The sequence below is a fragment of the Cervus canadensis genome, chromosome 2 (assembly GCF_019320065.1).
Source record: "Cervus canadensis isolate Bull #8, Minnesota chromosome 2, ASM1932006v1, whole genome shotgun sequence".
Classification (NCBI taxonomy): domain Eukaryota; kingdom Metazoa; phylum Chordata; class Mammalia; order Artiodactyla; family Cervidae; genus Cervus; species Cervus canadensis.
The window spans coordinates 84,603,709-84,675,055 of NC_057387.1; the positions used below are offsets into that span (position 1 = coordinate 84,603,709).

The 71,347-nt window shown below is 41.0% G+C and overlaps 1 protein-coding gene across 2 annotated transcripts; it reads left to right on the forward strand.

Annotated features, from left to right (window-relative positions):
• Nucleotides 1-23,497: 23,497 nt before the first annotated feature.
• Nucleotides 23,498-60,426, forward strand: LOC122436915 (cytochrome P450 2J2-like). Of its 2 annotated transcripts, XR_006268154.1 has the most exons (10): nt 23,507-23,780; nt 36,089-36,251; nt 39,063-39,212; nt 39,600-39,760; nt 41,715-41,891; nt 43,622-43,763; nt 48,248-48,435; nt 54,100-54,238; nt 59,142-59,241; nt 59,913-60,045. XR_006268154.1 is itself a non-coding variant. In XM_043461176.1 (9 exons), exons 1-9 carry the CDS (start codon nt 23,571-23,573, stop codon nt 60,089-60,091), a joined length of 1,509 nt encoding a protein of 502 aa, XP_043317111.1. In that variant the 5' UTR covers nt 23,498-23,570; the 3' UTR covers nt 60,092-60,426. The 2 variants fall into 2 exon arrangements, 1 of the variants encoding a protein (XP_043317111.1); XM_043461176.1 differs by lacking the exon at nt 59,142-59,241 and having other exon boundaries at nt 23,498-23,780; nt 59,913-60,426.
• The last annotated feature ends 10,921 nt before the right edge of the window (nt 60,427-71,347 follow it).

The window sequence follows — 71,347 nt, forward strand, 5'->3', positions numbered from 1 at the left end:
AAACGACCTTGGATATCCCAGTCTCAATCAAGCCCCTGCAGGCAGCACCACATGGAACCAGGACAAACATTCTTGCTGAGCTCTTAAAGTTCAAAGTCCTGACCCATAGAATTAAGAACAATGAATGGGCTATTGTTCTAAACCCCTATCTTGGAGGATGATTTAGATACCTGCTACAGCTGGACAGACAAGCCTGGTGGGCTGCAGTCCATGGGTTCACAAAGAATCAGACACTACAGAATGTCTGAGCACACACACACACACAAAAACTGGTCAACAGCCCAATTATCTAACTCATTTTGTGTATACCTCATAGAGCAAATGAGAAACAACTTCACAAATTCCAAGGGCTAGGAGCTAGATGTAGGAGTTGAGGACCTACACATCACTGGAATAGCTGAGGGAGCAAATGTCAGACTCAGCCCAAAGAACTGAAATGGGTAGTTCAATAGAGCTTGTCAGAAAGTTGATGAAGATCTCCAAAAAGTCCCCACCAATTGTGTCAGTCTATAGCAGAAAATCAAAGTGTCTCAAGAGCTTTTGGAAAACCTGAGAACACTTTACCTGCCTCCACTCATAACTTCAGCTGACTCTTGCTTTTCCCTCCCTTTCACCTTCCAAATCTCCTACTGATGATGCTCAGCAGGCAATTGAAACCCCACAGGAAGGGAATTCTAGTAAATGAAACCCATGGATTCTTACAGTCCTTAGATGGAGTGCTAGTGAAGTCAAGTTGACAACAGAACATGCAGCCCAAGGAGCATGTCATTCATTTTTAGAAAGTCTTGATTCTCCCATTCAGTTTCTTGAATCAGATAATATCTCCTCCTCTCTACCCCCCTCAAATTTAGTCAGGTCAGATGATAGAGAACAACATTTTAAAAAACCTAGATATCCAAGAACATCCATGGAATATTCCCCTCTTTCTCTGCTGAGTGGTAGTGCACATACTAGCAGCAATCCAAGGTAATCTGGAGAACAATCTCAGATAATCAGGAGAATGACTGGGGCCATTATGAGAAGAAGAAGTCTCTCGTTAAGGAAAAGTAACAAAGGCTTCTAGCCACAGGAGATCAAGGTGTCTCACTGCAGAGTTTAGGACCTAGTAACTGAAGGTGACTGGAGTTTATTCATGACTGACTCGTCCGGGAGACATGTACAGACTTACAGGCAGTTATTGGCATTCACTTGAGAAATGAGATATTTCCTGCCATATCAGTAAGTAAAGGATGTGACAGTCATCAGCAATTGCAGCCACCACAGATGGTGAGCTGGTGGTGAGTCCCGAGGGAACTCAGGAAGGAAAGAATACCTGCCATCAAGTAGATATCAGACCGCAGCCACTCCCTGTGGTAAACCCTGAGGAAACAGAGGATACTGCCTCAGATAACCGAAGTGAAACTGTTAGTCCCACAGTCATGTCTGACTCCTTGCCACCCGTGGACTGTAGTCTGCCAGGCTCCTCTGTCTATGGGATTCTTCAGGCAAAAATACTGGAGTGGATAGCCATTCCCTTCTCCAGGGAATCTTCCCAACCCAGAGACTGAACTCAGGTTTCCTGCATTGCAGGCAGATTCTTTACCATCTGAGCCACCAAATAGCTAAGGTGCATATCAAAGGAATGATTTCAGGGAGCCAAGACTCTTGCATTTTCACATATACAGAAAAGTGCTAAATTCCTTAACTTGGGATCTAACTTTCTTTAATAGTCATCTTTTTGATGTTCAGACTAGCTGTCCTTTGTTGCAAAAATTCTACATAACCTGGCTCCTCCCCTTGCCTCCTGGGAACAGTTCTCACAGAGTTATTTTAGATGTTATCTCCTGGGTTTTAAGTCCTAAAAATTCCCACTGAATAACACCTAACTTTCAAACTTTAGGTTTTGAATATTTTTTTAAGTCCACGCACATCACTCCACAAACAGTTATTGAACTCCTCCCATGAACTGGAAAGGTTGTCAGAGATAAACAGCTTCTCCCAAGTCTTGCAAAAAATTGGGACAAATAAATCAAAATCTATAATACACTAAAAAAAAATATAGCTGGGGAGAATGTAAAGATGTTATCCAAACACCAAATGAGGAAGAAACTGAGTCTAGGGGTTATGGATGGAATCTGGAAAATCTCAAAAACAAATGACTTTTATATGCATACTTGTTAGAGATGATCAGAAATTCATAACAAAGGAGGTCAAGTACATTCCATGCACGTGCAAAAGCACAGAAATGAGAAAGTGTACAGTGCAGCCTTGGACTCAAAAATCGTCCAGTTTATCTGAGATCAAGTACGTCAGGGTACAGGAGACAATGCTCAGAGCCAGGGTGGAAGCGTAGGTTAGGACAGGTTTTACAGACTCCTGAATGCCTGTTTATTTAACTTATATGCAGAGAACATCATGGGCTGGATGAAGCACAAGCTGGAATCAAGATTGCCAGGAGAAATATCAATAACCTCAGATATGCAGATAACACCACCCTTATGGCAGAAAGTGAAGAGGAAATAAAGAGCCTCTTGATGAAAGTGAAAGAGGAGAGTGAAAAAGTTGGCTTAAAACTCAACATTCAGAAAACTAACATCATGGCATCTGGTCCCATCACTTCTGGGCAAGTAGATGGGGAAACAGAGGAAATAATGACAGACGTTATTTTGGGGGGCTCCAGAATCACTGCAGATGGTAACAGCAGCCATGAAATTAAAAGACACTTACTCCTTAGAAGAAAAGTGATGACCAACCTAGACAGCATATTAAAAATTAGAGACATTACTTTGCCAACAAAGGGCAATCTACTCAAGACTATGGTTTTTCCTAGTCATGGTTTTCTAGTCTTATGGTTTTTACAGTAATCATGTATGGATGTAAGAGTCAGACTATAAAGAACGCTGAGCGCCAAAGAATTGATGCTTTTGAACTGTGGTGTTGGAGAAGACTCTTGAGAGTGCCTTGGACTGCAAGGAGATCATACCAATTAAAAAACCAGCCAGGAAATCAGTTCTGAATATTCATTGGAAGGACTGATACTGATGCTGAAACTCCAATACTTTGGCCACCTGCTGTGAAGAATTGACTTATTGGAAATGACCCTGAAGCTGGGAAAGACTGAAGGTGGGAGGAGAAGGGGACGACAGAGGATGAGATGTTTGGATGGCATCACCGACTCAATGAACATGACTTGAGTAAACTCAGGGAATTGGTGATAGACAGAGTGGCTTGGAGTGCTGCAGTCCATGGGGTCACAAAGAGTCAGACATGACTGAGTCACTGAACTGACTGAACTGAATGCCATTTTGGAGTTAGAACCCTGTGCTTCAAATCAGTGTTTTCCAAAGAGATTTACATCTGCACCGGAGATTGCACAGGACTCCGTTGAGGTGCTTTAAAAAATTCTGAACTTCTATTACTATTGCTATAACACCCATTAATATGAAACACTCAAGTAAACTGAAAGAGTAACATAGTGTTGAACAAAGACTTTCAAAAATAATCAAGTACATCCAATGACATGGCTCACACCGTAAAGATTATTAGTGCAATAAGATTTTTATACTGTTGACAAAAATATTGTAAGAATTGTTCTTATTTTTATTCTTTTTTATTTTTATATATTTTATAACATATATGATTCATGACTATAATAAACATACATATGATTTATAAATACCTAAATAAATCTATGTTGTGGATGCATGTTGACAGGTATTTTGCTAATAAATGTACATAATCCAAATATTTGAAGGCCACTCTGGCAAGCAATGGAAAGTTAGAGGATTTTTTGTCAAACAGTGTTCTATTAATGTAGATTTTTGGACATTTTGCTCTGGTAAATGTTTGGAAAATGTTAAGTGAAAGAGAAAAAGAATGGAGGCAGGCAGGGAAACCATTGAAGAGGATGTTTCAATAGTCAAGGTGGGAAATAAGAATGCCCGAACTAATTGTTTTCTGTTGTTTAAAACTCATGAGATAAAATGCAATTAAGAATACTTGAAAGCAAGTGGTACCAGCTTGCTAGTGGGTTGCACAGTCCTAGGGTCTAGGGAATGTTAAGTCGAAGGAAGCCCTACATTCCTCCCAAAATAACTAAGGCTTTTGGTGGCAGGAATACAAGGGTCACACAGCTTTCCAGCTGGGTCTTATGGGCGTTTCTTGCAGTAGACACGGAGGCAAAGCGCATTCCAGGCCAGGGATTGTGTATGCAGAAGCCCAGAAGGTGAAGAATGCCTGTCATGTGCAGAAAATAGAAAACCTTAGATGAAACCAAGGATTGGTAGGTTATCTGGCCCCAGATTAACATGGGGGCTAGGAATCCCTGGTAGCTCAGCTGGTAAAGAATCTGTCTGCAATACAGGAGACTAGGTTCGATTCCTGGATCAGGAAGAACCCCTGGAGAAGGGATAGGCTACCCACTCCAGTATTCTTGGGCTTCACTGGTGGCTCAGACGGTAAAGGATCCTCCTGCAATGTGGGAGACCTGGGTTGGGAAGATCCCCTGGAGGAGGGCATGACAACCCACTCCAGTATTCTTGCTTGGAGCATCCCCATGGACAGAGGAGGAGCCTGGAGGGCTATAGTCCACGGTGTCACAGAGTCGGACAGGACTGAGCGATTAAGCAAAGGAGTGCCATGCTCCCAAAGGAATTTTATCCTGTGATAAGTTCAAACTATGAATGTTCTCTAGAAAAATGCCGGCATGGCTAGAATCTCCTCAGTGACCTTACATCAAGTGACAAGAAGGTCGGAAGGAAACAAGGATATAGCGGAGTTCTCCCAGGAACCGAGTGGCCTTGCTTCTACAATTTCACTTTGTGACCACATGGGGGCGGTCTCAACCCATCACATCTGAGGAGCGAAACTTCAGATTTCACCTGAGCTTTCCAAATTATCCCATTCCCAAGTACTGTTCTGTGTTGCCTCTCCCTGGGAGAACGAGCTTTTCAGAAATTAACGGTGTTTTATGGGTTTTTGCTAAACCGTTCTTGGAATTTCCCAGGTCAAATTCTATCTGTTCTTTGAGCTTTCAAACTGCAGAAGTGCCATTCCACAGGGCTCGGCCGTACAACGTTCAGCACACCATGCAGCCTAACCTCGTCTCTTCCGTTTCACGTGCACCCTCCTTGAAAAATAAGTCGCAAGAAAGGTCGTGGCCAGAGAAATAGTACAGTTGGGAAATTAAAGTATCTAGACAAAATAAAAAGCAAGAGGAGTGGTTAGGGGCACAGACAGCCAGAGTCTGAGTCCCGTCTTCACTTAATGGATGAAAAACCGCAGGCAAGTGCCTCCTCTTCTGTGCCTCAGCTTTCTCCTCTCACACTCCTCAGATTAAATTCGTCTCTAAAACTGTTCTTTAATTGCCGTAAATGTTACTAGTACTTAACAAGTACTTTGGCCACCTGATGCAAAGAGCTGACTCACTGGAAAAGGCTCTGCTGCTTGTTGGGAAATACTGAAGCCAAAAGGAGAAGGGGGTGGCAGAGGATGAGATGGTTAGATAACATCACCGACTCAATGGATGTGAATTTGAGCAAACTCCAGGGGACAGTGGAAGACAGCCTGGCGTGCTGCAGTCCATGGATCACAAAGAGTTGGGCATGATTTAGTGACTGAACAACAACATACATTAAGTGTTATCATTATAATTTCAAAGATTAAGCTTTCATATGTAGAAATTCTATTGATGCTAACATAAGTATGTTACTTTATTTTGTGTAAAATAACCCATTTTTACCTTCTGAAGTCTAATCTCATTACCTTTTTCAATATTTGACCCACAAATGTAATGTGTCTTTCATATTGCTTTGTCTCTGTACTTCCTAGAATGTGAATTTTATTCTTCTTTCCCTTCCTTTTTTTAATCTGCTGCAACAGTCAACAAATATTTACTGAGCATCTATTCATGTGCTAGTTGTTAGTGATATCACAGTGAACAAAACTGAGGTTTGTAAACTCTATGCTCATGGATCTTACATTCCAGTGGGGAGCAGAGGGAGAGGGAATAAACAAATATCAGCATGCGGTATGCTGAAGTGAGAATTTGTGATATAAAGAAAAATAAAACAAGAAGGGGGAAGATGAAGTTTTACACAGAGTGGTCAGAAAAATCCTTCTTGAGACCACAGTTTCTGAGCAAAGACCAGAAGGAGGTTAGGAAGAGAGCCACGTAGATATTCTGGGGAGGAGTTTTGTAGGCAGAAGAGAGTCAGGGTAAAGGCTCTGAGTCAGGAGTGTGCCTGGGACTTGCAAAGATGGCAGCATGCGAACTGCAGGACTGGAAGATCCACTGCAGGAGTATCAGGTAGGGTCAGAGAAACCACAAGAGGCAGATGGTAGGGCCTCAGGACATCACGAGGATGAAAGCTGTTGGAGAGCTATTTGAGCAATTGAGTAACATGATCTGATTTTGTTTTGTAACGAACCACTCTGGCAGGCATGTGCATGCATGAATCTGCATGAAAGTTCCAAAGGTAAGTGCAGAAGTAGGCAAATCAGGCTTTTGCAATAATCCAGATAAGAAATGAGGATACTTGTGAAAGGGAGTTAGCAGTGGAGGCAGTGAGAAATGATAGAATGCTAGATATATTTTGAAGATAGACACTTGATTTGTGGATTTATATTTGAAATGTAAGAGACAGAGGAAATGATTATGATTCAAAATTCTTTGCCTAAGAAGCTAAAAGGAAGAACTTCCCACTTCTGAGAGCTGGCAGACACAACCTGAATTCCAGGTACCCCTCTCTACCCTACTGTCACCTCTCTGAGTCATTATCCACCAGCCTATTCACTACAATAGTTTCTTATCAGTCTCCCTTCCTCTACTCTTATACCCGCAAATCATTTTCTTCAAGGAAGGCAGGGTCATTTAACAGAAAAAATCAGATCATGCCATTCTGTGATTAGAAAACTCCAGTGGCTTCTAGCACAATTAAAACAGGCTCTGAACTCCTTATCATGGCTTACAAATTCCTTGCCTGATATGATCTCTAGTCACCTACTTTTGAAATATTCCCATGCCCTCCCTGGCCACATCAATACACTAAGATTCTTCTCATACATGGTCACTGTTAGTCCTTCTGCATAGTTCTGCCCTCCCCTCTCAACTATCCCAGAAATTATTTTGTGTGCCTTTTTAGTATTTATATATGAGTTAACTGTTCTTTACTCAAGGAGGCCTTCCTAGACCACCAACCTTTAAGAAACAACTTGTCACTTTCCATCACATTATTCCATTTTACTTTTCTGAATAGTGCTGAGGTTCATCGGATTATTTTTTTAATTGGTTTATTATCAGCTGCCTCTAACCAGAACATAAATTCCACAAGAGCTGGGGCACTGTCTGTCTTCTCCCCATTGTATCTCCAGTGTCTAGAATAGAGCCTGACCCACAGTAAGTGCTCAATAAATGGTTATTGAACAACAATGAATAAAATTACTCATCTGCTAGAGTGTATACACTTCTTACCTCAACATTTTCAAAAATCAGAGAAGGTCAAAAGGGCTTTAGCATCTGGTCAACATCTGTGGCTTGTAACTCTTAGGGGAAGCACATCTTTGTGTGTGGACTGAAACCGCCCACCCTGGCCAGGCACCATAGTAACTGTTTGCATGCGTTGTTTTATGACAGGAGATCCTGATAAGGAATACGGAACTAATAAGCCACCACCAACCGGAAGAGTTGAGGAAAGATCAAAAGGAGACACCACGTGTCCGTCCACTTCCCAGAATCCATCTCGCTAGCATCCATCTTGGCTGAGCGATGCATGCGCCACCAGGAAAGACTCTGAATTAGAATGATTGGCCAAAGACCACCCAGAAACTAATCCCATCACCATAAAACCCAAGACTGCGAACCACCGGCAGAGCAGTTCTCCTGGGTTCCCTCACCCTCGTGCTCTCCACCCGGGTGCCCTTCCCAATAAAATCTCTTGCTTTGTCAGCATGTGTCTCCTCGGACAATTCATTTCTGAGTGTTAGACAGGAGCCCAGTTTCAGGCCCTGGAAAGGGGTCCCCCTTCCTGCAACAGTAACAAGGTTCATCAAAAACCATTCAATCGGGCTTAACCTTGCCAAAAATCCAGAAAGAGAAAAATTAAAGCCAGACCAGCGAAGGAGCATTCAGTAAGGGTTTGTTGTGCACATAAGGACAGTCCACAGAGTGGGACTTTTGAAACCCAAGACTATTAGGAAGCTCAGAGGCATGATTCTGCAGGGTGACATATAAAGTGAAAATTAGGAAGCTGGTCAACTTTTCCAATGACTGGTTATTATAACGGAAGTTTCTAGATTACAGAGGATTGATAAATGTGATTATCTTACAGCATTTTAGGAAGCTGACTTAAATTCTTTTATGATTATCAGAGGTGGTTACAAGAAACAATCTAAATTAAATGTCACTTATATTCACGAAAGAAGCTAGATTTAGTGTGTATATGGCTGCAATGGTATGGCCTGTTTAGGAAATTTTCAAATTTGGTCTTCATTTTGTATCTTACTTTAACAAGCTTTTAGCATTCTAATATCTTCAAGACCAAAGTTCAGGTAAAATTGGCATTAAATATTGATGCCAATCCTCTAACCACATCCACCTGTTTCCCTGTGCTAAATTCCTTAACTTGGGATCTAACTTTCTTTAATAGTCATCTTTTTGATGTTCAGACTAGCTGTCCTTTGTTGCAAAAATTCTACATAACCTGGCTCCTCCCCTTGCCTCCTGGGAACAGTTCTCACAGAGTTATTTTAGATGTTATCTCCTGGGTTTTAAGTCCTAAAAATTCCCACTGAATAACACCTAACTTTCAAACTTTAGGTTTTGAATATTTTTTTAAGTCCACGCACATCACTCCACAAACAGTTATTGAACTCCTCCCATGAACTGGAAAGGTTGTCAGAGATAAACAGCTTCTCCCAAGTCTTGCAAAAAATTGGGACAAATAAATCAAAATCTATAATACACTAAAAAAAAATATAGCTGGGGAGAATGTAAAGATGTTATCCAAACACCAAATGAGGAAGAAACTGAGTCTAGGGGTTATGGATGGAATCTGGAAAATCTCAAAAACAAATGACTTTTATATGCATACTTGTTAGAGATGATCAGAAATTCATAACAAAGGAGGTCAAGTACATTCCATGCACGTGCAAAAGCACAGAAATGAGAAAGTGTACAGTGCAGCCTTGGACTCAAAAATCGTCCAGTTTATCCGAGATCAAGTACGTCAGGGTACAGGAGACAATGCTCAGAGCCAGGGTGGAAGCGTAGGTTAGGACAGGTTTTACAGACTCCTGAATGCCTGTTTATTTAACTTATATGCAGAGAACATCATGAGAAACGCTGGGCTGGATGAAGCACAAGCTGGAATCAAGATTGCCAGGAGAAATATCAATAACCTCAGATATGCAGATAACACCACCCTTATGGCAGAAAGTGAAGAGGAAATAAAGAGCCTCTTGATGAAAGTGAAAGAGGAGAGTGAAAAAGTTGGCTTAAAACTCAACATTCAGAAAACTAACATCATGGCATCTGGTCCCATCACTTCTGGGCAAGTAGATGGGGAAACAGAGGAAATAATGACAGACGTTATTTTGGGGGGCTCCAGAATCACTGCAGATGGTAACAGCAGCCATGAAATTAAAAGACACTTACTCCTTAGAAGAAAAGTGATGACCAACCTAGACAGCATATTAAAAATTAGAGACATTACTTTGCCAACAAAGGGCAATCTACTCAAGACTATGGTTTTTCCTAGTCATGGTTTTCTAGTCTTATGGTTTTTACAGTAATCATGTATGGATGTAAGAGTCAGACTATAAAGAACGCTGAGCGCCAAAGAATTGCTGCTTTTGAACTGTGGTGTTGGAGAAGACTCTTGAGAGTGCCTTGGACTGCAAGGAGATCATACCAATTAAAAAACCAGCCAGGAAATCAGTTCTGAATATTCATTGGAAGGACTGATACTGATGCTGAAACTCCAATACTTTGGCCACCTGCTGTGAAGAATTGACTTATTGGAAATGACCCTGAAGCTGGGAAAGATTGAAGGTGGGAGGAGAAGGGGACGACAGAGGATGAGATGTTTGGATGGCATCACCGACTCAATGAACATGACTTGAGTAAACTCAGGGAATTGGTGATAGACAGAGTGGCTTGGAGTGCTGCAGTCCATGGGGTCACAAAGAGTCAGACATGACTGAGTCACTGAACTGACTGAACTGAATGCCATTTTGGAGTTAGAACCCTGTGCTTCAAATCAGTGTTTTCCAAAGAGATTTACATCTGCACCGGAGGTTGCACAGGACTCCGTTGAGGTGCTTTAAAAAATTCTGAACTTCTATTACTATTGCTATAACACCGATTAATATGAAACACTCAAGTAAACTGAAAGAGTAACATAGTGTTGAACAAAGACTTTCAAAAATAATCAAGTACATCCAATGACATGGCTCACACCGTAAAGATTATTAGTGCAATAAGATTTTTATACTGTTGACAAAAATATTGTAAGAATTGTTCTTATTTTTATTCTTTTTTTATTTTTATATATTTTATAACATATATGATTCATGACTATAATAAACATACATATGATTTATAAATACCTAAATAAATCTATGTTGTGGGTGCATGTTGACAGGTATTTTGCTAATAAATGTACATAATCAAAATATTTGAAGGCCACTCTGGCAAGCAATGGAAAGAGGATTTTTTGTCAAACAGTGTTCTATTAATGTAGATTTTTGGACATTTTGCTCTGGTAAATGTTTGGAAAATGTTAAGTGAAAGAGAAAAAGAATGGAGGCAGGCAGGGAAACCATTGAAGAGGATGTTTCAATAGTCAAGGTGGGAAATAAGAATGCCCGAACTAATTGTTTTCTGTTGTTTAAAACTCATGAGATAAAATGCAATTAAGAATACTTGAAAGCAAGTGGTACCAGCTTGCTAGTGGGTTGCACAGTCCTAGGGTCTAGGGAATGTTAAGTCGAAGGAAGCCCTACATTCCTCCCAAAATAACTAAGGCTTTTGGTGGCAGGAATACAAGGGTCACACAGCTTTCCAGCTGGGTCTTATGGGCGTTTCTTGCAGTAGACACGGAGGCAAAGCGCATTCCAGGCCAGGGATTGTGTATGCAGAAGCCCAGAAGGTGAAGAATGCCTGTCATGTGCAGAAAATAGAAAACCTTAGATGAAACCAAGGATTGGTAGGTTATCTGGCCCCAGATTAACATGGGGGCTAGGAATCCCTGGTAGCTCAGCTGGTAAAGAATCTGTCTGCAATGCAGGAGACTAGGTTCGATTCCTGGATCAGGAAGAACCCCTGGAGAAGGGATAGGCTACCCACTCCAGTATTCTTGGGCTTCACTGGTGGCTCAGACGGTAAAGGATCCTCCTGCAATGTGGGAGACCTGGGTTGGGAAGATCCCCTGGAGGAGGGCATGACAACCCACTCCAGTATTCTTGCTTGGAGCATCCCCATGGACAGAGGAGGAGCCTGGAAGGCTATAGTCCACGGTGTCACAGAGTCGGACAGGACTGAGCGATTAAGCACAGGAGTGCCATGCTCCCAAAGGAATTTTATCCTGTGATAAGTTCAAACTATGAATGTTCTCTAGAAAAATGCCGGCATGGCTAGAATCTCCTCAGTGACCTTACATCAAGTGACAAGAAGGTCGGAAGGAAACAAGGATATAGCGGAGTTCTCCCAGGAACCGAGTGGCCTTGCTTCTACAATTTCACTTTGTGACCACATGGGGGCGGTCTCAACCCATCACATCTGAGGAGCGAAACTTCAGATTTCACCTGAGCTTTCCAAATTATCCCATTCTCAAGTACTGTTCTGTGTTGCCTCTCCCTGGGAGAACGAGCTTTTCAGAAATTAACGGTGTTTTATGGGTTTTTGCTAAACCGTTCTTGGAATTTCCCAGGTCAAATTCTATCTGTTCTTTGAGCTTTCAAACTGCAGAAGTGCCATTCCACAGGGCTCGGCCGTACAACGTTCAGCACACCATGCAGCCTAACCTCGTCTCTTCCGTTTCACGTGCACCCTCCTTGAAAAATAAGTCGCAAGAAAGGTCGTGGCCAGAGAAATAGTACAGTTGGGAAATTAAAGTATCTAGACAAAGTAAAAGGCAAGAGGAGTGGTTAGGGGCACAGACAGCCGGAGTCTGAGTCCCGCCTTCATCACTTAATGGATGAAAAACCGCAGGCAGGTGCCTCCTCTTCTGTGCCTCAGCTTTCTCCTCTCACACTCCTCAGATTAAATTCGTCTCTAAAACTGTTCTTTAATTGCCGTAAATGTTACTAGTACTTAACAAGTACTTTGGCCACCTGATGCAAAGAGCTGACTCACTGGAAAAGGCTCTGCTGCTTGTTGGGAAATACTGAAGCCAAAAGGAGAAGGGGGTGGCAGAGGATGAGATGGTTAGATAACATCACCGACTCAATGGATGTGAATTTGAGCAAACTCCAGGGGACAGTGGAAGACAGCCTGGCGTGCTGCAGTCCATGGGTCACAAAGAGTTGGGCATGATTTAGTGACTGAACAACAACATACATTAAGTGTTATCATTATAATTTCAAAGATTAAGCTTTCATATGTAGAAATTCTATTGATGCTAACATAAGTATGTTACTTTGTTTTGTGTAAAATAACCCATTTTTACCTTCTGAAGTCTAATCTCATTACCTTTTTCAATATTTGACCCACAAATGTAATGTGTCTTTCATATTGCTTTGTCTCTGTACTTCCTAGAATGTGAATTTTATTCTTCTTTCCCTTCCTTTTTTTAATCTGCTGCAACAGTCAACAAATATTTACTGAGCATCTATTCATGTGCTAGTTGTTAGTGATATCACAGTGAACAAAACTGAGGTTTGTAAACTCTATGCTCATGGATCTTACATTCCAGTGGGGAGCAGAGGGAGAGGGAATAAACAAATATCAGCATGCGGTATGCTGAAGTGAGAATTTGTGATATAAAGAAAAATAAAACAAGAAGGGGGAAGATGAAGTTTTACACAGAGTGGTCAGAAAAATCCTTCTTGAGACCACAGTTTCTGAGCAAAGACCAGAAGGAGGTTAGGAAGAGAGCCACGTAGATATTCTGGGGAGGAGTTTTGTAGGCAGAAGAGAGTCAGGGTAAAGGCTCTGAGTCAGGAGTGTGCCTGGGACTTGCAAAGATGGCAGCATGCGAACTGCAGGACTGGAAGATCCACTGCAGGAGTATCAGGTAGGGTCAGAGAAACCACAAGAGGCAGACGGTAGGGCCTCAGGACATCACGAGGATGAAAGCTGTTGGAGAGCTATTTGAGCAATTGAGTAACATGATCTGATTTTGTTTTGTAACGAACCACTCTGGCAGGCATGTGCATGCATGAATCTGCATGAAAGTTCCAAAGGTAAGTGCAGAAGTAGGAAAATCAGGCTTTTGCAATAATCCAGATAAGAAATGAGGATACTTGTGAAAGGGAGTTAGCAGTGGAGGCAGTGAGAAATGATAGAATGCTAGATATATTTTGAAGATAGACACTTGATTTGTGGATTTATATTTGAAATGTAAGAGACAGAGGAAATGATTATGATTCAAAATTCTTTGCCTAAGAAGCTAAAAGGAAGAACTTCCCACTTCTGAGAGCTGGCAGACACAACCTGAATTCCAGGTACCCCTCTCTACCCTACTGTCACCTCTCTGAGTCATTATCCACCAGCCTATTCACTACAATAGTTTCTTATCAGTCTCCCTTCCTCTACTCTTATACCCGCAAATCATTTTCTTCAAGGAAGGCAGGGTCATTTAACAGAAAAAATCAGATCATGCCATTCTGTGATTAGAAAACTCCAGTGGCTTCTAGCACAATTAAAACAGGCTCTGAACTCCTTATCACGGCTTACAAATTCCTTGCCTGATATGATCTCTAGTCTCCTACTTTTGAAATATTCCCATGCCCTCCCTGGCCACATCAATACACTAATATTCTTCTCATACATGGTCACTGTTAGTCCTTCTGCATAGTTCTGCCCTCCCCTCTCAACTATCACCAGAAATTATTTTGTGTGCCTTTTTAGTATTTATATATCAGTTAACTGTTCTTTACTCAAGGAGGCCTTCCTAGACCACCAACCTTTAAGAAACAACTTGTCACTTTCCATCACATTATTCCATTTTACTTTTCTGAATAGTGCTGAGGTTCATCGGATTATTTTTTTAATTGGTTTATTATCAGCTGCCTCTAACCAGAACATAAATTCCACAAGAGCTGGGGCACTGTCTGTCTTCTCCCCATTGTATCTCCAGTGTCTAGAATAGAGCCTGACCCACAGTAAGTGCTCAATAAATGGTTATTGAACAACAATGAATAAAATTACTCATCTGCTAGAGTGTATACACTTCTTACCTCAACATTTTCAAAAATCAGAGAAGGTCAAAAGGGCTTTAGCATCTGGTCAACATCTGTGGCTTGTAACTCTTAGGGGAAGCACATCTTTGTGTGTGGACTGAAACCGCCCACCCTGGCCAGGCACCATAGTAACTGTTTGCATGCGTTGTTTTATGACAGGAGATCCTGATAAGGAATACGGAACTAATAAGCCACCACCAACCGGAAGAGTTGAGGAAAGATCAAAAGGAGACACCACGTGTCCGTCCACTTCCCAGAATCCATCTCGCTAGCATCCATCTTGGCTGAGCGATGCATGCGCCACCAGGAAAGACTCTGAATTAGAATGATTGGCCAAAGACCACCCAGAAACTAATCCCATCACCATAAAACCCAAGACTGCGAACCACCGGCAGAGCAGTTCTCCTGGGTTCCCTCACCCTCGTGCTCTCCACCCGGGTGCCCTTCCCAATAAAATCTCTTGCTTTGTCAGCATGTGTCTCCTCGGACAATTCATTTCTGAGTGTTAGACAGGAGCCCAGTTTCAGGCCCTGGAAAGGGGTCCCCCTTCCTGCAACAGTAACAAGGTTCATCAAAAACCATTCAATCGGGCTTAACCTTGCCAAAAATCCAGAAAGAGAAAAATTAAAGCCAGACCAGCGAAGGAGCATTCAGTAAGGGTTTGTTGTGCACATAAGGACAGTCCACAGAGTGGGACTTTTGAAACCCAAGACTATTAGGAAGCTCAGAGGCATGATTCTGCAGGGTGACATATAAAGTGAAAATTAGGAAGCTGGTCAACTTTTCCAATGACTGGTTATTATAACGGAAGTTTCTAGATTACAGAGGATTGATAAATGTGATTATCTTACAGCATTTTAGGAAGCTGACTTAAATTCTTTTATGATTATCAGAGGTGGTTACAAGAAACAATCTAAATTAAATGTCACTTATATTCACGAAAGAAGCTAGATTTAGTGTGTATATGGCTGCAATGGTATGGCCTGTTTAGGAAATTTTCAAATTTGGTCTTCATTTTGTATCTTACTTTAACAAGCTTTTAGCATTCTAATATCTTCAAGACCAAAGTTCAGGTAAAATTGGCATTAAATATTGATGCCAATCCTCTAACCACATCCACCTGTTTCCCTGTTTTTCTATTTTATTCATCCCTCTTCCCCATCCCTCATTGATTCTGGTCACCCATCAACATTTGTCACATGTTGTATGATGTATTATGTTTGCATAGTAATATATGTATAGATATGTCTGTATATCTGTGCCCATGTACATATTTTTATATGTACTACATATATAGTTATATTTGTATATGTATGTATTTATATACATGCATATGCATTGCTGTTGTTTAGTCACTAGGCTGTGTCCAATTCTTTTGTGACCCCATGGACTGTAGCCCACCAGGCTTTTATGTCCATGAGATTTCTCAGGCAAGAATACCAGAGTGGTTTGCCATTTCCTTCTCCAGGTGATCTTCTCAACCCAGTGATCGAACCCACATCTCCTGTATTGGCAGGCAGACTCTTTATCACTGAGCCACCAGGGAAGCCCAGTTATAAAAGAGTTCTTCTTTCTAGCAGCAGCACCAGTTGGGAGAGTGGAATGGTTCCTACAGCCTGGATGACTGAAGATGTCTTTAGTCTAGTCCTGGATCTTATCCTATTTCTAAGCCTCTCTCTTAGTCTCCAGTTAGCCCTGCGATCACATCTCTTCCTAAGTCATGTACAGTCAATTTTTTTTTTTTTTTGGTTTACTTGATTTTATCTTTATTCTCAAGAATCAATTATTTCATTCTATTTATATGTGTGATACACATTTTCTTATCACTTTCAATTTTTATCTTTAATAGCCACTGAAATAATACCTTTATTTATCTTACCAGCAATACTATCACTCTCACTATTTTTTTCTGTACTTCTTTGATATGCCCAAAGTAAAAGAATAGTGAAATAATAAAACAAAGGTAGTTAAGAGCTTAAAAGTATATATGATCAATAGCCATTATGTTTGTGTATGTGTAACATGTGTGTACATGTGTGTATGATGGAGTGAGTTGATACAGTTGTTTTGAAGACTAGTATTATCTGAATTTGTAAAAGTTATTAATCTAAAAGTTTTCCAATAGGGTGATTTTAGTATGTATAGAATGTCAATTAACTGACACAGGGAGCAAGTGCTAAAGAAACAGAGAGAAACTTCTTAAAGAATATTAGATATAAAATAAAAACATTTCACAAATCATTCTGACACATTATCTCACTGGAATTGCCCTACAGTTTTGAGGAAGATAAATACAAATTGTTGGTCTCCATTTTAATACTAAAAAGTGAAGTTCATAGGCTAAATGATGTCCTGAAAGTCCTATAGCTATTAGAAACAAACCCCAGGGACTTGCCTGTTGGTGCAGTGCCTGAGACTCTACACTCCCGGTACAGGGGGTCTGGGTTCAATCCCTGGTCAGGGAACTAGATCCCACATCCCGCAACTAAGAGTTCACAGCTGAAACTAAACATCAGGCATGCCAAAAGGAAGTATGAAGATCCTGCATGCTGCATGGTGCAGTCAAATAAATAAATAAAAATAAATATTTTTTACAAGACAGAAAAAGACACAAAACTCAGAATAGAATATGAGTTTGAGGGTGCTTTTTAGTTCATGGCTGACCACTGACCCTAGACAGCTTTAAAATGAAGTGGAATATTTTGGTGATGACATAGATATACTACTGCAGCATCATGGAAATAAATCCCCTCCAGGAAATAATGACAGAATAATGAGCAACATTACAGCATAAATGGGACTAGTGAGCAAAATGCCCGATCCACACCGGACTTCCAGCTATGAGAGGCTAAGAGGCAGCAGGGACTGTCTCAGGGTGTGAGTAACAGTGAAATAAACACTGCCTGCAGTGCATAAAGAGGAAATGTCTGAAATACACGAAGACTAATCATAGATCTGGGAACTCATGTTCCTTGGGGCACAGCATCTAGACTGTAAGCTCCAGGAGAAGAGGAACTGATACATTTTTGTGTACCATGGTATCTCCTTTATTGGCAGGATGCCTGCCACTCTGGAGGCATACAAAATCTGTTGAAGGAACCTCCACTGTAGCAGCCAGCTAGAGTGAACTATAGATACTTGTCTACATCACTCATAAACCTCACTGCAAGATAACTACAAAGTTCCACTGGTTCCTCTGTGACTTCCCAGATAGATACAGTTAGACACAGTGCTCACCGGCTTTTAAAGAGAGGGGGTTGGGGGGCCTTAGAATTAGAGTCCCAGGGTGGTTCAGTGAGCACTGTTGGAGATCCATCACTTACATTTGGAATCCCTTGCCCAGAAGGCGAAAAATACAGAGGAGGAACAGAATAACAGAGAGCAGTTACTGACAAAGGAATCCCTTAGGAAAAAAGGAGTAGCCCTCATAGTCAACAAAAGAGGCCAAAATGCAGTACTTAGGTGCAATCTCAAAAACGACAGAATGATTTCCTTTCCATTCCAAATGACAGAATGATCTCAAAAATGACAGGATGATCTCAGTTCCTTTCCAACATTACAGTAATGCAAGTCTTTGTCCCAACCGCTAATGCCAAAGAAGCTGAAGTTGACTAGTTCTGTGAAGACCTACAAGACCTTCTAAAACTAACACCAGAAGAAGATGTCCTTTTCATCGTAGGGGACTGGAATGCAAAAGTAGGTGGGCAAGAGATACTTGGAGTAACAAAATGAAGCAGGGCAAAGACAGACTTTTGTCAAGAGAACACACTAGTCATAGCAAACATTCTTTCCCAACAACCCAAGTGACGACTCTACACAGGAACATCACCAGATGGTCAATACTGAAATCAGATTGATTATAGTCTTTGAAGCTGAAGATGGAGATTCTCCATACAGTCAGCAAAAACAAGACTGGGAGCTGATTGTAGATCAGATTATGACCTCCTGATTGCCAAATTTGGGTTTAAAATGAAGAAAGTAGGGAAAACCACTGGCCATTCAGGTATGACCTAAATCAAATCCTTTATGATTATGCAGTGGAAGTGATGAATAGATTTAAGGGATTAGATCTGGTAGACAAAGTGCCTGAAGAACTCTGGACAGAGATTTGTAACATTATAAGGGAGACAGTGACCAAAATCATCCCAAAGGAAAGGAAACACAAGAAGGCAAAGTGGTTGTCTAAGGAGGCTTTACAAATAGCTGAGAAAAGAAAAAATGCAAAAGGTAAGGGAGAAAGGAAAAGATATACCCAACTGAATGTAGAGTTCCAGAGAATAGCAAGAAGAGATAAGAAGGCCTTCTTAAATGAACAATGCAAAGAAATAGAGGAAAACAAAAGAATGGGAAAGACTAGACATCTCTTCAAGAAAAGTGGAGCTATCAAGGGAACATTTCATGCAAGGGTTGGCATGATAAAGGACAGAAACCTTAAAGACCTAACAGAAGCAGAAGATATTAAGAGGAGGTAGCAAGAATACACAGAAACATACAAAAAAGGTCTCAATGACCTGGATAACCACGATGGTGTGGTCATTCATCTACAGCCAGATATTTTGGAGTGGGAAGTCAAGTGGGCCTTAGGAAGCATCACTATAAACAATGCTAGTGGAGGTGATGGAATTCCAGCTGAGCTATTTCAAATCCTAAAAGATGATGCTGGTAAAGTGTTACACTTAATATGTCAGCAAACTTGGAAAACTCAGCAGTGGCCATAGGACTGGAAAAGGTCAGTTTTTATCCTAATCCCAAGGAAGGTCAACGCCAAAGAATTTTTGAACTATTGTACATTTGTGTTCATTTCACATGCTAGCAAGGTAATGCTCAAAATCCTTCACACTAGGCTTCAGCAGTATAAGAACTGAGAACTTCCAGATGTACAAGCTGGGTTTAGAAAAGGCAGAGAAACCAGAGCTCAACATTCATCAGGTTACAAAGAAAGCAAGGGAATTCCAGAAAAAACATTTACTTCTGCCTCATTGACTACGCTAAAGTCTTTGTGTGAATTTTAACAGACTGTGGAAAATTGTTAAAAGATGAGATTATCAGACCACCTTATTTGTCTCCTGAGAAACTTGTATATGGGTCAAGAAGCAAGAGTTAGAACTGAACATGGAACAACAGACTAGTTCAAAACTGGAAACGGAGATGACAAGGCTGCATATTGCCACATTGCTTATTTAACTTATATGCAGAGTACATCATGAGAAATGCCAGGCTGGATGATCACAAGCTGGATTCAAGATTGCCAAGAGAAATATCAACAACCTCAGCTATGCAAATGATATCAATCTAATGGCAGAAAGTGAAGAGAAACTAAAGAGCCTCTTGATGATGGTGAAAGAGGAGAGTGAAAAAGTTGGCTTAAACTCCACATTCAAAAAACTAGTATCATGGCATTCAGTCCCATTACTTCATGGGAAGTAGAAAGGGAAAAATTACAAACAGTGACAGTTTTCTTTTCTTGGGCTCCAAAATCATGGCAGACAATGACTGAAGCCATGAAATTAAAAGACACTTGCTCCTTGAAAGAAAAGCTATGACAAACCTAGACAGAGTATTCAAAATCAGAGATATCACATTGCCAACAAAGGTCAGTCTAGTCAAAGCTATGCTTTTTCCAGTAGCCATGTATGGATATGAGAGTTGGACCATAAAGATGTCTGAGCATTGAAGAATTGATGCTTTCAAATTGTGGTGTTGGAGAAGACTCTTGAGAGTCCCTTGGACAGCAAGATCAAACCAGTCAATCCTAGAGGAAATCAACCCTGAATATGCATTGGAAAGACTGATGCTGATGCTGAAGCTCCAATACTTTGGTCACCCGATGAGAAGAACTGATTCACTGGAAAAGACCCTGATGCTGGGAAAGACTGAAGGCAAACAGAGATGGAGGTAGCAGAGGATGAGATGGTTCGATAGAATCACCAATGTAATAAAGAAGAATCTGAGTAAACTTCAGGAGCTAGTGAAGGACAAAAGAGCCTGGAATGCTGCAGTCCACAGGGTCACAAATAGTCTGACAGAACTTAGTGACTGAACAACTACAAATGAGGCTTTATCATCAAAACAAACACTCAGTTTAAAAGATGAGCAGATCTAAATAGACATTACACCAAAAAGCTTTTTAAGTCATATTATATTTTAATATATTAACAACAAAATACCTGTGCTGATTTTTATTTTAACCTAACAGAACCAAAAGAGAACAATATTCAACCAGGAAAGGTCGGTCACACTGATCATAATAAAGTCTTAAGGCTGAAAATGTCTTTTTTCCCCTTTGTACTTAGCACTGGCTACACAGTGTCCTCAGAGTATTCATTATATGAAAAAATATTCATCACAGCTTAGAATCCTTGTTTCAGAGAAACCAGTGATAAATCAAATTAGAAGTTGAAGCTGCATCTTTGTTTTTAAAGATGTATTCTTATTTTTTCATATAGAAGTTTAAATCATATATTATAAATATATATAAACCATTATGTTTGAGGTAAAGTTCAGTACTTGATTTATACAAAGTCTATGAAAAGAAGCTAGTAAAGATCATCTAATACTAAATGTTACATCATTCATTCCAGTCCATGCACAATCTCACTTGCAGCACTGTATAAATGCAAACAAAACAAAACAAAGAAACTACCCACCCTAACCACCCCCCCCCCAAAAAAAAAAAAACTCACAAAAGACAAAAACAAAGAAAATCCAGAAAGGAGATAACAAACCTAAATGTCCACTGACATGGAAATGGGTAAATAAACTGTGGTGTAAAAACAGAACTAGCACATGATCCAGCAATTCCACTTCTGGGTATTTATCTGAATAAAATGAAAATACAAAAGAGGATGGTGCTCCCATATTGTTTGCAGCATTATTTACAACAGCCAAAATATGGAAACAATCTAACACCCATCAATGGATGAATGAATTTTTAAAATGTGAGATACACACACACACACACACACATATATGTCTTTAAGGAAACCTTATCTGCAGTGTTATATGCCCATTATACCCCTATGAAAATTGTGGGGGAGTGACAGAACTTTTGTCGTTGTTCAGTGGCCAGGTCATGTCTGACTCTTCATGATCCCGTGGACTGCAGTGCGCCAGTAACAGAACTATTAGAGTGAATAAACCAAAGCCACGTATTTCAACCCAGATAGATCTCAAACACAAAATACTGAGAAAAACATTGATTGTAGAAGAGTTACTTTAAAAACAGACGACAGAGGATGAAATGATTGGACAGCATCACCGACTCAATAATTGACTTAAGTCTGAGCAAGCTCCAGGAAACTGAAGGACAAGGAAGCCTGGCCTGCTGCCGTACATGGGGTTGCAAAGAGCTGGACATGACTGAGAGACTGAACAACAAAGAAATACTTGTCGGTTCCTCTTGGTGATACTGTGGAAACCTGCTGCTGACTTTGAAAAGTGATAAAGGGGAAAAAATTAAAAAACAAAAAAAAGAAAACAGCACTCATATAAATATTATAAGCATTGCATGGGACTTCCCTGGTGGTCCAGTGGTTAAGAATCTGCCTTCCAAGGCCAGGAATGCTCAGGGAACTAAGCCCAGATGCCATGGGACAAGTAAGGCTGTGCACTGCAGAGAAAGCCCCTGTGCTGCAATGAAGTAGCCTGTGCCAGGCAACAGAGACCTACAACAACTAAAAAGAAAAAAAATTTAAAGAAACAATGTATGGATGCATAACAACTATAGTGAAACAGGAAGCTATGGACTGGAAGGATAAAAACTAGGTTGTGATTAATATCTCCCAAAGGCACCCCACTCCAGTATTCTTGCCTGGAAAATCCCATGGACAGAGGAGCCTGGTGGGCTGCAGTCCATGGGGTTGCTAAGAGTCGGACACGACTGAGCGACTTCACTTTCACTTTTCACTTTCATGCATTGGAGAAGGAAATGGCAACCCACTCCAGTATTCTTGCCTGGAGAATCCCAGGGATGGGGGAACCTCGTGGGCTGCCGACTATGGGGTCGCACAGAGTTGGACACGACTGAAGTGACTTAGCAGCAGCATAGACTTTGGAAGATAGAAAAGTGACTTGAATGCTCTTTTCTTTTAAATAGGGAAATATTTTAATCATATGTTGAAAATCTGAGTGTGTGCTATACACCACTGGAACTATGATTCATATTTTGTGTATCACACAAATGCTAAGACACAGGTAGTCACACGGGATAGCACGGAAGTTTGGAATCTCAGTTTCTACACCATCTTGAGGCTTCAGAAGAGGAATCTAACTAAGCAAACCAAAAAAGACAAGGACTAAGACATCTCCCTCCAAAGTTCATTAAACACCTATTAAGGACTAGCCTCGCTGTTAGTGCTGTGATGTAGGGCGTCTTAACCTTCAAAAAAGTTAACAAAGACAGAGCCTCCTTTTCATGTGCTGCAGGTAAAGTGGATTCACTTATTCACCACATAATTCATAATTCAACCTCTGTAAGCAACTACAAGATGGAACGAAGGTATCTGCAAAAACGTGTCAGAATTAAGCAATTCATCTAAAGAAGGGGACGCAATACCTGGCATGAAGCATGCGCCCAAGAAATACCACGCGCTGTTGTTTTCCTGATTATCAGGCGCGGTTCCAATGCTTTGGTGAGACGGAGACTGAAAAACAGAGCTCAAAAGTCCGCGGCGCTCTCTGAGATGCAGTGAAATCATAAACCCTCTCAGTGAAATCATAAACGCTCTCACAAAGAGACGGGCTCTCTAAACGCTTCCAGCCGGGCCTTTTCCAACACCGTTGCTGTTCTCCTAGGAACCTGGCTACAGGCACCTGGTGGGCGGTAGGAGGGCTAGGTGGACATAAAGGGAAGTAGGGGACCGGCTGGGGCGAGCTGAGGGGAAGGCAGAAGGCGGGGCCTGAAAAAGAACCGGGAGCGTCAAGCAGATCAGGCTGTGCCGCAACCTAGAGGGGCAGAGAGGCGGCGAGGCGGCGGCGAGGCGGAGTGGAGTTGCAGAAAGACCGACCCGGCGGGGCGGGGCGGGGGCGAGGTGGAGTGGAGTTGCAGAAGGACCGACCCGGCGGGGCGGGGCGCGGCGGGGGCGGGGAGGGGGCGGGGCAGACGGGGAAAGAGGGCGGTGCTGGCACCGTGGAGGCAGAGTACCGGGAGGACCTCGGCAGACTCGGACCGCGGAAGGGGGACCAGCGCAGCCATGTTGGAGGCGTTGGGCTCCCTGGCGGCTGACCTCTGGGCCGCGTTCCGTCCCGGCACTGTCCTGCTGGGGGCCGTCGTCTTTCTCCTCTTGGCTGATCTCCTCAAAAGGCGGCGTCCAAAGAACTACCCGCCGGGGCCCCCGCGCCTGCCTTTCGTAGGCAACTTCTTCCAGTTGGACTTTGAGAAGGGGCACCTGTCGCTTCAGCGGGTAGGAGCGGGCTAAGGTGCCCGGGCGCATCCTGACCCTGACCTGCGGAACAGGGGCCATTCCGGGTACCGAGGGCGGGAGGATGGGGGTTCTGAGGCTGAACCTGGCACCCGACTACACCTTGCTTTGAACGTCTCTCTTTTCCCTAGTGACTGGCATGATTACACCACCCGTGGTTTCTAGGGGTGAAATATTGTTAACTGTCCACTATTTAGTGTGTTAGACACGATGCGTTCTCTAAGTCATTTAACTGAGGGCCTTGTTGCATACTATTGGGACTTTCTATTTATAATATGATCAGTTTATCGTTCTAATATCATTATCCTTGGGGGAAAAAAATCCCGTATTTTGCCACTTGGTAAAATGGTGATAAATACTATCTAAATCCTCAGCGTTTTTCGACTGAATTGCTCCTAACTCCACAAGGACTGAGCCCCTCACATTTAGCCTCCTCACCCAGCAGTCCACACTCACTAATCATTTTTAAATGTCACTCCTTTGCTTAGATTTTGTTAGTGATCCGTACTGCTTCCCAGAACTGCTTCTTGTTCCTTAGGGGGCTACTTGAGGAAAGCATGGCAATCCACTCTAGGACTCTTGCCTGGAGAATCCTATGGACAGAGGAGCCTGGCAGGCTACAAACCATGAGGTTGAACAGAGTCGGACAGGACTGAAACAACTTGGCACGCAGGATTCTGGGAGCTACTTGGAACTCTTCTTGTAACTTCTTTCCATTTCTTTATAGTCATCTCCCATTAGTTCAGTTCAGTCGCTCAGTCGTGTCCGACTCTGCGACCCCATGAATCACAGCACGCCAGGCCTCCCTGTCCATCACCAACTCCCAGGGTTTACTCAAACTCATGTCCACTGAGTCAGGGATGCCATTCAACCATCTCATCCTCTCTCATCCCCTTCTCCTCCCACCTTCAGTCTTTCCCAGCATCAGGGTCTTTTCAAATGAGTTAGCTCTTTGCATCAGGGGGTCAAAGTACTGGAGTTTCAGCTTCAGCATTAGTCCTTCCAATGAACACTCAGGACTGATCTCCTTAGGATGGACTAGCTGGATCTTCTTGCAGTCTAAGGGACTCTCAAGAGTCTTCTCCAACGCCACAGTTCAAAAAGCATCAGTGAGCTCCGTAAGTAGCTGTAAAATGTGACCTCGTCATTCTGAGGTAGGAGATAGATGTGAGCCTGAGATGGGCACCTGGTGTTTGTTGAGTGGGGTAAAACCAAGCCTTTGTTCTCACCCAGGCACTTCAAGGACAAAGCTAGTGGCAAAAGTTGAGTTCTGCTAAAGTAAAGAGATAAGGTGACCACTCCTGAGATCCAGGAAGACTTCCCTGTCTGCACATGTGCAGGAAGGCTTCTTGGGGGTCAAAAAGGGAGGGGGCCCCACCCTGTAATAAGTGTGGACATGTACTCACAGGTCTCTACATTGAAATCCATCTTAGAAAAAAGTTGTGCAGGCACCTTGGGGAGGGTCCTAGGACTAGTGAGATGTGAAGAAAAAAACAAGATAATTGGCAATATGTGAACAAGACCCAGAAGCACTGTCCAATGTAAGTGATTTAAATCAACTTTTTAGTGCTTTCCTCATTGAGGACACCCACACTCCTCTTTGGTTATGTTCCTCCCCATTCAGGACTCCTGCACTCCTCAGTGGGTGTGTATTTCTGCCTTGCTTGTGTCTTCCCTAATTGTGGCCATTCTGAATTCCTTAATATTTCCTCCAACATCCAGCACTTTCTCAAGCACCTTCAGCTGCTTCCCTGTGTCTCATCATAGGTATCTTGCTGACAGACAGCACTGTGATAGATGGTTGTGAACATTAAATAAAACGGTGAATGGTCCATACTAATACAGCTGATTGTAGGTTCCCAACAAATAACAGTTCCCCTTGAATGCCTGGAGCACTTTAAACACAAGTCTGTAATATAAACTCAAGTTAAGATGGAGAAGGTTTTTATCATTTTTCTGGGAGAAACACACAATTGGTACCATTTAAGTGACTGGATTCATCTCCAGAATTTTAAAGCTAGTCTCCTAAACCTGTCAGTTCAATTCAGTCGCTCAGTCATGTCCAACTCTTTGCGACCCTGTGGACTGTAGCATGCCAGGCTTCCCTGTCCATCACCAAACTCCCGGAGCTTGCTCAAACTCATGTCCATTGAGTGGGTGATGTCCTCCACCCATCTCATCCTCTGTCACCCCCTCTCCTCTTGTCTTCAATCTTTCCCAGCATCAGGGTCTTTTCTAAGGAGTCTAAGCCTGTACCTTTGTTTAATAAATATGCTGTTTAACTTCCAAGTATTGGGAGATTTTCTTGTTTTCTTTCTGTTAATGATTTACAGTTGAAGTCCATTATGGTCAGAGAACATACATGATTTCAACTTTGAAAAAACTATGTTAAAGTTGACCCAAGATACAGTCCGTACATACTTGAAAAAAAGTGTATTCTGCTCTTGTTGAGTTGAATGTTCCATACTATATGTCAGTTAGACCTTATTAGATTAATCAGTTGTTTAGTGCTCCTGAACCTTTGTTGACTTCTTACCTACTAATTCTATCAATTACTAGGAGAGGCTTGTTGAAGTCTGCAACTTATAATTATAGGTTTCTCTGTTTATCTATTCAGTTCTGGTAGTTTTCATGTATCAGAGAAGGCAATGGCACCCCACTCCAGTACTCTTGCCTGGAAAATCCCATGGACAGAGGAGCCTGGTAGGCTGCAGTCCATGGGGACGCTAAGAGTCGGACACGACTGAGCGACTTCACTTTCATTTTTCACTTTCATGCATTGGAGAAGGAAATGGCAACCCACTCCAGTATTCTTGCCTGGAGAATCCCAGGGACAGGGGAGCCTGGTGGGCTGCTGTCTATGGGATCGCACAGAGTTGGACACGACTGAAGTGACTTAGCAGCAGTTTTCATGTATGTGTTTCACAGCTTTTTTATTTGGCACATACGCACTAAAATTGTTATGTCATCTTTGTGAATTTATTCTCTTATTATTAGTTAATGTCCCTCTTTTTCTCTGGTAATTTTCTTTGCCTGAATTTTACTTTATCTGATATACTATAGCCACACCAGCTCTCAGCTCTCTTTTGATTAGTATTTACATAATATATGCTTCTCCATTTATTTACTTTTAACCTATTTATATCATTATATTTGAAATGAGTTTCTTGTTGATAACATACAGGTGGGTAAATTTTTGTTCATTCTTCTAATATCAAACATTTAATTGGTGAGTTTAGATCATTTATATTTAATGTAATTATTGATTTGTTAAAACTTAAGTCTGCCAATTTATTATTTGTTTCCTATTTTTCACTTTGTTTTTTTACTCGTCTTGTTTTTTACTCTTCGTTTTTTCTCCTTTCCTCTCTTTGTAGGTCACTTGAATATTTTTTTAGAATCCATTTTCGTTTGTGTTTTTGAGTATGTCTCTTTGTATTGTCTTTTAAGTGCTTGCTGTAAAGATTACATGCTATGCATACATAAGTTATTGCAGTAAGTGTCAAAGGTGGAATACACACACCTTAAAACTCTTAGGTCCCTTTACCTTCCCCCACTTTATAATATATAAATTTTCTTAAATATTATCTCTATATACACTGAGAACCACCTCAGACAGTATTATAATTTTTCTTTTAACTGTCAAACACAACGTGTTAAATTCAAGAAGATTAGTCTACTGTATTTACCCATTTCTTTACCCTTTCTGTTGCTCTTTCCTAACTGAAGAACTTTCTTTAACCATTCTTTTAGAACTTGTCTGCTGAAAAAAAAAAAAATTAGCTTTCCTTCATCTAAGAATGTTTTTATTTCACCTTCATTTCTGAAGTATATTATCACTGGACATAGAATTCTAGGCTGACAGTTTCTTTTATTAAGCCCCTGAAAATGTAGTGCTGCTTCTTTCTGGCTTAGGAACTGGGGTTCCTCATAAGCAATCTGCTATAATTTGAACTGTTGTTCCCCATAAGTAATGAATTGTTTTCCTCTACATGCTTTGAAAGCTAGGTTTTCTTAGTTTTTAGATTTCAGAAATTTGATTATATGCCTTAGTGTTGAATTCTTTGGATTTATTGGGTTCACTAACAACTTCTTGCATCAGTAGGTTTTACTAGTACCAAATTTGAGAATTTTTCAGCCTTTATTTCTTCAAATATTTTTTCAAGTCCATGTTTTTTCCTTCTGGTACTCTTTGGCACTGATGACACAAGTGATAGATCTTCTCCTATTCTAATATCAGTCCCTGAGGCTCAGCTTTTTATCTCTTCTCAATCTGTTTTCTCTGTGTTGTTCAGATTGGACACTTTCTGTTGATGTCTTCAGTTTCACTGATTATCCTGTCATTACCACTCTGCCATTGAATTGCTGTAATGAGTTTTTGTTTAGTTATTGTTTTTCAATTTTAAAGTTTCTTTTTTGTTCATATGTGTATTTTCTGGTTCTTGGTTAAGATTTTCTTTGTAAAATTTTTTCAATAGCTGGTTTAAAATCTTTAACCTGTAATTACAGCATCTTTATCATCTCAGTATTGGTTTCAACTCATTGAATTTGAGATTTCTCTGGTTCTTGATAACATGAGTAATTTTGGTCTATACTCTGGACATTTTGTGTATTTTGCTACATGACTCTGGACTCTATGTAAACCTTTTATTTTTGCAGATAGTCAAAACCTGCTTATGTTTAGAATGTTCACTTTTGTGAATTGCGGTTCAAATGTCAATTTAGGTTATAAAGCCTTTGCAGTGCTATACTGATCTACCCCACTTATATATTATTCACCTCAATAGGACTCCAACCCACATTCTCATCAGTGCAGGCTGGAGAGAATGAGGATGGGGACAAAAGACTGGGGCCCCTCTGAGTAGGGTAGCCTCTTCCTTACTGCAGGGGGTGGGGAGAAATCAGTAATCTAATCGTATCATCTCCATGGAATATGGGTACCTCCTTATTTTTGTAGAGTTGTAGAAATCAGGATTTTGCCCACTGACTACTCCAAGGAGTCTCTTCTGCCGTTCAGGGGTGAGATAGTTGCAACTCAGCTTACAAACTCAGTAGGGGAGAAGTACCACCTTGCTGTAGAGACAGGATGAAGATAGAATGCAGAGAGAGGATGAAGGCAAGTTTTCATGCATCTTTAGTACTGTAGGCTCCCATTAGGATGGGGGAGGATCACATCTCTTATGGTATTGTCTCTGGAACAGGAAGGTAGAAAGGTTGAATGTTCTGTCCTGGTGGACCACTCTTCATCTGGTCCTTTAGCTACAAAGAACAGGGCTTTATTGATGTTAATTTTGTATGTGCCAGTTAGTATCATGATGCTAAGAAAGAGTAAAATGGGATGCTTTCACTGTTGTCTGAAGTCAGAAACTTGATCTGTGCCCTTGTTTTACTATTAAGATAGATATGACTGGAGAGGTTAAATGATTTGCCTCATGTCATAAAACTGGCTAAGGATGATACTGAGGCTAGGGTCTTATCTCTGGCCAAAGATTTTTCATCAAAAGTGTTGTTGTATTTTATATAAGTTTTCAATTAAATATTTATGTTTGTAAAAAATAGAGTTTAAATGATGTGATTTGGCTGTAATTAAATTTGCATTCAAGCAATTTGGAAATTTTAAGCACCTATCATTATCTATCATTACCTATATATCTTTACTTACCTATCTACCAGTACCTATCACTAACTATCTGCTATGATATTAACAGGGCTTCGCAGATGGCGGAGTGGTAAAGAATCTGCCTGCCAATGCAGGAGCCACAGGAGATGTGGGTTTGATCCCTGGGTTGGGAAGATCCTCTGGAGGAGGAAATGGCAACCCACTCCAGTATTCTTGCCTGGAAAATCTCATGGACAGAAGAGCCTGGTGGGCTATAGTCCAGGGGTTGCAAAGAGTTGGACATGACTGAGTAACTTAACAGGCACTTAACATTAACTAGCTGCTAGGTCTTACATGTGGATTCATTTTCATTTAATCTTCACAAAAGGCACACAAGTTAGGAATCTTTTGATGTTTCCATTTTACCACTGAGGAAACAGGCTGAAAATAGTAAAGCAGTTAGCCTAAGTTATTCAGCATAGGTAATGGCCAAACAAGGCCTTGGACACATGATTACTTGACTCATATACTTATTCTCTACTGATGCTATCTGACTTTTCATGATATAGTTAGAGGATAATTGACTAGTTCATGGGTTCATTTATGCAACAGACATTTATAAAGTGCTTATCATATGACAGACACAGTACAAGACAGTGTATGATGAAATGTATGGTATAAACTCTGTAGTAAACCAAGTGAGATGTCATTATGTGGGATCACTATGAATGGGAAGCAATGGGGATAGCTCCTATAGAATGTTAAATTTGGCTGAACTGGAAAGGAATCTTAGGCAAGAGGTCATATGGAGTAAAGTAGACAGGAGATTTTTAAATGGGGGAAGTGACATCAGGTAAAATGAAGTGAGAGGGCAGTGAAGAAACTGGCCAATGTATGTGGCATGATGGGAACCATGAACCACTCTTATTTTTTCTCCTTTTTTCTAAACTTTCTGTACCACAGCTACATGGCTTATTGTAGGAGCATATTTTTAGGTAAGAGAAAATCTTATTGGACTGAAGTGGGAGAACTGTAGATAAGGTGAATAAATGTATTAGTGAGGATATAAATGGAGCTGCTTGTAATAAAAAAAGGCCCCAAAATACAGTCATATATTAAAAAAAAAAAAAAGAGTGAAATTTATCTCTCTGTCAAAAGTAAGTTCAGATATAGGCCCGAAGACCAGGATTGGAAGACTGCTTTGTACCACAAGGTCATCTAGAAACTGCAGTTCCTTCTGTCTTATTGCTCTCATCCTACAACATCATCATGCATAAGGTCCAATCCATGGAAAGGGGAAGAGGGAGGTGGTGAGAAGCCACTTTCCTTTAAGAACATGACCCAGAAGATGCACATATCACCACTACTCCCATTGTCAGGTGTCTCACTGGCCACACCTGGAGAAGCTTGGAAATGTGGGCTTTAATTGGGATGTCATGTGGCCGACTAATCTTTAGGGAGTCTGTCCCTCAGAAGAAGAGAGATAATATCTTCATGCTTTCATTTAAAAATGAGACAAACAGAGTGAGTTATAAAGAGCCCAATTTTATACCCATCAGCTGTGCTCTCTCTCTTTTTGCCTCTTTTTCTGAAAACAAAGAATGCATTATAGGATTATTATAAGAACCTAGTAAGTTCATGAATATCAGTTTATTGGCAAGGTGCTTCATGCATAGTTGATGCTTCTTCATATGTCTACCACCCACTCCCACCTTCTTCAAAAACTTATAGTAACAAACTCAAGGAAAAGCCAGTCATTGGTTGCATACCAGGCATCACTTGTCTGGCCTGATTGCTGTATGTGCTCCATCAATCTACTCTCTAGCCACTTCCCCTCCATTCCTTTGTCCAGATCTAACCAGAGTCGTTTTGCTAAAATACACTCTCAAATATATCAATAACAATAATAATTTTATTATTTATTTTAGTATTGTGGTTATTTATCACCACCATCCCAAAGATGGGAACTAGTAATAACCCCCATTTTATAGATTTGAAAACTGGGACAGAGAGAAGGTAAATAACTAAAGCAAAAATCACATAGAAAGTAACAAGCAGAAGCTGGATACAGATTTGTGTAACTTCAAAATACAGGTTCTTAAGCATTCACTGCCCTTACCCCTCATTCAGTTCTCTAGCTAGAAACAAAATAAGATCCAAATTATTTTACTTGACATTAAGATATCCTTGGTCTAGTTCACAGTATACCTGTCAGGCTTGTTTCCCCTCTTCCTACATAAACAAAAAGGTGTATATTTGTTTGTTTCCAGGAACATATGTTAGTCTTCGGTCCCCTTATGTGTTCCCTAGTTTCCCCCATTTGATAATTTATTGTATAGAATGGTAATACTAATAAGAATTGTTTACTTATCTGTATGCTCCATTAGATTGGGGGCATCTTAAACTTCAGAGCCTATACCGCCAGCAACAGGCCTCGACCTACCATAGGGTTAGTGCTCTTTAATGAACCTATACTGTAGTCAGAAAAGAGAACTCACTAGTTTCTGAACGCCCACGTTTCCCTGTCTTTGCATTTGTGTATGCCGTTCCCACAGCCTAAAATCTTTGCCTTCGCAATACATGTCCTTTTGCGGGTACCCTGACCTTCATTTACAGTCTGGCCCAAATATCATGTACTCTTGGACACTTTCTCCCATATCTTGAGTGGAAATTGTTCTCCTTTTTCAGTAGCTTCATGCCCCTTGCCCCAGAATGGTAACATATATCATCTTCTTCTATGCATTAGTTTTTTTTCTGCAGTCAGCCTTCCCCAGGAGGCTTTGACACTTCAGGAAAACACCATAGCATAGTGATCTGTGTATTGCTCCCACATATAACATAGCAATGTCAGAAGGTGCCTGACAACTCCAGACCCTTTCATAAAAACCTGTTGGATTGAACTTGAATTTGATTTCCACAGGCTGTTCTCAGAAACCTAATATAATCCCAAGAACTACCAGTTAGACCAGTATTCTTAGCAGGAGTTTGTGGACCCCAGGGGACTGGTGAACTGCATTTATGCATAAATGTGTTCACACATGCAGGATTTTCCTTTACCAGATCCATGACATACTCTATTTTCAAATGATTTTATTGCTTAAAAAATTGTATAAAATGCCATGAAGTTTTATTTCCTATGTCCTTAGGTTTCTCTTTTGTGCTTTATTGGATAGCAGCACTTTTTAATTATAAAAGCAATATAAATACATTGAGTGACACATTTTAAAATATAATGTAATAAGTAAGAGAATCTTAGTTCTCCTTGTGTCCAGCCCCCCCCAAACACACACACACACACACACACACACACACCCATACCCACACTTGCTGGTGAGCGTTAGAGCAACAGACCCTGTCACTGCTAGTGGGAGTAAGAATTGGTGCACTCTTCCTTTTTTTCCTTTTCTCTTTTTGTGTCTTTTTCTGTTGGTTTTTGGGTTTAAGAACTTAGATAAAGTAATATCTTCCTCAACTTTATATTTCTTGGTTCAGTCTCTTGTCTCATAACTCAACACTTCTAATTTTTTGTCCTAAACATTTATTTTGCTCTCTTTTATTAGTTAAGTGCTTAATCGTACATGTGGGAATTTTATCCTTCATAGGAAATTTCCTGTAACCTATTGCTTTTATTTGCCTCTTATAGCTACTATGCTATTCCTTTTCTGTTTTTCTGTTTTCATTTCTTAAGCCTGTTTTAGCCTCCCAAACCACCGTTTTTACACTGCTTACACTTTTTTTACACTTTTTTACACTGCTGTGTTAATTTCTACTGTACAGCAAAGTCGTTCAGTTTATATATATATATATATATACACACACACACAGTTATTTATATATATATATTCTTTTTGATATTCTTTCTCACTATGGTTTATCACAGGATATTGAATATAGTTCCCTGTGCTATACTGCAGGACCTTGTTGTTTTTCCATCCTATGTATAACAGTTTGCATCTGCTAATCCTAAATTCCCACTCCATCCGTCTGCCATGCCCCACCTCAGCAACCACACATCTGTTCTCTGTGTCCCTGTTTCTGTTTTGTAGATAGCTTCATTTATGTTATATTTTAGATTCCACATAAAGTGATACCATATGATACTTGTCTTTTTCTAACTTACTTCACTTAGTTTGATATTCTCTAGGTCCATCCATGTTGCCACAAATGGCATTATGTCATTTTTTTTATGACTTGAGTAGTATTTCATCGAATATATGTACCACCTTTTCTTTAACCATTCATCGGCCGATGGACATCTAGGTTATTTCCATGTCTCAGCAATTGTGAATAGAACTTCTGTGAACATAAAAGTGCATGAATCGTTTTGAATTATAGTTTTGTCTGAAAGTATGGCAGGAGTAGGATTGCTGGGTCATATGGCAACACTATTTTTAGTTTTTTAAGGAACCTCTGTACTGTTTTCCATAGTGAGTGAACCTTCTTACATCCCCACCAACAGTGTAGGAGACCAACAACCTTATTTTTAATCTCTTTTTTCCCTTATACTGTCCCTTTCTTCACAACTTGTTTATTGTTGTACACTGAAGTATTCTCTATCTTACAAAATCTCAGATGACACTGGGACTTACATTTACCTCCAAGTAAAGCCATTGGCACGGTAACTGGCATGTTTACTTAAGAATTGGTAGACATCACCATGATTGGTACCAGGGCTGCAGTAGGTCATTTGATGTATCCACATTTACATTGTTGATAACACCATAGAAATGTTTGATCTAGTTCTGTTGGACTAGCAATATACTTGGGCAGAAAGTTCTAAGTGATAGGACTCTGTAGAAGTTCATTTCAGTAAACACTAATGGAATGCCTAGTCCCTTCCAAGAACAAGCTGAGGTTCCAGATTGTATCCATTGTCAGTGAGGAGTTCTCTAGTTTAAACTGAGATTTTCAGCCATTCCAAAAATATTTTTACTGTATATTCTAAAATAGTCAAGAAATCCTTTCTAAAGTAAAACCTAAGAAGTTCATCCAGGCATTCAGCACAATGAAATAAAATGTCTTGATTTAAGAGACCCATTCCTGCCATTTCTTAGAACAAAGACATGTACTGTAAAGGCAGACCAGACTGAGATGGAATCCTGGCTCTTCTTTTTATAACAAGACAGACTTACTGTCTAGTGATGAGCAAACACGGATAGAAGACTCTGGACCAAAAGAACAATGGATGGATTGAGTTCAGGCTTGGCCTTTAACGTGGGAGCAGGGTGATAGAATGAGAATAAATCCATGGTATTGCTTTGATGGGGCAATGGGGTCCGGGGCATTTGGAGTGACATGGGGGAGCATCAGTCATGGCAGGTGGGGAGATGGGGCCATAGACACCTGGAGGAAATACGTGCTTCTGTTTGATACCACAGCCTGCAGCAGAACACAGCCCTGTGGTCTGGGGGCAGGGGCAGGGCCTATCTAGATTGCTGTCTTGAGTAAACATGTCAGGGAAGACGTTGATTAATGACTGTTGACTGTAGCCCAAATCATATTTGCACATACCTGCACATTTGTGTACACTCCTGACCCACCCACCCACTCTTCCATTCTCTCTCTCCCCTCCCCCAGATCCCTCACCCTCAGTCTCACATTCATTCTCTTACATCCACTGAACTCTAAGTCCCTATCACCATCTCAGGTCCATGGTCTTGTCCTTAAATCTTACATAATGCCTGGAAAGTTTCACCAACGTGCAATAGCTTTGCAACCTTAGCTAAGTTACTTCTTGCTAAAAGATAAGGAAAATCATTACTGCCATAGGGCAGTTGTAGGTTAAATGAGATAAAACATGAAAGGTAGTTGTCATGGCACCCAGTCGATGTGGTTGTCTGTGACCACCAGGGCCTTTCTCCCCACATCATCCCTGTGCTCTTGTCCTATCTTTCACCATGAACAAGCACACCCACATCCCTTTGCACACAGAACCCATTCATTCCCCAGAGACTCGAGTGGCTATCTGCCAGGGACCAGGGAACAAAGTGCCTTTCACATTTCTGTTCCAATTTTTCTCTATAGAATCCTTTGAGGGAAAGAATTATTTTCTCACTTTACAACTGGGGAACTGAGACTCAAAAAAAATAAAAAACTAAGCAATTTTCCCTGGAGCTCACAGCTGGTCAGCCACAGAGTTAAGACTTACACTCAGCTCCAGAATCCCTGTGCTCTTCTCCCAGCCTTCTGATGAATTTTCTGTCACCTAGAACATGTTGAGGAAAAGGACATTCTCTCCTGGTTAAGCAGATGTGATTTACTAAGAAGTTCATGTTCACTAACCACATCTCTGCCTTCTCTGGTAAGGCACATGGACTGAATTCTGCCCTCTACTAGACACAAAGATACCTGAGGTTAGATACCTTGTTTATCTTGCTAAATCTTTATGCCTTGTTCTCAGGACAAATGGTGGATACTCAAATCAAGGAAGTCGAACATATGAATGAACGTTTATAAGGAATGTCCACGTCCTATAGTAGATTCGACTGAGGCTAGTTGAGAAGAGGAGAATTGGAAACAGGTAGAAACATCCCCATCAAACCTGGGTGCATAGCATGGATGCACACACACACACACACACACACACACACACCCTCCCTGTCCCCATCCAAGCTCCCACAGCCACACATACTCTACGTTCCACGACACACAGACATGTGCATATTCTATGACTATTTTTACTATTTTTTAGTTTGTGAAGAAATACGGGAACCTTTTTAGCCTGGAATTCGGTGACTTGCCTTCAGTTGTTATAACTGGATTGCCCTTAATCAAAGAAGTCCTTGTCCACCAGGACCAAAACTTTGTGAACCGCCCCATAACCCCTATTCGAGAACGTGTTTTTAAGAAAAATGGTAAGTTTCTTGACTAATATAAGATGTGTACATTTGATATTCTTATAGTCTGTGAAAGGTACTTTTGTTTCTGTAATTCTCCAACACTCCCAGGGACTAGGCCTCTCATAAGTTCCTGCTCCTTAAGGAAGCTGAGTGCCTGCATTTCCCTGGTGAAGGTACCTCCTAACGGCACCTGGCAAGATCCACCCTAATGTCAGGCATTTGGGAAAAGCGACATCACCTGCATGAACTCACTCTGGATGCTTTGATAAAGAAGTATGCTCATTCACTCAGTGATGTGATGTGTTTTTAAGCTGAGGAAAGGCAATGAATTCTCAGGCTCTCTTTCTCTACTCAGATCTCTTCCCCGAGGAAAATGGGTGTGGATCAGCTTCCTCCTCCTCTTGATTATGTGATCCTTTCTTGCGTCTAGCTTCTTGTGACCTGTTGTTAAGGCTGTCCCTTACAAGATATCGCGAGCCTTCCATTTTTGTTAGAAGGGTTTGGGGTTTCCCTGGTGGCTCAGTGGTAAGAATCTGCCTGCCAGTGTAGGAGACATGGATTTTTCTGGGAAGATCCCACATACCACGGAGCAGCTAAGCCTGTGCGCCACAAATACTGAAGCTGTGCTCTGCAAAAAGAGAAACCACCACAGTGAGAAGCCGGTGCACTGCAACTAGAGAGTAGCCCCTGCTTGTCCCAACTAGACAAAAGCCCGCAACAGTGAAGACCCAGCAGAGCAATAAATAAATAAAATTATTGAAAAGAAGAGGGGTTTAGCATAAATACTTAAAATGATTATTAAACTTACACATTACAAAGCTAAATGAAAAACTCATATATATTCTACCAAAGCACCATATTTTTCAGGTGCTTCTCAATTTCTCTTTGAAATGTTTTACCCATTAACTCAACATCCATTCACTGTGTTTATTTGCCATATGAAGCCTGGTGGTAGGCACCAGTGACAGAACAGTGAGGAGAATGACAAAGTCCTTATTTTTCTGTAACTTACATTTCATTCAGGAAAACAGTATCAGTTACTCTAATAATTTAAGACCTTAGTGTTATGAAGATAGGAGCATGATGTACTTCTTAGGAGTGTCTAATATCCTGAGACTCAGGAAAAGCTAACACAGTGACAATTAATATAATAAAGTGGAAAAACTGTCAGGTGGAGGGAATGGAGTATGAAAAGTCCCTGAGGTGGGAAGGACACTGAACTGGAGGAACTGAGAGGTGGCCAGTGTTGCAGCGCAGCGATTAAATGGAGATGAAGCTGCTGAGTTCGAACAGGAATAGTTCATGCAAGTTAAGGATGTTGCTTTTTATCCTAATAACAATGGAAGCTCCTGCATGGTTTCAGTAGAGAAAGGGATCATCATACTTACATGGTACATTTTAAAGACTTCTCTAAGCTATAATGTGGAGAATGGAATAAAGGGAGCAAGAGACCATTGCAGCATTTTAGGTGAGAAGAGGTGGTGGCCTGGACTAGGGACGTGGCGAGAAATGGCAGTCCGACCAGGAGAGTGACTGTGAAGATACATGTATTTAAGTTTCTCAGGAGGAAAATCCAACAGGACGTGATGACCCAGACAGAGGGAGAATGAGGTGGACACCCAAATGGGTAGGTAAAGGAAAGAGACATGTGGAAGAGGACAGGGTGTTGGCTGGCCTGGGGAGTTGTAAAGAGCAAATAATGAATTCAGTTATAGATATGCTGAGTGTGAAATGCATTTAAATCTGCAGAGCCAAGCAGATACTTGTATATATATCTAGTGCTGAGAGACAGAAATAGATACTAACTATCAGTAGATTTCACTTAAAATTTTAGGAACTAATGAGATTGCCCCCAAAATGGAATATAGATAAAGAGAAAAGACTTCAGACCTAGTCTTGAAGAGCTCCGTCATTTCAAAATGCAATAGAAGATGAATTAACAAAAGATACAGGAATTTCTCTATGGTCAGAGAATAAAGGAGGGAAATCTAGAGAGTGTGGTGTCCTGGACACCATTGGAAGAGAGTGTTTCAAGAAAGAAGTGTCTCATGCTGCTGACACATGATGGTGAGGTTGAAAAGCATCCTGGACTGGACAGCAGGCAAGGTCATGTCCTTGTGGTGGTGGAGGCCAAAGTCAGATATGAAAGTGAGTTGAAGGGTGCTCTGGAAGTGAAGAAAGGATGCTGACCTCCCCTGTGTTACGAAATAAATGATCATTTATTGAACACACAAAGATGGATTTTTTTTTCCTTTGCCTGTGTTGTCCACTCTGCATAGATTTTTTACTCTTCCATGCTTTCTTGAGTGATTCATTTATTTTTAAGGCCTGATTTAGATAAGATCTCTCCTAAAAGACTTACCTTGTGAATATGGATTTTGTCTAATCTATAAGTGCATTCTTAGTATGTTGCATGATATAAATATTTATATATACTATGTGACAAGTCATCAAAAATGGACTTTGGAGTCAGACAGACTTGAATTTCAATCCTGTTCAGTTGCTTGCTAACTCTGTGACATTGCAGAGTTTATTTTATCTCTTACACCTCAGTTTCTTTTTCAACAAAACTTGGGCGGGTTGGCAGTTATGATAGGATGTACCTCAAAAGAGGTTCTGTGAGTACTATATAATGCATTAAAAATGCTAAAAGGTCTGCCATTATGAGTAATCATTAAATGCTAGCCATTGTATCCATTGCTTTGGGATTATTTCTCTGAATAGTTTCAAACACCTAAAAGCCCTTCCCCTTCCTTCCATCTGATACATTGTTCCTCATGGGTCTTGTTGACTTTCTCTTCATAATGTTGGCTTTGTTTTTCCCAGGCTTGATCATGTCCAATGGCCACATATGGAAAGAGCAAAGAAGATTCTCCCTGACAGCTCTGAGGAACTTTGGTTTAGGAAGGAAAAGCTTAGAGGAACAGATACAGGAAGAAGCTGCCTACCTCATCCAGACAATAGGAGAGGAGAACGGTGAGCAGGTCCTAGGACAGGTGCAGGGACCGTGGTTCATGCTTTCACTAACCAGATGCTTACCAATACCTACATGTCTGTCCTAAGCCCAGGACTGTGTTGGGTGCTTAGGGACTAACAGTGAACAGCTAACCGTGAACTGCCGTTATAGAGCTTGAGTGTTAAGAAAAAGATGGGTATAAAACTCATTATTGGTTTTAAATCCTGGACATCAGTTGGACCTCCAGGCATTGACTGAGTACTTGCTGTGTGTCAGACCTGTGTAGGGTGCTGGGACCACAGTTTCAGATACAGTTCTGTAGTCAGTGTGCTATATGCCACGTAGAATATACTTGGGAAAATAGGAACAAACCAATCTGAAGTCTCTATCTCTTCTTCTGCTTCCAGGACAGCCTTTCAACCCTCACTTCAAGATCAACAATGCCGTTTCCAATATTATTTGCTCCATCACCTTCGGGGAGCGGTTTGACTACCAGGATGATCAGTTCCAGGAGCTGCTGAGGCTGCTGGATGCGGTCACCTACCTAGAGACAACAATGTGGTGCCAGGTGAGGCAGTTCTTACTTCCTGCCATGGAGAAGGACACTGAGCTCGTGTCAGACAGAGATGGGTTCTTCCTTTTATTTTCTTTTTAAGCTAACACAACCGTTTAAAATTGACAAACATGTCTGAAGTCAGTCTGTTGAATCTGATGTTTTATGTAACACTGTTGAACATTGACTGTAGACAAAGAGGGCTTTCCAGGTGGCTCAGTGGTGAAAAAAAAAAAAAATCTACCTGCCAATACAGGTGACGCTGAAGATGAATTGGGAAGATCCCCTAGAGGAGGAAATGGCAACCCACTCCAGTATTATTGCCTGGAAAATCCCGTGGACAGAGGAGCCTGGCAGGCTACATAGTCCATGGGTTCACAAAGAGTTAGACGCTACTGCTCACATATGCACTAATTACTGGAAAATTGAGCTCAGTAATGGGACTTCAGTGAATACCAGGCTGACTGTTCCTAAGGAACAGAAATCCTGGGAGGTTAGGAGGAGGCACTAGGGCAGGGGTAGAAAGCATTTCTTAGAGATCCAAAGTAGACCAGGCACTTTGGTGGACAGCTATACATACTTTATCTCAGTTAATTTTTTTTTTTTACAACAGTTCTTTAAAGATGAAATGGATTATCCTGATGTATGCAAGCAGATATGGGAATGTGTAAACAAATCCACATAGTGTTCCACTGGCTCTGTGTTAAGTGTGGTATGGATCTCGTGTCATTTGATCGTGAAAATAACCTTTGCCCCCATTAGCAGCTAGTTTAGGTAGATACAGACCATACCATTATTACTACCATTAGCAAAGTACTATAGCTAGAAAGAAACAGAGCTAATTGTCAAACCCATACCTATCACATTTGAAATCTAGGCAACTTTCTATTACCTTATGCTATCTATTTTCTACCATATATTATTAGAAAAAATATATACAAAAACTACTGTATTTCAGTAAAAAATATTTTACCCACATGGAGCTTACCTCATAGTGAGGACAGACAAATAAATACACATATGTGTTTACCATAGATATTTAGATACATAGGAATGTAGATACATAGTTAGATACATATACATAGATAAACATACATATTTTACAAATGCACACAAATATATATACACACACATACTAATGACAGTTATCACGGAAAAATATAAAACAAAATAAAGGAATGGAAAGAGAGTTTCAGAAGTGCTGCTAGTTGTAGGATCATCAGCTAAGACGGATCCAAATAGGTGACATTTGAGCAGCACATTAAGGAACTGGAGTTACACAGATTTCAGAGGAAAACCATTCTAGATGGAAGAAATAGCAAATACAAAGTCCTAAACAAGAACATTTTTTTTATGTTTGCACAGAGACCAATGGGGCCGGACTGGAAAGAGTAAGAGAGAGCAAGATGGCAGGGAGTGATAGGAGAGGAGGCGACAGGAGGGTGAGGGCCAGATCATGTAGAGCTCCAGGCCAGGAGAAGGATGTAGAATCTGTCTAAATGTCTTGGGAAGTCGTTGGAGAATTGAGAGTCAAAAAGTGAAATGATCTCATTAAACTGTTAAATGATCTCTGTGGCAGCTCAGTGGAAGATAGGCTGAGAAGGGGGTTAAGGAGAGAATCAGGAAACCTGTTGTAGACTTTACAGCATCCAGATAAAAAATGTTAGTACTTTGTACTAGGATGACAAAGCAGATGAAGCGGTGAAAATTGGTCTGAAGTGTCATGTTTTGGATGGAGGGTTGAAATGCTTTGGCAGAGACGAAAGAAGAGGGTTGAGAGAGAGAAGAGTCAAGGTTGACTCAAAGGATTAAATGTAAGTAAATAAAAGAGATAGAAAAAGAATATGGTTTCGTTGGCGTGTTGTTCAGTTGCTCTCATGTTCAACAGTTTGCAGCCCTATGGACTTATCTTAAGAAGCAGAAAAATGTCACCCCCTTTTCTCCATGACGGTTTTATTTGTTCCATCAGCTCTACAATGTCTTTCCAAGGATAATGAATTTCCTTCCGGGTCCACACCAAATGCTCTTCAGTAACTGGGGAAAACTGAAAATGTTTGTTGCCCGTATGATTGAAAACCACAAGAGAGATTGGAATCCTACTGAAGCAAGAGATTTCATTGATGCTTACTTCCAGGAGACAGAAAAAGTGAGGAAACCTGAGTTTTTCCCTGAGTATTGTCCTTAAAGACCAAATGAAGGGATTCTAATAATCTTATTGCTGGTGTAAGAAGTCACCACAAACTTGGTGGCTTAAAACAACCAACATTTATCAAGTCAAGGTGGGGGCAATACTGGCTCTTTCAAGATTCTAGGGGAAGAAACTAGTGATGGACTTTTCCAGAGTCTACAGGCTGCCTTTACTCCTTGAATGACTTGTGACCCCTTCCTCCATCTTCAAAGCCATCATTATAGCATTTTTTTCTGCCACTATCTTCACATCTGCTCTTTATGACTTTCTCGCCTCCCTCTTCTAAAGACTCTTGTGATTATATTGGGCCCACTGGGATAATGCAGAATAATTTTCCCATCAAGAGCCTTATTTCAATATATCTACAGAGTTCTGTCTGCCATATAAAATTCACAGATTCTAGAGTTAAGGACATACATTTCTTTGTGGGTCATTTTTCAGCCTACCACAGGGGAGAAAAAATAGAGGCAGTACTTCAAAGAATGTAGGAATAGCATTAACTCAAAATTGATGGGACAGTTAGAAATAAAGACAGAGGTTTAACAGTATTTGGCTTAAGGACTTTAGAAAGACCAAATACTGCCTTTTCATAATACATTCTCTACCCATATCTGAAGGACCTGTATGTACAAGGAAAAAAAGTATTATTTCATTATTAGTTGGACCAATGCCCAGGCTCCTTCCTACCCCTTCCCCCAGCTCCCCATTGCAGAACACAGGTAAATCTGAGTCAGATGCCAGAGTTTAGCCTCAGATGGGAGAGACATTTGCCTTCCTCCCTCATCTCTATGTCATCCACTTTTCAATATTACTATAGGAAAAAAGCAGGAAAAAAGTCAAATGGGATGTAAAACCTTTGCCATAGTCATCTCTCTGGTAAACGTATCACTGCATTGGTGATATGTTTGACCCATCAGATTATTTTGACCCATCAGATCATTCATTCCCAGAGTTGGCAGAATGGATTTCTTTCCAACTCCTCTCTTGTTTCACCTTATTGTGATAACACTAATAGAAACACTGATTTCTCTTATGAGGAGGAGACTTCACTTGCTATAAGATATGCAGGTATGGGACCACACAGGGAGGAACATTGACACATTGAAGGAAGGTGGTAAAGATGCTGGAGTGCCATGAGGAATGACTGTTGGAATCAGAAAAGTTTAACCTGAAAGGAAAAGATTAATGGGGAGATGTGAAAATTGTTGTACTTTAGGGAAATTCAGTTATTATTTCTGTTATTGGTACAAACATTTGTTGAGAATTGATATGTGCCCTTTCCTACTCACATAATTCATAATTCCAGCTTAAGAGGTGAGTATTGTTATGTCTGTTTTGTGGAACAGGAATCTGAAACACAGAAAGTTTTATTAACTTGCTCAAGTCATACAAATGGTGAATGGTGTCACTAATATTGGAACCCAAGGCTGTTTGCCAGTGTAATAATAGATTCTGCCTAATTATGGGTGTAAAAATTAGTTGTCTTTTTTGTCCACCAAAACTAGCAAAAGCTTCCAGCCCTAGGGGGAATGATATTCCAGTAATAAATCTCTGCCTCATGAGACAGCCAAGGGGAAAGTTTTTTCTCCTGGAGCAGTTTCTCCTTCATGTTCTCTTTAGGATGAAGCCCCATGTGTTGTGGAAACTAAGAACCATCTCAATAAACCAATAATCACTGTGCTTTCTAGCATAAGGGCAATGCTGCTTCAAGTTTCCATGAAGAAAACCTTATCTACAGCACCCTGGACCTCTTCTTCGCTGGAACAGAGACAACTTCAACCACCCTGCGCTGGGGGCTGCTCTACATGGCCCTGAACCCCGAAATCCAAGGTGAGCACTTGAGTGGGTGGGCCTAGGCTGGGTCATAAGGGGGCTTCCTCAAGAATATACAAATGGGGCAAAGAAGCTCTCTTCAATAAGTGCTGCTGGGAAAACTGGACAGCTACGTGTAAAAGAATGACATTACAACCCTTCCTAACACCGTACACAAAGATAAACTCAAAATGGATTAAAGATCTAAATGTAAAACCAGAAACTATAAAATTCTTAGAGGAAAACATAGGCAGAACACTCTATGACACAAATCACAGCAAGGTCCTCTATGACGCACCTCCTAGAGTAATGGAAATCAAAACAAAAATTAAAAAGTGGGGGCCTAATTAAACTTAAAAGCTTTTACACAGCAAAGGAAACTATAAACAAGGTGAAAAGACAACCCTCAGGATGGGAAAAAAATAATAGCAAATGAAACAACTGACAAAAGATTAATTTCAAATATATAAGCAGCTCATACAAACCAATAACAGAAAAGCAAAAATCCAATCAAAAAGTGGGCAAAAGACCTAAACAGACATTTTTCCAAAGAAGACTTACCGATGGCTAACAAACCCCTGAAAAAATGGTCAAGATTGCTCATTATTAGAGAAATACAAATCAAAACTACAATGAGAGATCACCTCACACTGGTCAGCATGGCCATCATTGAAAAATCTACAAACTATAAAAGCTGGAGAGGGTAAAGAGAAAAGGGGACCCTCTTGTGCTGTTGGTGGGAATGTAAACTGATACAACCACTATGGACAACAGTACGGAGATTCCTTAAAAAACTAGGAATAAAGCCACCATGTGACCCAATAGTCCCATCACTAGGCATACACCCTGGGGAAACCAAAATTGGAAAAGACAAGTGTACCCCAGTGTTCATTGCAGTTCTATTTACAACAGCTAGGACATGGAAGCAACCTAGATGTCCATCAACAGATGGATGGATAAAGAAGCTGTGGTACATATATACATTGAAATATTACTCAGCCACAAAAAGGAATGCATTTGAGTCAATCCTAATGAGGTGGATGAACCTAGAGCCTATTATACAGAGTGAAGTAAGTCAGAAAGAGAAAAATGTCATATACTAATGCATATATATGGAATCTAGAAAGATGGTTCTGATGAACCTATTTGGAGAGCAGCAGTGGAGACACAGACATTGAGAACAGATTATGGACATGGCTGGGAGGGGAGAAAGGAGAGGGTGGGATATGTGGAGAGAGTAACATGGAAATATACAATACCATATGAAAATAGATACCCAGTGGAATAGGAATTTGCTGCATGACACAGCAAACTCAAACTGGGGCTCTGTAACAACCTAGATAGTTGAGATGGGAGGGTGGTGGGAGGGATGTTCAGGTGTGGGGGGACATGGGTAAACCTATGGCTAATTCATGTTGATGTTTGGTAGATACCAACACAATACTATAAAGCAATTATCCTTCAATTAAAAATAAACAATTTTTTTAAAGGAAAAAAGAAAAAAAGAATGGGGCCTCCTGGAACACTGTCCAAAAGTAAGGCCAGAGGATAGCATGGTAGGATGGAGAGATAGGTAAGACAGGTGGACTTGAGAACGGGCGCCTGCTTCAGTTTTCTGCCAGAATTGGGATGGGTCCACATAACACAGATATAACAGAGAGCCCCTGCCCTCAGGAAACTCACTGTCCAGTGGGGAAAACAGTGAAGTCCACTGCCATTGTGGTGAGTTCCAGGAAGGAGCTCCATCCCACTCACATATGAAATCTGGTAGCAGTCTTCCATCCTTTACAAGTAGTGTTTTCCAGCACCCTGTGGACAGTGCTCGTCTGGTATATCATGAGCTCTGCTGTGCCTCTTTTCTACCTGTCCAGCCTGCATAGGGGCTTCAGGAAGTCACAGGTCATTTAATTTCACTGTCCTTATTTGTGCCTCTGGACCGTCACACCTGCTGTTCCCTAGAAGAATAATCAAGAATGTATTTCCCTAATTTCTCTATACAGTAAAGCCTTAGCTATGCTTGAAGAGTCTACTCAAGATAGCTTCCAAGTGTTTCTCCACACTTCTGGGAAAATACTAGCATTGCCTTTCTTTAAAGATGACCTAATTAACCTCCATTAGTTTGCTTATAACATGTTATTTATATATCTTCCCCAGAGACTGTAGTCCTTTCAAGGACAGTGACTGTTAGAATAATTTTTCATTTTCTAGCTGCTCCCCCAACAGCTTAAGCACATGTAGGATAGAAACTATTGTGATAAATTTTTGCAAACTGTGGGTAAAAGTTCATTAATAGGACATAGAGTCAATTTAGTAAATCAAGACCAACTTTTTGCCCTAAATTTAAAAAAAAATAGATTAGTAAAATCAGAGTGCTTTCTGTGTACTAAGGATAATGCTTTTTCATGAAACTTTCTTTCCTGAAATAGATGAATAAATGTTTGTTTTATATGTGTGTGTTTATTTTTGTTTATGTGCCCTGAGTACTTGTAAAATGCACTTATTTGTGAATTATGGGCTTCCCTGATGGCTCAGTGGTAAAGAATCCACCTGCAAATGCAGGAGATGCAAATTCTATCCCTGGGTTGGGAAGATCCCCTGGAGAAGGAAATGGCAACCCACTCCAGTATTCTTGCCTGGGCAATTCCATGGACCAAACAGCCTGGTGGGCTACAGTCCATGGAGTCACAAGGGTCAGACAGGATTTAGCAACTAAAGAACTGTGAATTACAGGGTTTTCTTTAAGTTTAAAAGCCACCTAGTTAGGATATAGTTATAGCTTCCCTATAAAAGGCTCCAAAATAATAATGGCTTAAGATGGCATAAGGAGAAGGAAATGGCAACCCACTCCAGTGTTCTTGCCTGGAGAAGCCCAGGGACGGGGGAGCCTGGTGGGCTGCTATCTATGGGGTCGCACAGAGTCGGACACAACTGAAGCGACTTAGCAGCAGCAGCAGCAGCAAGATGGCATAAAAGTGGATACAACCCAAGTGTCTTATCAGTGGATGAATGGATAAGCAAAATGTGGAATGCAATGAAATATTAATCCTTAAAAATGAAACATTTTGACACATGCAACATGGTGAACTTTAAGGACATTATGCTAAACTCAGTAATCCAATCAAAAAGAACAAACTATATGATTCTGTTCATCTGAGGTATCTGGAACAGTTGAACTCATAGAAAGCAAAAGTAAAATGGTGGTTGTTAGACTCCAGGGTTAGAGCCTGGAGTTAGTGCAAATGGGAGTTCTGGTTCAGTGAGTATAGTTTTGGTTTTGCAAGACAAAAATTTCTGCAGATTGGTTGTACAAGGATGTGAATATTCTTAACATTATTTAACCACACACTTTAAAGTGGCTAAGATAAGTAAGTTATATATTATGTGTATTTTACCACCATTTTAAAAGTTTCTAAATGTTCAGTAAAAAAAGAAAGTTTATTTTTCTCTCAATTCAAAAACTCTTAAGCTAGACTCTGCAGAACCCTTTGGGTCCAAACTGCTTCCCATGTATTGCTCTGTTATGTCTAGAATGGCACCCTTGTTGGGACTCACAGATGGCTCACCTCTATGGCTGCCTTTCCACCAGCAGGAAGGGGAGGAGGAGGAAGCACATGCCTTTCCTTTTAGGGCATGTTCCGAGTATTAAACATTCCCTCTACTTACATTCTCTTGGCCAGAACTTAGTCACAAGGGGATCTGGGAAATGTAGTCTTTAGCTGAGGAACCAGGTATCCAAATCAAATATTTATTATTGTAGAAAAAGAGGAAAACAAATATTGGGGCATAGTTAACAGGGTTTTGTTGTTGTTGGATGCTTCCCTAAATCAGTTCATGTAAATCTAAAATTTCCTAAAGGTGAAACTTGATTAATCCTCACTAATAAGAAGAGAAACCAGAGGCTCAAAGAGCTCCAGGAACTTGCCACAGGACTAGGATTGAGCAAGAATTTGCCACCAGATTTGTCTCACACCAGGGCCCACTTCCCACTCACATACCTCCCTGAGGAGGTTGTCCAGAGACCCTACTATAGCTTTAGTCATTTTGTTGTTCAATCGCTGAGCCATGTCCAAGTCTTTGCCACCCATAGATTATAGCACACCAGGCTTCCCTGTCCCTCACTATTACTGGAGTTTTCTCAAACTCATTTCCATTGAGTCAGCGATGCCATCTAACCATCTCATCCTCTGTCGCTCACTTCTCTTCCTGCCCTTAATCTTTCCCAGCATCAGGGTCTTTTCTGTGAGTCAGCTCTTTGCATCAAGTGGCCGAAACACTAGAGCTTAAGTGTCATTCCTTCCAATGAATATTCAGGGTTAATTTAATCCAGCCCAGCATTTCACATAATGTACTCTGAATTTAAGTTAAATAAGCAGGGGTGATGCTATAAAGCCTTAATGTACTCCTTTAGCATTTTTTATCCTGGTTATCCCATTCCTTAGCTTAACTGGCCTCTAGGAAAGTTATAGAAAAATAGAATAATAAAACCTCCTGTGCTTTTCCAGAAAAAGTCCAAGCTGAAATCGATAAGGTTCTTGGCGAGTCACGACAACCGAGCATGGCTGCGCGAGAGTCCATGCCCTACACCAACGCTGTCATCCACGAGGTGCAGAGAATGGGGAACATCCTCCCTCTGAACGTGCCCCGGGAGGTGACAGTGGACACCACCCTGGCTGGATACCACCTGCCCAAGGTGATTAGGGGCTCACACCAACAGCCTCAGATCTCCAAGCTCGTATTTGTAAATGGTGGGAATGTCTCAATTGGAAAAGCATTCTTATTCTAGAGAGTTACTTACATGGGAAGAGAAATATATTATGCCTGATGAAATACTAGTTTTGTTCCCTAAGTGTGAGCTTAGAAAGTTAGTTCAACTGGATGTTAACAGGTGTTTTTTTTGGAGGGGGGATTCCTAAGTCAGCTGTGATTAGGCAGAACCAGGCTCTTCTTTGCATGGGATTTCTCATTGTTCTGCTCTGTGACGTGAGCTGTGAATCTGTGTGGGGATACAGAAGGCAGCAGTTCTCAGGCTCAGACTTTGTCATGAGGTCCTTTCCTTTGCCTTGGGAGTGCTTCTCACAAGATAGAGACCTGCTAGGCTTATTTTAGACAATTGTGCTCTGCAGTGCTGGAATGTTGAAAAATGAGGGACTTTTGAGACCACCTGAACCAACATCACATTCATTCTGGTGTTTCTAACATACTATCCCCACAGGTGTGTGTGTTTTTTGTTTTTTTTTTTTTTTTATCTTTGACTTACAGACCCTTCTTGATGGCACTGCCTCACAAAGGAAAGCAATCCAAGTATGTTCAGTATTAAATATCAGAATAGGAGAGGAAGGAGGAACCAATGCTTTTTAAGCAGTGATTATGTACTGCGGACTATATATGTTATTTCAAAATGTCTGAATCAGTCCTTAGAATAATTCCGTTATCTAATTTTATAAATCTGAAAGCCGGGGCTTGGAAAGTAATTAATTAACCTCTCAGCTACAGGCACAAGAGTTGGGTTCCAGAAACGGAACTTTTCTGATTCCCAGGCTCATCTTTTTTTGTACTACACCATGATCTCTCCACAGGAGTTGCTTTCCTTTGATTTTAAAAGAGCCTCCCTGAAACATTTCTCAGTGCTACTAAGTCACTTCAGTCGTGTCTGACTCTGTGCGACCCCATCCCTGGGATTCTCCAGGCAAGAACACTGGAGTGGGTTGCCATTTCCTTCTCCAATGCATAAAAGTGAAAAGTGAAAGTGAAGTCGCTCAGTCATGTCTGACTCTTCGGGACCCCATGGACTGCAGCCTACCAGACTCCTCCGTCCATGGGATTTTCCAGGCAAGAGTACTGGAGTGGGGTGCCATTGCCTTCTCCGGTTATATTTAACGGGGACCCATTTCTCAGTGGGTCCCTATTAAATTCCCTGTCCTCCCAAAGGACATTCTGCTCTCACTCGCCCCCGCCCCGCGAGGATCGCAGGTGACAGCTCTCCTGTGCCGCCTAGTGTCCACTCTATGCATTGCACATATACAGTTCCCTTTCTCACAACCTTGGTGAGCCTCTGTGGATCCATTCTAGTCTGTCTAAATCGCTCTGTGTGTGTTGTACCTGGGGACAATCTCAAGGCAAAGCCAAAGGAAATTCTGCATTGTCCACCCCTTAGTCACCAGCCCAGCAGAACCAGGAATAGCAGCTATTCCTGCCATGATTGCTTTACTGTATTAGTTTGGTGCAAATGTAATTGCTATTTTGACCATGAATTTTAAATCATGGTAACTAGGCTCAAATCATTGTAACTAGGCTTTAAGAAAAGGCAGAGGAACCAGAGGTCAAATTGCCAACATCCACTGGATCATCAAAAAAGCAAGAGAGTTCCAGAACAACATCTATTTCTGCTTTATTGACTATGCCAAAGCCTTCGACTGTGTGGATCACAATACACTGTGGAAAATTCTGAAAGAGATGGGAACACCAGACCACCTGATCTGCCTCTTGAGAAATCTATATGCAGGTCAGGAAGTAACAGTTAGAACTGGACATGGAACAACAGACTGGTTCCAAATAGGAAAAGGAGTACATCAAGGCTGTGTATTGTCACCCTGCTTATTTAACTTCTATGCAGAGTACATCATGAGAAATGCTGGGCTGGATGAAGCACAAGCTGGAATCAAGATTGCTGTGAGAAATATCAATAACCTCAGATATGCAGATGACACCACCCTTATGGCAGAAAGTGAAGAGGAACTAAAAAGCCTCTTGATGAAAGTGAAAGAGGAGAGGGAAAAAGTTGGCTTAAAGCTCAACATTCAGAAAACTAACATCATGGCATCTGGTCCCATCACTTCATGGCAAATAGATGGGGAAACAGTAGAAACAGTGGCAGACTTTATTTTGGGGGGCTCCAAAATCACTGCAGATGGTGATTGCAACCATGAAGTTAAAAGACGCTTATTCCTTGGAAGAAAAGTTATAACCAACCTAGGCAGCATATTAAAAAGCAGAGAAATTACTTTGCCAACAAAGGTCCATCTGGTCAAGGCTATGGTTTTTCCAGCGGTCATGTATGGATGTGAGAGTTGGACAGTAAAGAAAGCTGAGCACCAAAGAATTGATGCTTTTGAACTGTGGTGTTGGAGAAGACTCTTGAGAGTCCCTTGGACTGCAAGGAGACCCAACTAGTCTATCCTAAAAGAAATCAGTCCTGAATATTCATTGAAAGGACTGATGTTGAAGCTGAAACTCTAATACTTTGGCCACCTGATGCGAAGAACTGACTCATTTGAAAAGACCCTGATGATGAAAGATCCTGATGAAAGATTGAAGGTGGGAGAAGTGGACAACAGAGGATGAGATGGTTGGATGGCATCACTGACTCAGTGGACATGAGTTTGGGTAAAAGTCCAGGAGTTGGTGATGGACAGGGAGGCCTGGCGTGCTGCAGTCCATGGGGTCACAAAGAGTTGGACACGATTGAGTAAATGAACTGAACTGAAGTGAACTAGGCTCAAACACATCTTTATTAATCAAAGTAGGAACCATTACAGTCAACACATTTTTGCCAATGAGAAATAAGTTTGCTTATTCCTGTAGTGTAAAAATGTGTCCTTTGGGACTCTTGGCAAGCATTTTCTGCCTCTTACTAGTTACGGAAGCATTTTCCCTGCAAAAAGTTACCAGCATACTTGAGGAAGTGGTAGTTGGTTGGCTACCGAGGTCCGGTGAATATGGTGGATGAGGCAAAACTTTGTAGCCCAATTCATTCAACTTTTGAAGTATGCAACATGCAGTCAGTTGTTGTCATGGAGAAGAATTGGGCCCATTCTGTTGACTAATCCCAGCTGCAGACATTGCAGTTTTCAGTGCATCTCATTGATTTGCTGAGCATGCTTCTCAAATGTAATGTTTTTGCTGGAATTCAGAAGGCTGTAGTGGATCAGACAAGCAGCAGACCACCAAACAGTGACTGACATTTTTTTGGTGCAAGTTTGGCTTTGGGAAATGCTATGGAGCTTCTTCTAGATCCAGCCACTGAGCTGGTCATCACCTGTCATATAAAACCCACTTTTTGTCGCATATCACCATTCAATCGAGAAATGGTTTGTTGTTGTGTAGATGAAGCAAAGATGACACTTCAAAATGATGATTTTTTTTATTTGCGGTCAACTCGTGAGGTACCTACTTATTGAGCTTTTTCAGGTTTCCAATTTGCTTCAAATGCCAAGTGACCATAGAATGGTTGACACTGAGTTCAGCAACTTCTCTTATAGTTGTAAGAGGATCAGCTTAGATGATTGCTCTCCAACAGTCATCTACTTCCAATGGCCAGCCACTCCACTCCTCATCTTCAAGACTCTCACTCGTCTCCTTTGCAAAACCTCTTGAACCACCACTGCACTGTATATTCACTAGCAGTTCCTGGACCAAATGCACTGTTGATGCTGCAAGTTGTCTCTGCTGCTTTATGACCCACTCTGACCCATAAGAAAATGGCTCACATTTGCTTTTTGTCTAACATTATTTCCATAGTCTAAAATAAATAGAAAATACACAGCAAGTAATAAGTCATTAGCAAAAAAAAAAAAAACATAAAGCAAGAAATGTGCATGAAAATGATGTATAACATAACCACATTTAAGAATGTATTCCAATGTCAAAGGACAAAATTCAGCAGTGCAAAACTACAATTACTTTTGCACCAACCTCATATTTTCTTGCTAATTGATCATTTGTGGTTGAAGGCTGGTGGTGGTGGTTTAGTTGCTAAGTCATGTTTGACTCTTGCTGAGGTCTAAATTATTTCTCAGGTGATCTTTGCATTTTTATGGCAATTCAGTTAACTCCAGGAAACCATCCCAGATCAGTAGACTTGTTCTGACATTGATTATTAATGTTTACTTAAAAAATCATCCTGGAAATTAAAAGATCCCGTTGGCTATGTTGTAGAGGGGTCATAACTTTGATGTCAAATGTCCTAATTCAAATCATTTTTCTACCTCCTTCCACCCTGTGACTCTGGGTGTCTTATTCCACCTCTCAGAGCTTTAAAATCTTTATCTGTGAGAATGCATTTAAATACATCTCACAGATGAACATGTAATGAGGTCATGCATGAATATTAGAATATATATAAGGTTAAATAGAATATTTAACCTTGTGCTTACTATAGAAAGTTCTCAAAATAGCACTTATTATTCTTTATTAATTCATCAGATGTTCATTAAACACCTAAAATGTTTAGACCTCAGAGAACAACTCAGAAGAAAATAATCATGCAAGTTTATAAGTACAACTGTGATAACTATCCAAAGGAAAAAAATCACTGGTTTCTAGGAAGATGCAGGCTGGCTGCAATGAGGAGTGGGAGCAGGAGCAGGCAGAGAGGACTTCCCAAAGGAAATGATGTTTGCATAGAGGATTAAAGGATGGTTAAGAGTTAACTCAGTGACAAAATGGGAAGGAAGGACGTTCCAGGCAAAGGTGACAGCATGTAAAAAGGCACAGAAGTAAGTGGGGAAATGTGGAATGTTTGAGAAACTGAAAGAAGCTTGACGTAGTAGGAGTGCAAGCAGGAGGGTGACTCAGACAGGGAGCAGGTGATGTGTCCTTCATCTAAAAGTGATGGGAGTTATTGAAGGGTATCTATCAAGTTCCAGGTGTGGTGGGTAGATAGGAGTGAAATGATTAAATCTTATTCAAAGCTAACTCAGCTTTCATCATGTAGAGCACATTGAAGGGGAAGAGAGAATATGGGCATAGGCAGGGATATTACAGGAGGATAGCCAAGCAAGGTGGTAGCCTGAATCAGGTGGCAGTGGTGGACACAAAATGGAGTAACAGGATCAAGAGAAATTTCAAAAAATTGACCAGCCTGGCTTAAGCATTGGTTGAAGGAAGAATGGGGGAAAGGGACACATTATGGAAGACGCCTAGGTTTTTTGCTCAGTATCTGGAAGAACAGCGGTTCCTTTTGCTGAGTGACCTCATTCTATTATTAAACCCTCTGTAGAACAGACCAGACATTGGAAGGAAGCAAATGGGAGATGTCTCACTATTCTCTTATTGATGCAAATGTGTTCCCTCCCAAGTTCTACACTGACATGTCCCTGCAGAGATCCAATCTGCACTAAGAGCAGTCACACTTCCCTGATAAATTCCCAGCAGACAATTCCAGTCCATCGTTGTCAGCTGTCCCACGGCGAAGAGCTGGGTCCTAGGGGCTGGCCTCAGAAGGTGGTGGGTCAGGGAGGCTGAGGGACCTCAGGGTGCTCTCAGCCCTGGTGTGGAGTCCCGGGGCACTGCCGCCCCTCTGCACACATAGATTGTGTGGGTCAATCCCTGCCTGAGTCTCTTCTGCTTTCTCCAGGGCACCATGGTGCTGACCAACCTGACTGCACTGCACAGGGACCCCGCAGAGTGGGCCACGCCCGGCACGTTCAATCCAGAGCATTTTCTGGAGAATGGACAGTTTAAGAAAAGGGAAGCCTTCCTGCCTTTTTCATTAGGTGAGTATCGAGAAATATGAGTGTGGGAACCCAGAGGCCCTCTCTCAGCCCTTCCCTCCTCTTCTCCCTGATGTTTTGCTTTAGTTGGCATGTCTCCAGGTTCAACAGAAAAATAAAAAGTCAGCCTAAAAGTTGAGAATTTTTATTCAGGGTGTTACAGAAAACTATATCCCAGGAAGGTGGCCTCTCAGAGAGCTCTTGGGGACTGTTTCCAAAAGGTAAGGAAAGAACCAGGATACTTAGGAGTTCTTGCTGGGGGGAAAAAAATTTAAAAAAAAACATGTAATCAAACATCATAAGATTTTGCTAGTCACACACACAAAAAAAGACCAGACATTTCAAGTTAATGATTTTAGTGCCTTTCTTTTTATGGGAAGATGCAAAAGTCTGGGCTTAGTGAAATTATTCCTTTTTGTGCATCCTAACACTGTAGAGCCAGCATCCTCTTTTTTTTCCATCCTGAATTCCACTCAGAGCACAGCACTGGGGGCAGCTGCAGTGACTGAGGGCTCTGTGGAGAGCAGCATTCATTGTTTACCAGAGTGGCAGGCAACAGTGTTCAGTCCACACCGTAGAGTCCCCTCCAGAGTGACTCTCTCTTGCTGTTGGTTGCACCTCAGGATTCCCTGGGTGGAGCATCACCAGGACTCAAGCCTTTACTTCCTAAGCCCTGGCTTGACTCTGATGAAGATTTCAGCTTCACGTTGTGCTGGCCCCAGAATGCTGAAAAAAGAGCTCAGACCCTTCCTGTCACCCAGAGAGAAGGTTGAACACTTGCCTTCCTTACAGAGTTTTAAATGTTCAAAGATCTTTTTAGGGCAACCCATTCACACAGAACTAGAGTCAGTTGCTAGGAGAGGATGAGGAAGGGGCAAGGAAAGGGGCTGCTTGCTTCTCATTATGGGCATCACAAGTGACTCTAAGTGCCGCAGGCTTAACTAAATGGGATTCTACTCTATCACTGGTCCCTAAGAAGTCCTTTTACTGTTTTAAATTCTAATGACTCTTTAAATAACTAGTCAATACATTTATAGGGTATACAATTTGAAAGGTATGAAAGAAGGTGCAGTGAAAACTCCTGGGTTTCCAAACCAGCCAGTTCCAAAAGAGTATTTTAATTTACAACATTGTAAAATGAGTGAGAAAAATTTTAGTATATTTCACATATTAAGTTAGGTAGGTTTCAGAGATCATTTCAAATAAATTTCCAATTTCTTAATTCTGTTAAGTGTTTCCTGGGCATATATTATGTATCAGACATTCAGCCCTGAGGATATGATAATGAATGAAGTAGAAAAAAAAAATATCTTAAAAAGTGTGTGTTCCAGTTCTGTAAAGCAAGTGTCCTTCAATTAAAAAAATAAATTTAATTATCATAAAAAGTAAAAAAGCTTGTGTTCTACTGTAACCTTACAAAGTTCAAATTCTATTCACCATGTTTAGGGATATGGAATGAAACTGGAGCTTAGCAGGGTCAACTACTGTGTCTGCAGTCATAAAACTCACAAGACAGAGCTAGAACTCAGTGTTGACCAAGTTTATCAAATACTGAAGCCTGTGCTCTTTCTAGCAGTGTCTCCCTCCAAAACAGTAACTAAATATTACAATGAGTTGGCACTCTGGAATTTATAGTAGTTTTCTTGTCACTGATTTAAATTAAATATAGATTGATTTTCTACAACAGTATTATTTTGCTGATCATGCCACAAAGGCACAGAGAGGGAGGGACTGGAATTTGTCCATGTAGAAGTGATGCAGAGCCCAGGCTGTAGGACACTGTCCTGCGTGTATCTGAACTGATTCTGATAGATCTTCTGTGTCTTTCTTCCTCTGGTTCTGTACCACTTTTACATTGGACAAGTCACTTCCTAACATGAAAGCAGACATGAGATGTAGAAATACCTTTCAATCTACCTGTCTATAAGAGCTTCAGATTTCCTATTACAGGACAAAGTTTCATGTGTATTTTATGCGTTTTAATCATTCTTGACTCACAGTTAGGTTTTTTTGTGGCTTTTTTTTTTTTTTTTTTGCTATTGAGAGTTATAACATACCCTTTTAATTATAGACTTCATTTACAAGGAAATTATCTCATTTAATCCTCACAACAGCCTAGTTATTAATAGTTAGGCAATGGATCAGTATCTCATTTCTTAATGTAAGGAAACTAAGAATAAGAGAGGACTGTTTCTTATTCAAGATCTTGTGCCCAAAGAATTGTCAGAATGGGGCCTATTCTCAAGTGTCTCATCTAGTGCTCCTTCTTGCATAGTTAAAATGTAATTTACTTGCCCACTTTAAGCCTTTCCATTTTAAGATTCACCAAATTCATATCATATGTATCAAGTACTATATTGCTGCATAACAAAGATGACTTAAAACAATCATTGTTGTTGTTGTTCAGTAGCTAAGTTATGTCTGGCTCTTTGTGACCCCGTGGACTGTAGCACAATAGGCTCCTCTGTCCTCCACTATCTCCTAGAGTTTGCTCACACCCATGTCCATTGAGTCGATGATGCCATCCAACCATCTCATCCTGTCACCCACTTCTCCTCCTGTTCTCAGTCTTTCCCAGCATCTTCTAGAGTTTGCTTGAATTCATATCAATTGAGTCAGCGATGCTATCTAACCATCTTATCGTCTACCATCCCCCTTCTCCTTTTACCTTCAATCTTCCCCAGCATCAGGGTTTTTCCAATGAGTCAGCTCTTTGCATCAGATGTTCAAAGTATTGGAGTTTTAGCTTCAGTAACAGTCTTTCCAATAAATATTCAGAGTTGATTTCCTTTAGGATTGACTGGTTTGATCCCCTTGCAGTCCAAGGGACTTGCAAGGGTATTTTCCAGCACCACAGTTCAAAAGCATCAGTTCTTCAGCGCTCAACCTTCTTTATGTTCCTACTCTTACACCCATACGTGACTATTGGAAAAACAATAGTTTTACTGTGTATTACTGCTCCCAAGTCTGCAGTTGAGCTGGGAGCTCAACTTATCTTAGCTTTGTCCTCTTGCCTGTTTGGGAGCTGAGCTGACTGGAGACTGAGGGAAGATGACCTCAGCTGAGACAATGGGGGTCTTTTCCAAATTCCCTCCTCCAGCAATCTAGCCCAGCGGGTGTACATGTAGAAGCCAAGACCCCAGGAGGGAGGAAAGCGCAGAGTGCCTCCTAAGGGCCAGGCTGGGAACTGGCGACCATCACTCCCACTGCCTTCTGGTGGCCACCATCGGTCACCTATGGGCCCCAGTTCAAGAGAAAGGGAAAGTAGCACAGTTTTCATGGGAAGGGCTATGAAATCATGTTGCCAGTGATGTGGGTACAGGGAGATGGGGGGAAATTGGAGCCATTTTTGCAAATAGTTGGTCTCACTATCTGTCCTTTTGCTGAGGAGAATGCAACTGAGAGAAGGCAAGCAATTTGGGGATTTTCTCAGCTGTGGCAGAGTGAGGCCAGCTTAAAAGGTTTCAAGAGATAGAAGAACACACTGACTTATAAAGTCAACACCACTGTCTTGTGTTCTCACCACACTGCCATCTCTGGAGCACGGTGGCTTTGCCTCATTCTTGATCTGGCACTTAGTAAAAACAGCCTCCCTGAAGGGATGGAATGTGGAGAGCTCCTTCCCTTCTCTGGAAAGGATGATCAGGTGTGGAATTAGGACACATGCATATTATCAGGGCAGATGGCAAAGCTGTTATTGCAAATTAGTATTTTCTTTTCCTCATTTAAATTTTTCCCTTTCAATCCAACAAAGCAGCAGACAGCTTCATGAAGGGCAAGAGGCTGAGTCCTCGTTTTTCAAAAAAAATTTTTTTAATGCACTGAATCATGGGAGATAAAATTATGAAGAACTTTCCCCCAAAACCCTAGGTCATTCTGTCATTTTATTAATGAAGTAATTGACCTGGTTAGTTAATGATGGCCAGTTATTGGAAGCACCAAGGAGAAGGTCCACATTTCCTGTAGTCCAGGATGAAGCTGTGAGATCAAGTTGCCCTCCTTTTCATGATTTTAAAAGCAAATTCATATAATTCATATCTCCTGTCTTCCTGGTATCCTTACCCAGCCACGTAATATAGTTGGGAGAGCGATTATCTAACATGTTTGACAAGTGAGACATGTTCAGGTCTGTAAGAATAAAGGGTTTACTCATAGCCCAGAGCTGGGTACTGATGAAACGAGTACTGTAACCCTGGTTCCTGATTCCATGGGTCTAGTTTTGTCATATCTGGATTCTTCTAGGAGAATCCTGGGTATTTACAATATAGCTGATCTGGTACTATTTTAACAAAACTCCTCATTGCACTATTTGTGATGGGTAAAGAGATAAGGGGGCTTCCCAAGTGGTGCAGTGGTAAAGAATCCACCTGCCAAAGCAGGAGATGCAAGAGATGCGAGTTCCATGCCTGGGTCAGGAAGATCCCCAGAGTAGAAAATGGCAACCCATTCCAGTATTCTTGCCTGGAAAATTGGACACAACTGAGCACACACATACACACACACAAAGAGATAAGGATGAGGGGAACAGAGATAATTAGATATGCACTGGTGGGAAACAGGCACAAAACAATTTAAGAACAATATGATTCTAAAGCATATTTTAATTTATTCAACACTTTTGCAGAAATTCTCTAATTTCATTTCCTCAACAGCTCATTACAGGCAAGGACAAAATAGAGACATGCTACATTAACTATTTCTAAGAAAGTTCCATTACAAAGGGAAAATACCAAGTAACAGAAGCAATGCCCAGAATTAATTACAGAGAGTAATCCCAGTGACGGTGTGCAGGAGAATCCTTACAAAGACAGTGAGGAAATATGTCTAATATTAACAAGGGTTTTGTCTGAATTTGTCTGAATTTGCCTTTATATGTTTCACAATTTTTTTTTTCTTTCTTTCTTAGGGAGAAAGTAAGTTATTAAAACACCCATAAGAAAGATGATGAGTAGAGCCCAGTGTGGGGTGTTGTAGCCCAAGTGCGGGAGGAGGGAAGCCTGGAGCAGGTGAACACAGGTGGGATGAGATGGGGTCGGCCCTGCATGGCAGGGAGATTCCCAGTCATAATAGAGGAAATTGTGATGTAGAGAGAAGATGCCTTGTACTTGAGAAACCTTGATCTGACATTTACTTGCTTATACTTTTCAAAAGTTTCTTTTAACAATTGAGAAAAACTACCTAGAATTTTGTTTTTTTGTCTGCTTTAGTCGTGATTGTTTGCTAATGGATTTTTAAACAACGTTAGGCTAGTGGCTGGGCCAACTCAGGCCTCACTTCTCTCATGCACACCCTGCACCTTCAACCTGTGCCTCACCTGTCTGAGCCCTGCAGGCTGGGAGTGTGCGATTGTGTAATTAGCTCACTGAGCTTTGGTTAACCCAGGTGTGTATGTGTGTGCGTTAGTTGCTCAGTCGTGTCTGACTTTTTGCAGCCCCATGGAGTGTAGCCTGCCAGGTTCTTCCATCCATGGGATTTTCCAGGCAAGAATACTGGAGTGGATTGCCATTTCCTTCTCCATTGGTTAACCCAGGTGGTTGTGCTCAAACAAACTGAATACATAAAGACCCAGAGGCTGACAGGCCCCACCTTTGCTCAGGTTTTACAAGAAGTCATAAAATATTTCAGTCCTTGCTGGTACAGACACCACCTGAACAGGTAACTTTTTATTGTCTTTCAGGAAAGAGGATGTGCCTTGGAGAACAATTGGCGAGAACTGAGTTGTTTATTTTTTTTACCTCACTTCTGCAAAAATTTACCTTCAGGCCTCCAGACAATGAAGAGTTAAGCCTGAAGTTCAGAATGGGCCTGACCCTCTCCCCAGTCAGCCACCGCCTCTGTGCTGTTCCTCGGGCCTGAAGTTGCTGAGGAGAGAGAGGGGAAGGAAAGCAGGAAGAACGGGCCTGTCACCCCTCAAGGCACAGGCCTGCTCAGAAGTGAGAGGACAGCATCCAGTGACTGGGACAGGTCATAGGAACTGGACTCAGAGGAAACTGGATCCAGGCCCCAGCTTTGCCATTTCTAGTGGGGCACTGAGGAAATCAGTTATGTTGTGAGTGATTTCATTTTCATCCAGAGGATTTAAAGTGGACGATGTTTCCTTCTTTAAAAGGAAGAAGTGCTGTAAAAACCAGAGGACATAATGGGCTTTAAGTGTCTTGGAAATGAAGTGCGTCATAAAAGTCACAGCTCTGATCTGCCTCCTGCTTCCTTCCTTAGACAGGGATTTTCTCTGGCTTGTTGAGACGGCCTGGGTCAAAGTGGTGCCCAATGGTGGATAAGAGTTAGAAGTTGGGCCCTGGGGCAGCCACTGACCGCGTCCAGATAGGCCCTCACACTTGGTAGCGCTGGGCAGGCTTATCCTGCTTCTGCCCCAGACTGGCCCCTGGGAAGTCAGCAGGGCAGGTGGAATTCCTAAGTTATAGGCTGGTTTCTGTGAAGAAGAATGCTCTCTGATTTACCTAACAAAGCCTTGGACTCCAGTGCCAAGAAGTATGTCACCACATTTAACTAAATATGGTAAGTGGGTTAGGGGGAAACAAATGGGGAAATATTTTCTATCTTTTAAGCTCCTCCTTACACTTCAGTCCCCTCTCTGGTATTATTTATTCCCAAGCCATTTCATATTGGATTTGACAGTGTGGTGGGTGTGATCTTTTCTCACAAACTGATGTTGGCTTTTGGTTGGCAAGTATTCCCAGCCTAAACACAACAGCTGAGGCGTGGTAGAATATTTCATAGCAGGAAACTAAAATGCCAGAATCCTGCTCAGCCCTCCTTGTGTGTGGTCACTGAGGGGAGAAAATGGCACCAACTGGAGGCCAGGTCCCACTGACAGTCCCTGGGTTTGGATGCCAACCCCCATGCAGACAGACACCAACAAACCTAGTGAATGGGACTAAACAATTCAAAGTCTTTTTTCTAACATTGCTACACTTAATTAAATAGCTCAGAACAAAAAGGGCCATGAGGTCATTGAGCTTTTCATTCCGGTTGCTTGGGATTCAGAGAAAAGCTAATTTAATAAATACCATTAGAAAGAGAAAGAGACTTAAGAGCAAGAGAAGGCGAGAGGAGGGACAGAAGGCAAGTGAGAGAGAAAGTGTCTGACTGGAGCTAGCCTGAGCCTGTCAGAGCCAAGAGACTGTCTGGGAGAGTTGGTTGTGTTCCTAGAGTTTAGATGGAGAATTTGGTCTAGAATAGAAAGTGAGAACCCTAGCCACCCACCAGAGTGCACTTTCTTTGTAACATCCTGGAAAGTGGCATCTCTGGAAAGCAACCTAAAGCACATTTCTAGAATAAAGCCATTCAAAGCAGATTGTGAACTTCTGAACATGACTCCTTCTCTTCCACTTATTTTTCTCCCAGTCAGATCATCCACATAGAAGACTGAGAATTGACCAAAATGCTTTTCATTATGTGCGCAGTGGATTTTGTTGACCCATCTCTGAGGTCCATTCCTGCTCTGCTGTGCATTTTCCATGATTCTAGAAGGCCAGGACTTTACTTACTTCTTGTGGAATCAATGGAAAACCCTGCACACTCATCCTAATAGATGCAGTGGGACCCAGACTCAAATAGAGTGTGACAACAATTAACCAGAAAACTCGGGGACACAGGATTGGGAGTAGTTGAACTTTCTGACCATGCAAAATGTCTCTTCCTTTCCTCAAAGCTCACTGGAGAGACTCTAAATTATGAACTCTCTTCCTGTCCAAGCGTTATACAAGTATTTTGTCATCTGTATTTTTGTAACTCTCTTGTTCCTGGTTCATGTGCGGAGCTCCAGCTCCCCTTTCCCGCTGCTGTAGTCTAAATTTCCCTGCCTTCTTATAAGGTCGTCAGGTGGGTTCACTGTAGGTTACTCTCCTCCCTACTGACCACAGGATCATTCTGAATCCTTTAGCAGGGCTGCCACATGGTAAAACCCCAGGATGCCCTCATGATGGGCTAGGCGAACAGCACCCTCTGGAGGTGGACCGGGTACAGCCACACATTCCGGGTCAGTGAGCAGGTACGGGGGGCTTGCTCACTAACTGGGCACGTGGTAGTCTTTATGCTCTGACACCAGCTCACGTCTTCAGACACATCTCTTAGTACTTCTGCCAAACTGCTTCAGTTCAGTTCAGTTCAGTTCAGTCGCTCAGTCGTGTCTGACTCTTTGCAACCCCGTGAATCGCAGCACGCCAGGCCTCCCTGTCCATCACAAACTCCCGGAGTTTACTCAAGCTCGTGCCCATCGAGTCGGTGATGCCATCCAGCCATCTCATCCTCTGTCGTCCCCTTCTCCTCCTGCCCTCAATCCCTCCCAGCATCACGGTCTTTTCCAACGAGTCAACTCTTCGCATGAGGTGGCCAAAGTACTGGAGTTTCAGCTTCAGCATCAGTCCTTCCAATGAACACCCAGGACTGATCTCCTTTAGGATGGACTTGTTGGATGTCCTCGCAGTCCAAGGGACTCTCAAGAGTCTTCTCCAACACCACAGTTCAAAAGCATCAATTTTTCGGCACTCAGCTTTCTTCACAGTCCAACTCTCACATCCATACATGACCACTGGAAGAACCATAGCCTTGACCAGATAGACCTTTGTTGACAAAGTAATGTCTCTGCTTTTTAATATGCTATCTAGATTGGTCATAACTTTCCTTCCAAGGAGTGAGCATCTTTTAATTTCATGGCTGCAATCACCGCCCGCAGTGATTTTGGAGCCCCAAAAATAAAGTCTGACACTGTTTCCACTGTCTCCCCATCTATTTGCCATGAGGTGATGGGACCAGATGCCATGATCTTAGTTTTCTGAATGTTAAGCTTTAAGCCAACTTTTTCACTCTCCTCTTTCACTTTCATCAAGAGGCTTTTTAGTTCCTCTTCACTTTCTGCCATAAGGGTGGTGTCATCTGCATATCTGAGGTTATTGATATTTCTCCCGGCAATCTTGATTCCAGCTTGTGCTTCTTCCAGCCCAGCGTTTCTCATGATGTACTCTGCATATAAGCCAAACTGCTTACCTCCTATCAATTCCCTCCAGGCTAGATCCTTTATCATATTCTTGTCTATCTGTATTTTTCTGTAAGAAATGTCTAATTATGTCTGGTAGACTCTGCTTTAATGCCAAATCTTCAATCTTCTGGACTCTCTCAGCCAGTTAGTTGATCCCTTCTTCATTCTCTGAGTTTATTCAGAGGTTTAAATTCCCTATTTCCACGTAATCTCCAAGTGTACTGAGCTCTTCAGAGGTGACTGTTCGTGGCTCCCTTAGGCTCAGTATCTAAGTGGTTGCATAGTAGGCATTCACCAAATGTTTGTTGAACCAACTGGGGTTGGGATGGGGTGGGGCAGTAGCCCAGTGATTGGGACAGGGCAGACCGATCAATGCTGCCACATGTCAGAGATGTCTGCTATGTGCAGCAGGCCTTTTAAAAGTCTTCATGTCACCTCTGGAAAATGTTGATCTCAAAGGCTGCTTGCTCAGGTCCCTTTTACTTCCAGAACTCTGACTTATGGGGAGAACTTCTGAAATGGCAAAGTAAGGACATTCTGAAATCTACTTCTCCATAAAAGCACAGAGAAAACCAGCAAAAGTTCTCATAATCCACATTTCCAGAATTCCGCACATTAACCAGATTTTATGCAGCAACTACAGTATTGCAAGCAAAGTCTTGGAACAACTTGAGCTTCTGTTTAAGGAAAAACTAAAACAAAAGGATGGCTGAATCTCAGTAGGAGCACTGAGCTCTGGTGCCCTGCTCCAGCTTTTCTCTCCCCAGCTCTGCAGTCACCTTGAAAAGCAACAGCCTGGCAGCTCTGGCAGCCAAGACAACCAGGTGCCAAACAGCCACTGGAGCGTGTTCCCCGAAGGCCCTGAGCCCAGACAGCTGTCAGTACTGGACTGTCTGGCAGATCCCTTGGAAGACCCACTCTCAGGGCCTGTATTTTTTTTTTTAAGATCATTTTTAATGTGGACCATTCTTTAAATTCTTTATTGAATTTGTTACAATATTGCTTCTGTTTTTTATGTTTTGGTTTTTTTGGCCACAAGGCATGTACAATCTTAGCTTCCCAACCAGGGATCGAGAACTCACATGTCCTGCATTAGAAGGTGAAATTTTAGCCACTGGATCACCAGGGAAGTCCGTCAGGGCCTGTCTTTACTTAACCTGCCTCCAAGCCCAGCCTGTGTGAACCACACTACAAGGCATGTATTCAAACACATCAGGGACAGTTGGACATTGTTGTAACATGAGGGGGAAATATCAGACATGCTGCCCAGAGGATTAAGAGGGAAAACTGGGGAAGGAGGTGTCCACTGGGGCTTCAACAAACTCTGCCATTTTCCTGGGAATTTAGAAAGCTATGTACCTGCAAGGGCTCTGTGCATGCTCAGTAGGAACCTAGGAAGCACTAATTTCGTCTCCAGCTGACCTCCAGGCTCTGCCCAAACAGGAAGTTAATGCTAGTACAGGGTGTGAACTGACTGCTGAAGTGTTGAAGGCTTAACCCAAATCACATGCAGAGCCCTGAGAGACCATTAGGTTCAAGGCATTTGAGGACACCTCTGTGCACGCATTTGCTGGAACCTGAGGCTAACAGCACAGCATTCAGGTGCCCCATGTGATGAGGAACAGAAATTTTACAGAATTGGTCCAAGAAAGTCACTAAACAGAAAGCAACAAAAACAGTGACGGTCACAATAACAGACTGTGGTGATCCAGAGTTTCCTCACTGTATCATTTAAAAGGTTAAATTCTCGACAAAAATTATAACTATGTCAAGAAATAAGAAACTGTGGCCCACATAACAGGTAAAAAGCAATTAGAAACTATTCCTGAGAAACCCAGACATTAGAATTACTAAACAAACACTTCAAATGAGCAGTTTTAACAACTTTAATTATTAATATATTTTAATTAAGATTTAAATTGCTTCCCTCGTAGCTCAGTTGGTAAACCATCTGCCTGCAATGCAGGAGACCTGGGTTTGATTCCTGGGTCGGGAAGATCCCCTGGAGAAGGAAATGACAACCCACTCCAGTATTCTTGCCTGGAGAATCCCATGGACAGAGGAGCCTAGCAGGCTACAGTCCATGGGATCGCAAGAGTCAGACACAACTTAGCGAGTAAACGACTACCACCACCAAAAGACTTTACAATATATTTGTTTATGTTTAAGGGGTGTACTTGATATTTGTATATATTAAGGACACAATGTGAAAATTCACCACAATCAAGCTAAATAATTTATCATCTCTAGTTACCCATGTGTGTGTATGTGTGTGTGGTGATATTTCATCTAAGATCTACACTTTTAGAAAATTTCAAGTATATTATCATCATGCTCTACATTAGATCTCCAGAACTGAACCCACAAACTGAACCCTAGTATCCATTGATGAATATCTCCCCACATCCCACACCCTTCAGCCACTGGCAGCCATGGTTCAACCCTCTGCTTTTATGAGTTTGACTTTTTTAGATTCAGCATTTAAGTGAGATAATATAGTGCTGCTTTTTCTCGCATGACTTTATTTTTTTTAGCATAATGTACTCTAGGTTCACTTTGCTTGCAAATGGCAGAATTTCCTTTCTTTTAAGGCTTAAAAACTTCTGGTTATTGTGTATGTGTGTATTATGTGTATGTATACATACACACACTTTGTGTGTGTCACAACTCAGTCACTCAGTTCTGTCCAACTCTTTGCAACCCCATGGACTATAGGCTGCCAGGCTCCTCTGTCCATGGGATTTCCCAGGCAAGAATACTGGAGTGGGTTGCTATTTTCTCCTCCAGGGGATCATCCTGACCCAGGCATGGAACCTGCAACTCCTGTGGCTCTTACATTGGTAGGCAGATTCTTTACTACTGAGCCACTTGGGAAGCCCATACATGCACTTTGTATTTTCTTTATTCATTCACCAGTGACAGACACTTAGGTTGTTTCTGTATCTTGGCTTTTATGAATAATGCTGCAGTGGATTTGTGAGTGCAGCTATCTCTTCAGTATACTAATTTCCTTTCTTTGGGTATTTTCCCAGAAGTGGGATTACTGGATCATACAGTACATATTTTAAACTTTTTTTAGGATCCTTTCTACTGTTTTCCATAATGGCTGTACCAATTTACTTCCCCATCAACAGTGTAAAAGGATTCCCTTCTGTCCACATACTCTCCAAGACTTGGTTTTTTGTTTTTTGTTTTTTTTGATGCTAGTCATTTTAAAAATTGTGAGGTGACATCTCACATCCCACATCTCATTGTGGCCTTCATTTGCATTTCACTACTAGTTGTCACCCTACTTATTTAACTTATATGCAGAGTACATCATGAGAAATGCTGGGCTGGAAGAAGTACAAGCTGGAATTAAGATTGCTGGGGGAAATATCAATAACCTCAGATATGCAGATGACACCACTGTTATGGCAGAAAGTGAAGAGGAACTAAAAAGCCTCTTGATGAAAGTAAAAGAGCAGAGTGGAAAAGTTGGCTTAAAGCTCAACATTCAGAAAACTAAGATCATGGCATCTGGTCCCATTGCTTCATGGCAAATAGATGGGGAAACAGTGGAAACGGTGTCAGACTTTATTTTTCGGGGCTCCAGAATCACTGCAGATGGTTATTGCAGCCATGAAATTAAAAGATGCTCACTCCTTGGAAGGAAAGTTATGACCAAGCTAGATAGCATATTAAAAAGCAGAGACATTACTTTGCCACCAAAGGTCCGTCTAGTCAAGGCTATGGTTTTTCCAGTGGTCATGTATGGATGTGAGAGTTGGACTGTGAAGAAAGCTGAGTGCCGAAGAATTGATGCTTTTGAACTGTGGTGTTGGGGAAGACTCTTGAGAGCCCCTTGGACTGCAAGGAGATCCAACCAGTCCATCCTAAAGGAGATCAGTCCTGGGTGTTCATTGGAAGGACTGATGCTGAAGCTGAAACTCCAGTGCTTTGGCCACCTCGTGCGAAGAGTTGACTCACTGGAAAAGACCGTGATGCTGGGAGGGATTGGGGGCAGGAGGAGAAGGGGACGACAGAGGATGAGATGGTTGGATGGCATCACCGACTCGATGGGCATGGGTTTGGGTAGACTCCAGGAGTTTGTGATGGACAGGGAGGCCTGGCATGCTGTGATTCATGGGGTTGCAAAGAGTCGGACACTACTGAGTGACTGAACTGAACTGAAGTAACGTTGAGCAATAATTTTTTGGCCATGTGCATGTCTTCTTTTGAGAAATATCTATTCAAGTTTTTGTTTGAGTTATTTGGATTCTTTTGCTATTGAATTTTATGAGTTATTTATATATACTGTATGTTAATGCCTAATATATGTATAATGCCTGTGTATATATATATTTGCAAACATAGTGTATATTATATATATTTTATATATATATATATATCCCCTGGAGTAGGAAATGGCAACCCACTCCAGTTTTCTTGCCTAGAGAATCCCATGGACAAAGGAGCCCAGCAGGCTACAGTCTATAGGGTCACAAGGAATCAGACACGACTGAGTGACTTGACTTTATATATATATATATATATATATATATATATATATATATATATATATATATATATTGTATTGTGACCAAAAAATTGTTATTGAAGCCAATGTCAGGAACTTCTCCCCCTATGTTTTTGGAATTTTGACTCTTACCTTTAAGTCTTTAATCCATTTTAAGTTGATTTTTGTGTATTATGTGAGGTAAGGTTTCCGTTTCATTCTTCTGCGTGTGGGCATCCAGTTCTCCCAAATATTATCTTTTCCCATTTTGTGTTCTTAGATCTGTGGTTGAAGAGTAGTTGACCATAATGTGTGGGTTTATTTCTGGGCTCAATATTCTGTTCCTTTGGTCTATATGTCTGTTTGCAATACTATACTTTGCACCATGTTTTGAAATAAAAACTGTGATGCTTACAGCTTTATTCCTCTTGTTTGAAATTACTCTAGCTGTTCAGGGTTTTTTTCTGCTTGCATATGTCTTTTATATGTTTTTCCTATTTCTGAGAAGAATGCCATTAGGATTTTGATAAGGTTTACATTCAATATGTAGATATCTTTAGGTAGTATTTTTACAATATGAATTCTTTCAATCCATGAAAATGGGAAGTCTTTCCATGTATCCAGGTCTTCTTTAATTTGCTATATTTTATAATTTTCAATGTGCAAGTCTTTCACCTCTTTGATTAACTGTATTCATAAGTATTTTCAGTCTTTATGTTGCTGTTGTAAATGAGATTGTTTTCTTACTTTCCTTTGTGGATAGTCCATTGTTAGTGTATATAAACACTGATTTTTTTCTAAACTTTTTATTTTACATTGGAGTTATATGGTTCACCAATAATGCTGTGATAGCTTCAGGCATACAGCAAAGAAACCCAGTCACACACATACATGGATCTATTCCCCCTCAAATTTCCCTCCTATTTAGGTTGTCACACAACACTGAGCAGATTACCCTATGCTCCACAGTAGGTCCTTGTTGATAATCAATTTTAAATATAGCAGTATGTACATCTCAATCCCAAACTCCCTAATTACCGCTTTCCCTGACCCTTCTACCCTAGTAACCATAGTTCTTTGTCTGAGTCTGTGAATCTGTTTCTGTTTTGTAAATAAGTTCAGTTGTATCATTTCTTATTAAATTCCACATATAAGCGAAATCTTATGATATTTCTCTTTCTCTGTCTGACTTACTTCACTCAGTTTGACAATTTCTAGGTCCATCTGCATTGCTGCAAATGGCATTATTTCATTCTTTTTAATGACCAAGTAATATTCCCTTGTATATGATTACCATATTCTCTTTGTCCATCCCTCTATCAATGGATATCTAGGTTGCTTTCATGTCTTGGCTATTGTAAACAGTGCTGCCATGAACATTGGGGTGCATGTATCCTTTTGGACTATGTTTTTCTCCAGGTGTATGCACAGGAGTGGGACTACAGGAACATGTGGTAGCTCTGTTTTTAGTTTTTAAAGGAACTCCCATACTGTTCTCCACAGTGGTAGTACCAATTTACATTCTCACCAACAGTATAGGAGGACTCTCTTCTCTCCACACCTTCTACAGCATTTATTGTTGATTTTTTGATGATAGAGATTTTGAGTGGTGTGAAGTGATAGTTCATTGTAGTTTTGATTTGCCTTACTCTAATAATTAGCAGTGTTGAACATCTTTTTATGTACCTCTTGGCCATCTGTATGACTTCTCTGAAGAAATGTTTATTTAGATATTTCACCCATTTTTTTATGCAGTTCACTGCATGAACTGTTTGTAAATTTTGAAGACTAGTCCTTTATTGATCACATCATTTGCAAATATTTTCTCCCAATCAATGGATTACCTTTTCATTTTGCTTATGGTTTCCTTTGCTGTGCTGAAGCTTTTGAGTTTAATTAGGTCCCATTTGTTTATTTTTGTTTCAGTTCCATTGCTCTGGGAGATAAATCAGAGAAGATATTGCTGTGATTTATGTTGGAGATTTTTCTGCCTATGTTTTCCTCTAAGAGTTTTATATTGTCCAGTTTCACATTTAGGCCTTTAGTCCACTTTGAGCTTATTTTTATGTATGATGCTAAATAATGTTCTAATTTAGTTTTTTATATATAGCTGTCCAGATTTCCTAGCACCATTATTAAACAGATTGCCTTTCCCCCATTGTATAGTCTTGCCTCCTTTGTCATAGATTAATTGACCATAGATGCATAGGTTTATTTCTGGGCTTTCTATCCAGTTGCATTGGTCTACATTTCTATTTTTGTGCCAGTACATACTGTTTTGATGACTGTAGCTTTGTAATACAGTATGAAGGTAAAGAGCCTAATTTTTCTGGCTCTTTTCTTCTTTTTAATGATTGCTTTGGCTATTCAGGGTTTTTTGTGTCTCCATACAAATTTTAAGATTATTTTGTTCTAGTTTTATGAAAAATACCATTGATAATTTGATAAGGATTATATCCAATCTGTAGATTGCCTTGGGCAGTATAGTAATTTTCTCAATATTGATTCTTCCAATCTAAGAATATGGTATATATTTCCATCTGTTTGTGTTGTCTTTGATTTCTTTCATCAGCATCTTAGAGGTCTCCTTAGGCAGGTTTATTCCTAAGTATTTTATTCTTTCTGATGCATTGGTAAATGAGTTTTTTTCTTGAATTTCTCTTCCTGATCTTCCATTCATTGTCAGTGTATAGAGATGCAACAAATTTCTGAACATTAATTTTGTAGCCTGCAACTTTACTAAATCACTGATGAGCTCTAGTGGTTTTCTAGTAGTGTCTTTAGGATTTTCTATGTATAGTATCATGTTATCTGCAAACAGTGACAGTGTGACTTCGTCTTTTCCAATTTGATTTACTTTTATTTCTTTGTTTTTCTCTGATTGCTGTGGCTAGGATTTCCAAAACAATGTTGCATAAAAATGGTGAGAGTGGATATTCTTGTCTTGTTCCTGGTCTTAGATAAAATGCTTTCAGCTTTAGGTTTGTTGTACATGGCTTTTATTATGTTGAAATATGTTCCCTCTCTGCCCACTTTTGGGAGAGTCTTTACCATAAATGAACATTGAATTTTGTTGAAAGATTTTTCTGCATATTTTGAGATGATCATATGGTTTTTAATTCTTCAGTTTGTTAATATGGTATATCACACCAATTGATTTGCAGATATTGAAAAACTTGTATAACTGGGCTAAATCCCACTTGATCATGGTGTATGATCCTTTTAATGTATTGTTAGATTTGGACTGGTAGTGTTTTGTTGAGGTCTCTTGCATCTTTGTTCATCAGTGATCCTTACCTGTAATTTTTTGTAGTATCTTGGTCTGGCTTTGGAATCAAAGTAATGGTGGCCTCATAGAATGAATTTGGTAGTTTTCCTTCCTCTGCATTTTTTGGGAACAGTTTCAAAAGGATAAGTATTAGGTCTTCTCTGATTTTTGTATGTCAATTTTTATCCTGCAACTTTACTGACTTTGTTTATTAGGTCAAACAATTTTTAAACAACAATTTTTGGTTGAGACTTTAGTGTTTTCTACATATATGTCCATGTAATCTGCAAAACAATATAATTTTACTTCTTTCTTCCAATCTGAATGCCTCATTTCTTTTATTTCTCT

Excerpts from the sequence above, each read along its gene's own strand:
- LOC122436915 (XM_043461176.1), top strand. The coding sequence starts at position 23,571 with ATGTTGGAGGCGTTGGGCTCCCTGGCGGCTGACCTCTGGGCCGCGTTC. Across the intron at positions 36,252-39,062 it reads ACGTGTTTTTAAGAAAAATG|GCTTGATCATGTCCAATGGC; the intron begins GTAAGTTTCTTG and ends TGTTTTTCCCAG. Across the intron at positions 41,892-43,621 it reads ACTTCCAGGAGACAGAAAAA|CATAAGGGCAATGCTGCTTC; the intron begins GTGAGGAAACCT and ends TGTGCTTTCTAG.